General features: G+C 41.3%; 2 protein-coding genes across 3 annotated transcripts; both read right to left on the minus strand.

Annotated features, from left to right (window-relative positions):
* Window positions 1-2335: 2335 nt before the first annotated feature.
* Window positions 2336-24104, minus strand: CD74 (CD74 molecule). The gene is made up of 9 exons (XM_054976172.1): window positions 23875-24104; window positions 21114-21289; window positions 19029-19111; window positions 17849-17911; window positions 16232-16327; window positions 15059-15140; window positions 7227-7415; window positions 4973-5040; window positions 2336-3327 (listed from the first exon to the last, which is right to left on the minus strand). Exons 1-8 carry the CDS (start codon window positions 23961-23963, stop codon window positions 4973-4975), a joined length of 846 nt encoding a protein of 281 aa, XP_054832147.1. The 5' UTR covers window positions 23964-24104; the 3' UTR covers window positions 2336-3327.
* A 6319-nt stretch (window positions 24105-30423) lies between these two features.
* RPS14 (ribosomal protein S14) lies at window positions 30424-40994 on the minus strand. Of its 2 annotated transcripts, none has more exons than XM_054978677.1 (5): window positions 40882-40994; window positions 37383-37533; window positions 36277-36438; window positions 30978-31054; window positions 30424-30533 (listed from the first exon to the last, which is right to left on the minus strand). In XM_054978677.1, the coding sequence occupies exons 2-5, from the start codon at window positions 37529-37531 to the stop codon at window positions 30466-30468; spliced, it is 456 nt and encodes a 151-aa protein (XP_054834652.1). In that variant the 5' UTR covers window positions 37532-37533; window positions 40882-40994; the 3' UTR covers window positions 30424-30465. The 2 variants fall into 2 exon arrangements, with proteins under 2 accessions (XP_054834652.1, XP_054834653.1); XM_054978678.1 differs by lacking the exon at window positions 40882-40994 and adding an exon at window positions 40673-40691.
* Between the last annotated feature and the right edge of the window lie 31095 nt (window positions 40995-72089).

Consider the following 72089-nt stretch of genomic DNA (forward strand, 5'->3'; position numbering starts at 1 on the left):
CTTTTTCTCCCTGTCCCATACTACTAGAACAAAGTTAATGGGAAGTAGGTTCAAGACAAAAAAAAAATTCTTTACTACATGAGCAATTGAAGCACTATACTTGCAGACATAGTGTTTGCCAGAAGCATAGATGGCCTTAAGAAGGAATTTGATTTGTAGAGGGGAGGTCCATCAATCACTACTAGCCATGATGAGGTAAAAGGACCTCCATACATGGAGAGGCTGCACACCTCTGAATACTAGTGCGACGAAGCAGCATCAGGGAAAGGCCTACCCTGTTTGGTTGACCATCCAAGGTCAACCAAAGTTTTGGCAACTGCTTTGTGAAGTGGGATGCTGGTCTAGATGGACCACTGGTCTGATCAAGCAGGGCTCTTATGAGGTTCTGTTCTAAAGTGTACCTCAGATATATTAGATTGGAAGATTGAATTTACTTCCGATTTATTCTGTAGCGCATTTAACATGATACATCGCCCAGCTTTGAGGAATGCTTGTAAGGGCAAAGAGCCTTAACAGTTTCTAGCTGGCCACCAGAATTGTCTCAGCTTGCCTGTGAAAGGAGAGCTCATCTTAAAGATTTGTATGCATTTGCCCTAAGGGTAATGTGTTGTTTGTTGCAAAGTTCTTTTCGCAGAAGGGAACCAAACTTGGATCCTGCTAACGTTTTTTTAATTTTCTGAGAGCTGTACTATAGAAGTTTGTCCACTCACATGCATACTCTGCGTCCTTTCTGTCCCTGCTTCACACAGCACAAAGAACTTCATGAAGCATGCAGACTACTGAACTCAGTTCATAATAGCTTACGAGCTTTTTATGTAACTTTTTATACAAAGTCCTCTACAAGCTTGCTTGTCTTCATGATATAGGTCACCATGTTTTTTTCACAAAAGAATGACATTGTGCAAATTATCTACTCCTATACCTCCCTTAATGGTGGTTGTAAAGCAAGAATCTGAAAGCAGTTTACTTACTGTCTGACTTTCAGTATCCCCTGTACCACCTTCATGATGATGGAGGTTGGGTGCCACAAGCCTTGGCTATCTTGGGTTGATACAAAGGGATCTCCAGTGAAATTGGCTCATGTTCAGCAGTTTATCCAGGCAAGTCAGCCTAAGGCAACATCATTTAGGTCTGTTTTGTGTAATACAGTGTAATTTTGAGATTAATAATGCATTCATACTGCACCTTGGACTAACTTACTTGTTTTGAGAAGTTCTCTTCTGCTCTTAAGAAGCATGTTTGTGTTAACAGCCATTTTTAAACATGTTAAAAATGTCTCATTTGCTTCCTAATGAAGGGCCAGATGCTTTACCTATCTCCTGTAGCACCTGCAAGCTTTTCAACAACTCTGCTGTCCTTTAAGAAGCTTGCATGAAAGCCAGAATGATTGAGTATGTAGCATAAAACATTTAACCATTTGTTGGGGAGGTAAATAGATTCTTGGTTCACTGTGGATTCTGGTAAAACAGAAAGTATTGTATTTATGTAGTTCTTTTTGCAATTTGGTTGGTTTAGCAGGGGGGTTATGTTCAATCACAAAAGTAAGTGACAAAGTTGGACTAAGGAGTTCCATAGTTGCGTGGGGGAGAGCAGTGCTACCTGTCTGAATTGTCACCCTTCAGCTCCAATGCCCTGTGTATGCCCAGCTCCTCATGTCTTACAAAGAATTTTGTTTTTTGCATTGGCTCAGTTAACAGCCTACCTTCCCCTAGTGCTGGGAATTTGTCAATTACTGCCTCTTAAAAGTGACACAACCTCACTGCAGTTTACTTAGGGTACTCAAGCATGTAACTGGATCCTCATTTGCAACAGATCACTTTATGCAAGGGTAAGGGCCCAATTCAACTAAGGCCCAAATCCTGTCATTTCCTTAGCATACTATGCACAATCCAGTTGAGTAAACCTGCCCAGGATTCTCAGACAGCCCATTTCCCCACACCCTGTTGTGGCTGAAAAGGAGGGCATAATTTCATCATTGTGGTGCCTAACTTGGTCTGCTCAAATCTGCTTTCAGAGCTATTCAGGATCAAATTGAAACCATGAAACTGCAACAAGCAAGTGGAACATAAACATACCCTAAACAAATTCACTGAGTGGCATGAACAAATTAGTGATAACATTTCTTGTAAAGGTAAAGGTAGTCCCTAGTGCAAACACCGTGTCATTACTGACCCATGGGGGGAAGTTGCATCACGACATTTTCTTGGCAGACTTTTTACGGGGTGGTTTCCCATTGCCTTCCCCAATCATCAGCAACTGGTAATTTTGCAAAGGACTCTGTCATATTGCTGGTTGGTGTAATAAAGGGTCAATCGACTACCTGAATTTAACAAGATACCTTTTCATTAGTGGTTATTTTTATTTTTCTAAGGCCTATAATTAAAATCATCACAATTGTTAAAAATATTCACAAAGGACTGATCACACATTCAAACTACATATTTACCATGCCATATAATAAGATTTGAATAGTTAAGTCTTATCTGTTGTTTATAGATAAAAACACTACTTTGCTTGCTTACATGATTATACCTGCTCTGGATGAGAGAGAAGAAGCCTGCTCTGTAGCATAAGTGTTAGCTGTGTCCTTATCTATAATTCCACCGCTCATATCCTAGATGCTTCTTTAAGGCAGCTCATGGGCTAAACTGGCACTGTTTAAGGGTGTCCAACCCAGTTTGCTAGGCAAATATACTGGGCATTACCTGCAAGATTCACAAAATTTTCCCTTTAATATTATATTTAACCCTTACATGCAGCAATACAACCTTCCCTCTAGAGGGCATCTCAACTCCATTCATGCAGTGAATTCAGAGTTCAATAGTTTGGAAATGAACGTTGCTCCTTGTTTGTTATGGGTCAAGGACATAGAGTTTGTATTTCAGAATCTGTTGTACCTATGCTAATCCCATCATTTCCCAGATACTTGCAGGGACTACTACCCTGCTTGTGTAGGCTGATTAGCTACAAAAATCATTAAGGGCTTTATTTAACACAACAACAAAAAAGATCCTCCCTCATTTTCTGTGTGAATGTTAAAAGGAACATATTTCTTCACTGCAAAGCCTTTTGTTTTTCAGTCCTTACTGCACATGGTTAATTTCTGCAAGAAGATAATTCAGGGATGAACTCGACAACCAATGATACTTAATCAAACTACACCCACTGCCCATTAAGGAAAATGCCAAAGTGTAGGAATTTGGTAAGTAGTTGCTTATACAAAAAATCAATAGAGAAGCATGGCGAAACAAAAGAGCAAGCTGGAGAAAAGCCAAACTTTGTGAACTGATGTGGTTGACATTGCCTTCATGCTCTACTTGGCACTTTCTAAGGAAAGAAAAAAGAAAGAAAGGAGGTAAATTATGAGCAAACACAAAACATTGTTTTAGCAGTGCAATTTAAATGATGTTCCAGGTAAGGATGGGGATGTCTTGCTGTCACAAATAGTGATTCACATGATTGCACAATACATGATGGATGTAGTTGAGTCACATTTAACCATATACTGGAACATTTTTGCCTGCCACTTAATACTCCTGTCTAACAAAAATTCCAAGTAATGCAAAAGCTAGAAGATTTCTGTCAGAATAAAGAATGCGGTTTAAGGAAGTTTTAACAAAACACGCCCATTTCCTTCTGATCTGGTGGGAGGTAGGATATTCCCTCACACCTCACCCACTCATAGGTTCCTTGGACCAATCTCATTCCCCAAACATTCAATTTCGTTGTTCCAGGAACTTCTACATGACAGCACAGAACAAAGATTGGGATGTGCTAGGACTGCCAGGTTCCTCGCTACAGCAGGAGACCTTCCTGCCCCTGCCAGCCCTTCCCACTGACACTCAGCTAGATGGCAAGAAAAAAATGGGGGGAGAGGACTCAGCATCCTGACATGATGAGCTTTGGCTTAATACTAGAGCATTGCTAGTGATGCAGTGATGTCATTACATCACCAGTGAATCCCCCTCCATTAGTCTCCCCCAGTTGCCAGCCTCGTGCTGGCAACCTGATGTGCGTCAGGGGCACATTCAGCTGCTACAGTCCACATCATCTATAACTTCACCAGTGGCTACCCATCTCTACATTGTGAGGGCAACTGCATAATCAGTATGGTCTAAGCAATCTGGGCAGATGAATCACATTTTTAAGGCTAGTTTCAAGAGGGTATCCATTTTAGTCTGTAGTAGAACAAGATTTGGGTCCAACTAGATTTCCAAAGTATGAGTTTTCAAGAGTCAAAGCACCCTTCCTTTTTTTCTTTTTGTTCTCTCTTTTTTGAGGCTAGAAAGTAGAGATGGGCACGATCCAAAAAAAATTAACAATCAAACAAAAGCGGAGGGGCGCCCCGCTGTTCCCAGCGATACAGGAACGGTGGGTGATGCCAGCGGCATCTGTGTTTGTGTTTGGCCGTCTGTGTTTGGCCATCAGAGCTGCCTACCAGGGTTTGCAGGGATGAGATTGGAGTGCCCATAGCTACAGAACACCCCCTTCCCCCTCCCTCCCCTGGGTGTCTTCTCCCAACTGGTGACTGCTTTGCAGCTCCGTGGTTGGAAGGAAGCCGTGCTGATCAAGGAAAACTGGGCTTCCATTCGGGTTTCCAGAGCGACAGAAGGAGGGCAAACAGAGCTCAGGCATTCCCCTGGCTCCGTTGCCAGGGGAATAGATTGCTGGCGCCTGAGTGTCTGGATCCCCGATCTGAGCCCGATCACCCCGATCCAGGCCCCTCCCGATCGCTGGATCGTTGGCTGTGGACTATAACGATCCGCCAGGTCACGATTGTGCAATTGCCATTATCGTGGTTTTTTTTCAATTGTAATGCGGATCGTGCCCATCTCTACTAGAAAGCCACCTGCACTTTGTTCTTTTTTCAACCAACTTTTACAAATTTTGTTAGCATGATCACAGAATTAAACACAGAAAGTTGACTCCAAAACCCAAAGTTGAACTATCCCAAGTCAATCCAATTTCTTACTTAGTTCAGTTGTAGAAGATCCTGCCCTGAGTATGTCACATTCTCAGGATCCAAAATTTGCGACATTCCTGCAAAAAAAGAAAAGAAAAAGACAATGCTACCATTCTTTCCAGTGTTCTGAGAGCTTCTTATTACCACTTCTAAGAGCTTCTTATTACTACGTCTAAGAACATTATTACCACTTCTAAGAACATTTCTGCAGTAACTTTTTGTTTTTCATTGTGATTGTTTTCTATAATCTATGCAACTACTCTCTTTAATGGTATACAATAATAATATTTGATCTATATACCACCTTCAGGACAACTTAACACCTACTCAGAGTGGTTTACAAAGTGTGTCATTATTATCTCCACAACAATATTATCCCCACAACAATCACCCTGTGAGGTGGGTGGGGCTGAGAGAGCTCCAGAGAGCTGTGACTGACTCACGGTCACCCAGCTGGCTTCAAGTGGAGGACTGGGGAATCAAACCCAGTTTTCCAGATTAGAATCCCGTCACTCTTAACCATTACACCAAACTGGCTCTCAAACAAACCAGCTCTCAAACAAACATTAATATTGTAGTATATTTTACTTTGTGGATAGCTGGAAAAGTAATTTGCAATCTGCCAGACAGCCAGTAAGTTGACTCTTTGGTTCATTCTCCAGAAAACTGCGTATTTGGGAGCAGGCAGAAATATTAATAGAATGCCTACAGCTTCCTTTTTTGTGTAGGCGGTGGATAAACTGCACTATATATTTTTATACTATAATCACAATAACAGCTGCTTTGTAAAAATTTTAAGGTCTATGAACTTATGGAAGAATGTTTAAATGATTTACTAGTTTCAACAATAAAATTCTGGCTGAATAATGAACAAGTGCAGTATTTTTTTAAGCTGCTACATTTTCCTTTATCTTACTATTGGACCAACAGTTTGACTGGGCAAGTTTCTTCAGTGAAAGCTCACAAAATCAAATACTAAGACAGGGCAGTTTGTTTACAGACGTTTACCCTTCTCAAAGGGAAAGAGAACGGCCAGTGCTCAGTCACAAAGTAAATAAATCTAGCTTGGATCACTGTTTTACAGCATAATGACTCGAACAGCATTAATTAATCTATTGCAGCACATGGGAACATACTGCATGTTTAGGGTTGCCAGCACTTCCTCAATAAATGCCAGGAGATTTCGAGGTTTGTGCCTGGGTTGGGTGGAGTTTGGGAAGGATGAGACATCTCTTCCAGGTGATACTCTAGGATTTTCACTTAATCTGTATGATAAAGACCATGGAGGCATGGGGAAATTCCTAGAACATACCTATTGACATTTTCTAGCCATTTTATCTCCCATTCAATTTTTAGAGAATGGGAAATGCTAGCAGGGAAATGGCAAGCCGGGTCATGTTACCATGGCCAATCAGACGGATGGCCTGGAGGGCATGGGCCTCAAGATCAAAGGGGGCTTCAAATGTAAACATTTCTTCTTTTTGACATTTGGTAAGTATCACCATTTGTTCACATGTGCATCTCTGTTAGACCAAAATGCGATAGATTTGCAGATTTACACAAATAACTTGGTAAAAGATTTTCTTGTTAACTGATATTTTGCCACTTTTGGGGGGCTTCATTTTATTTTCATGCTTTGGCATTTCTCCTTATGGGTAGGGGTCTCAGAAGCTCAAAGTAGCCTGACCCTCTCTGGACCTGTGCATCACACATATGAGAAAAATGAAGTATATTTGACAGCCAATGAGGAAGAATGTGTGAATTCTATACCCTGTGAATTCCATGACAAATGACAAAGAAGTCCAAATTCAGTTGCTGGGACATTTTATGCAAATTCAAGAAAAAGGTAGACTTGTTTCATTTGCATTAAGATTGTCTGTAGAACAAATTATAGAAATTGGGATGTTTGGGGCAAGGGGAAGACCAAGAGGTATGTTGCAATGTATACATGTTCTGCTGCTGCTGGCTCCCACCTCTCACTTCCCAGCCTGCCTTACATCACTTCTAGCCTATCCCTCCTGAATAAGTCTAGGCAGCTACATCTGTGCTGTATAAAAATAAGATGCTTCAGTAGCATCAAGTCTAGTATCATAGCAACATGGCTTGGGTTTATGCCCCAACAATGTTCCATGGCTCCCTGGAACAGAATCCTAAGACACGGCTTCCTTGCTGTTGATAAACCAGTATGCATAGGAACATAGACATCTGCTTTCTTGTTAGCTCCCCACCCCGCCTTGATAGGGTGCAAATACAAGCTCTTTACCAGTGCAGTCCAGTGGCTCACGTTTTTCAGTACCCTCAATCTTGGTACCATTTTTGTAGGCACACCAGCAATACCCAGTGCTGTGATTGCACTGCTTAGGCAGGTAATCACCACTTTCATCACATCGGGGACGGAACTTTCCTGGATGGACACCCTTAACACTTGCTTCTGCCTGACACTTGGTTTGCACTTGAGAGGGGGAAAAGAGGAAATTTAGTATGTCAAATGGTTGCTAACTAGTACCTGTGGTCTTAATGCATGCAATTGTAAGTATCAATCAGTAAACAACAGCCTTGCCCAAGCCTCTCAAAGGATGTGAGTGTGTAGTATGTGCAGTGAACTGTTTACATACTAGAGGACCCAGTGGTAAAACTTGCTCCACTGTAGCAAGCACTTCAGGCAGCAAAATGGGAGTTACATTAAATGTTCCCTCTCTAAAATACTCTCTTCACAAAATGGAGCATCTTAGGAAGAAGCTATCTCCCAAACATGTTTTTTTTCCTATGTACAGAATGTATTTTAAATAAGGGAGCATTCAAACACACAACTCTCACACAACTACCTTCAACCAGCAACCTGAAATACTACAGTCCAAGAAAATGCTTTGCCTTTTGCTTTGGGTAAAGCATCTATAAAGCTGCCCTTAAAAATGGGTTGTTTCATTGTGGCTATGCTATGGGGGAAAGAACACTTCTTATAACAACATTCCAGTTTAATTAGGACAGCTACTTTAGTGGGATGACTCCCAGGGAACCCATTTAACCTAATGAGAGCAAATGCTAATGAGTCTTGCTTAATGGAGGCTGTATTAATATAAATTCCACTAATGGGTATGCATCCGACCACTGCTGAGTGGCTAATTGGTATGAAAATCTCAGTTCCTGGCTTTTATTTTAGAAGCTACTGAAATTTAAAAAGAAATACCTTTTTTAACATTGTGTTGAAACTCATTCTAGAAAAGTTACAATACATACTGGTATCAGATTTCAAGATAGTACATTATAAATAAGTCACTTGGGGGAGAAAACTGTTCTCAAATATTTAAGATAGTTCAGTGGGGAATTTATTATTTATTTGAAGTGGGACTTAATTGAAATAGCAAGTCGCCCTTCCTCAGGGGTGCATCATTTGTCTTAGATAATTGCAATTTTAAATGATTGCTCTTTGCCAATGCTTCTGTGCCTATCACTTTTGTGACTTCCCATAGGCAGGCCATGTTTTTCTTCCATTGTGTTGTGATCAGTGAAGAGTGATATATAATCCAATGGTTCTAGAGCATGGAGAATTACAATTCAAAGCTCGATGGCAGGTTGCCAAAATGCCTATTTGCAACCTCATCTTTGAAGAGAGATCAAGTTGCTTTGGGCTCAAGTGGCTCTCCATATCAAGCACATTTCTGTTGCTAAATGGTCAACATTACAGTACATAAGAAGGCTGTTCTTATTTCTATCAGAAAAACAAAAAGACGGGACAAAAATTTTGGGAATAATATACAAATGGACCAGTGGGAAAATATGTAGGTAAAGGGGCTCAGATTTACTTGGAGTTCCACACTGGAAGAAAATTTTTATAAAATGATGTATCAGTGGTATATGTCTCCTGATAAATTAGCAAAAATGAGTAAAGGTGTGTCAAACAAATGTTGGAAATGTGAGCAACATGAAGGAGCATTTGTCACCTTTGGTGGACTTGTCCTAACACAAAAAAAATTTGGTCACAAATTCATATGATAATACAGAAAATTTTGAATATCAATACACAATTTATACCAGAAACCTTTTTGTTGGGACTAAGGGACAACCAGTTGGAAAATAAACATGGTGTTCTATTTTTATATAGGACAATGGTGGCTAGGCTTTTTTATGTGGAAAATTGGTAAAGAGCAGTATTATTTTCAATGGATGACTGGATTATGAAAATGATGGAGTTAGCAGAGATGGCTGAACTTACAGCTCTGATCAGAGATGAAACATTGTCTATGGTTAATTGGAAACCCCTTATTGACTTTCTGCATGAGACAAGAAAAAATTAACTGATGATTTGTGGATTTGATTTCTAAGATAAATTTGGGAAAAATAAATAGAAGGGGGCAGTATTGAAAAGGTAAATTCTGGAGGTATCAAACGACAAGTATAATGTTTATAAAGATATGATAGGTGTTGTAGAGAAAAATGGAAAATGAAATATGTATTTTTTTTGGTTTTTTTCTTTAATTTTTGTTCTTTTTCTCTCTCGTCTTTTTTTTCTTTTTTCTCTTCCCTTTTTATTGGGCTTTTAATCTTATCAATAAAATAAAAAGTATGTTTAAAAAGTAACTTCCTAACAGAAGGCTCAGCAGCAATTAGTGGCACATGCTGGGGATAAGGAAACCCCTTGTGCATATAAGTAGATACTCCTATATAATAATAACAACAACAACAATATTCGATTTATATATCACTCTTCAGGACAACTTAATGCCCACTCCGCGCGGTTTACAAAGTATGTTATTATTATCCCCACAACAAACACCTTGTGAGATGGGTGGGGCTGAGAGAGCTCCTAGAAGCCATGACTGACCCAAGGTCACCCAGCTGGCTATATAATCTGTGAGTTTCTCTTTTTTAATTTTTTTTAAAAAATATTGTAGAAAAGTTAAAAAAAATAGAGCAAAGAAGGAAAGTTAACAAAAACACAACTACAAAGAGCCAACAGTGGCCTACATACAAAGTATCAAAAAGAGGGGAAAGCCAGTAGAAAGCATAATAAGCACATTATTAGTCCATTACAGTTTTTTGCCTACAACACTTCTTACTTCAGTATCAGTCAGCTTGTGGTTTAATTAGTATCTTTTTTCTACATCTCATCATCTTGATATCCCAGGTCCTTATTCTTAAAAATCAAAACCACAAATCATTAATTCATTTTTCTTCGTCCCTCACAGATAGTCCATAGGGGTTTCCAATTTGCCAGGAATATAGAGTGTTTTGTCTCTGATTAACACTGTAAGTTTGGCCATCTCAGCTAAGTCCATCATCATTCCAATAATCTGAGTTTCTCCAATGCTTGTGCATATCAGAAATAAAGTATGAACTGATGCACAATCAACTTCAGGTTGGAAAACACATCTAGGATTGCTACACTTCTGCAAATGTCAATGTCTACAGCTTAGGGTCTATGACAATTAAAAAACCCACAAATTTATTTTTAAAAAAGACATTTTTAACTATTCATTTAGTCCAGGCACACAAAGCAATGTGCAATTGCTTTCTTAAAAAGCAATTAAAATAATACAGTGAACTAATAGCAATATAAATATATTTGCCATTTGGATAATAAATGAGACTGCCTGAACTGCAGAGCTACCATTGGGGACATCCTACTCTTGAGTCTTACAAGTTTTTAATTGGGGTACAGAAAGACCTCGAGGCTAACACGGGAGGAGACTACTTGCAAATGCACTGGGCCCAGGCCATGCAGGGCTTTAACCAGCACCTTAAATCTAAACTTGAAATATACACATGGCAAATGAAGGTGAGCCAAGATTGACAGCATTCTCCCATATTAGAAAACCAATACTGTGGGCACAACTGATCACAAGTGAAGCACTTCACAAACCTGTTGGTCACGATGGATGAAGCTTAAGCATGCTCAACTCTTCCATTTAAATCAATGGGGCTTAAAAACGTTTGTGTTTGAGGCCAAATGTGGTATAGTAGCAAGTTGACATATACTGTAAAAGTATGCCAGCAGGAAAGCATCATGGGCCAATGTGGGAAAAGCAAATAGTGAAACAAGACATACAAGGTCAGCCCTCTGGACAGCATATTTTCAAAAAACTGCCTGCATGTTTATATCCATAATAAATGTCTGTTCCTATATGAACCTTTTCACAGTCACGGAAGAGTACAGTAGTAGCTTTGCTGTCTGATTACATCAGATAGTTCTGCTACTATAGTTTTGCCTAAAGGGACATCTGATAGGAGTCAGGAACTTGACCCCAAATGGTTGTCTTTTATGGCTGTCTTGCTTCCTCAATAAGTCTGTTGAACTGGAGCCCAACAGAGCTTAGAGAAGCTGTAAACCCTCCAGCTGAGGGAATGAGCAGGTGTATGACAAGCGGAGAGATCTGTAAGTTGGCTGATAGTATAACTCCTTGGGATGAAGTGTGGCTCTGCTAACTACTTGCAAGATGTCTTTGGGACAAGAATATAAGCTCTTGGGTTGTGAGCATTCTTAAGCACACAAGAATGCTCAGAACAAGTTTAAACAAGGCAGACTTTTAGGGCTCGGTCAGACTAGTTGTTAAATTGCTCATCTTAGTCTGTACCAATGTTCCCTCTAAGCGGTGCAGTGTTGTGAGCCAGAAATCCAATTTGTGAGCAGCAACTTGCAAGTTGTGTGCGCGCCTTTTCGAAAACCAGAATCCATTTGATTAAAAGACTTTTGATTTAGGTTGTCTGAGGCGTTGGTATTGGGTGCCATCAATAGGTTGATGACACCCACTTAGGCATGTGATTCTCAAAAGCTTATGCCTCAATAAAGTTGTTTAGTCTTAAAGATGCTACTGGACTCTTTACTACTTTGCAACTACAGACTAACACGGCTAACTCCTCTGGATCTACGGAGAAGAAGAATTGTGCATCATCCAGCCCTGCAATGCACTCACTCTCTGGCTATTCCCTTCCATGTTTTATATAGAAAGGTGTTGTGAAGCATGCCTGCAAATGGCTCAGACACCATTTCTTTCCATGTGCATCAGTGTATTGCCAGTTTTCTTTGCATATTGGGCAACATCAGGCAGATGAGCTTCAGTAAGGGTTCCTCTTTGCCCACAAGCAAATCCTAAACAGAATGTGATGGGCAGTCATCCCTTCCTCTACCTCTGCTCTGTCGATTGGCATTTCCTGTCTCTTCTGTAGCCAGGTCTGCAGAAAGAAGAAGGAAGCTGGCTGAAGTTGCAGGGGGAGCACCTATTTAGCTTCCAGCTGAGAGCTGCTCATTGGAACAGCCTAGCACTGGCCTTTAGTCACCCTAGAGGCTTCATGGCTTTAAAACTCTTTCCTTTTCTCTTTCTGAGTTATGGTCATGGAATCTTTGAAATGAAATCAAGTCATAAAGCGTAAAGTCAGCACTGAAGTCCTGCCTTCTCCTTGCTTGCCATTCTGTTTTATTACACTGTATTGCAATGATCTATTCTCCCCTGAAGATATAAGCAGAATGCCATTGATGTACAAAAATACTGGTAAAACTGAGGCCGCAGCTCCCCACTCCCCATGGAGTAATTTAACTAGAGGACAGCCTGTCTTACCAGCCCAGGTAAAATTTCCAGCTTCAGACCCTAGCTCTGTCATGAATTTTCCTTTCCATGCAAGTCTTTGTGACTGAGAAGTCAATTTTTTGGTTGCGTGTAAAATAGATTACCTTAGTCATGAATTTACACACACAAAAAAAGAGTATTTCCCTACCTGGAGCTGGCAACCCTAGAAGTGTGAAACACCACCGCCATCTCCTCCTGCTCCTCCTCCTCCTCCTCCAGCACCCACACTGGGCAAGAGAGGCTGCTCGGTGGGCTGGTGAGAAATAGCATGGGTGCCTGTCGCTGCTGCCTTTCCCTCCAGCACTGGGCCAGAGAGGATGCTTGGCGGGCTGGCGAAAGGTCTTGGGGATGCCCACCGTGGCTCCTCTTCCATACCCAGCAACGGGCCTGGGGAAGGCCGCATGGATGCCTACCACAGCTCTTTCCTCTGAGGGGCTGGGGAAAGGCCGTGTCGGCGGCGGCTGCAGCGCCTCCTCCAGAGCCCGGCAAAGGGCCTGGGAAAGGCCGCATGGGCGCCTGCCATGGCTCTTCCTCCAGAGCCCAACGAGAGGCCGGGGAAAGGCCATGTGGGTGCCCACCATGGCTCTTCTTCCAGAGCCTGGCAACGGGCCTGGGAAAGGCTGTGCGGGCACCTGCCTTGGCTCTTCCCCTACAGCCCGGCAAAGGGCCAGGGAAAGGCCTTGCGGGCGCCTGCCATGGCTCTTTCCCCTGAGCCTGGCAAGGGGCCTGAGGAAAGGCCACGCAGGCGCCTGCTGCGGTGCCTCCTCCAGACCCTGGCGACGGGCTGGGGAGAGGCTGCCTGGGTGCCTGCCATGGCTCTTTCCCCCCAAGCCTGGCGAGGGGCCGGAGAAAGGCCGTGCAGGAGGCTGCTGTGGTGCCTCCTCCAGAGCCTTCCGAGGGGCTGGGGAAAGGGCACACAGGCGTCTTCCAAAGCTCTTTCCCCCAAGCCTGGCGGGGGGCTGGGGAAAGGACGGGTGGGCGCCTGCTGCAGTGCCTCCTCCAGAGCCTTGCGAGGGGCTGGGGAAAGGACGCGTGGGCACCTTCCGCGGCTCTCCCCCAAGCCTGGCGGGGGGCTGGGGAAAGGACGCGTGGGTGCCTGCTGTGGCTCCTCCTCCAGCGCCCAGCGCCTTCCGTGAGCTGAGGCTTCTCAGCTCTGCGCTGAGTTGTGACAATTCCTGCGCCGTAGCGCAGGAGCTCACATTCGCGGGAACCCTGGTCTGTACAGAAAACAAGTATAATTAGGGTTGCCAGGCCCCCTCAACCTCCTGGGGTGGGATTGGGGCCTGGCACTTACCTGTGGGTGGGGTGTGCGTGCACAAAGTGCACGCACTCCCACAAGCGTGATGACGTCACTTCCATGAAGTGACGTCATCACGCGGCCCCTGGGAGCACACCCACACTCTGCAGGGGCCCGGATTGGGGACGCTGCAGAGTGCGGAAGCGCGCCTGCCTTCTACAGCAGCCCAAAACGCGCCCGTTTTGGCCCAGATCAGGCTAGTTTTGGGCCCGTTTTGGCATGGATCAGGACTGTTTTGGGCCACTGTGGAGGATAGGAGCACTCCTGTGCTCCGCAGCAGCCCCAATCCGGGCCCAATCCAGGTGGCTGCAGCACACGGGAGCACACAGCGCAGCAGGGGAGCGTGCATGGAAGGTGTGCTCCCCACCCCCGCTGGCCAGGTAAGCAGGGGCAGGGTAGAGGGGCGGGGGTCTAGCATCCCTACGTATCATAGATAGTAAGGATTGAAAATGGGTTCTGTTCTCCAATAACACCCCACCCCTTTAGGCAGCACTCTTAAACTGCTGCTTTCTGAAGAAATAAGCAGGACCAATGCCATTTCCAAGCCTAGCTTCAAACAGTTTTTACAAGCAAGCCCAATAAGGTCAAGGAATAATGTGTGACCCAAATCAGGAAAACATGATATTTGGGTAGTCTTAGGGCTGGGGATGAACAGTCCCTGCCTCACTTCTCTACATAAAAGCTGGGTTGGTGAATTTGGCAACAATGTTTAGACCATAGTTGTATTCATAACAGATATCTAAGGAGGAAAAGTAAGGAGGAGAATATTGCCTTTGGCTTGCTTGAGTGCAGAATGACACATTGTATGGGACATGGGGCTGTTACCCACACAAGTAACACTGCTGAGTTCTTCCCCAGTAACATCACTTACCCCACGTTATGATGCATTTCCCCACCCTCACCTTGCATCATTGGTTACTGCTGGCAGGGGCATGAAATACATGATGATGTCAAATCACACATTTTCAGATGCAGCCCAGTTTTGATGCAAGTCACCTGTGTATACTTTAGCAATTAGTTCCACCACAAAGATTTATGTCAAGCACAGTTTGTAATGTTTTATGATTCCGTATGACTTGATTTCCTGCTGCTCTTTAAGAATGGCATAGTAACTGCAAAAAATATGGAATGTGTATTGAGATCTGGCTTGAATGCAACAAAGCCATTGCTAGAAAGCCCTAGAATTTGCCCTTGCATACCCATAGTATTCATCTCTGTCCTACAGATCCGGCATACCTTTTACTGCTTGCATTTTTTCTGGGGGATTAGTTTGGGCCATTTGAAAGAGAAGCCACTTGTGCATCCAGATTTCAAAGGACTGGAAGAGACCAAATAATGTTAATAAATAAAAATTGATTATTTTGAAGTTGGAAGAAAAAACTACAGCATTTTCTTAAATACAGACAAAATCACATTGGCACAACCACTAAACTATTAGCTTCAGATAAGCTCCATATGTTACATTGGCAATGGACACCATCTGCATAGTAAGTCACTCTGTGAAACAATTCCACACAGTTGGCCAATTTTAACCTTAAACTACATCTAAAGTTTTACAGTCCTAGTTAAAAATCTGATGTCCAGAATCTACACAAGAGAACTCTTATGTTCCCCAAATCTTCCCAAACCCTTCTTAGATTTCCAGGTAGTTAGCAAGTGAACCTCAGACTTATACAAAGCCTCATAGACAGACTCAACACCCTGAATAGGCACTGCATATTGCATAGGATATGTTCTCTCTACAGTCTCTTGACAGTCACTTGTATAGGGTAATACTCTGAAATGTATTGTTATTAAATATTTCCTATATTACTTAGTTAAAATATGAAACAAAAAATCTAACTTTATCAGGTTGTTTATACATTGTTATTAAATATTTACTATATTACTTAGTTAAAATATGAAAAAAAAATCTAACTTTATCAGGTTGTTTATAAATTGGATAAACACTCTCAAGTTCTTACCAATTATGGAATTTTGCTGTTGTTTTCTAATTACTGCTATTTTCTTTTTAAAATAACTTTACTTTTTTTCCTCCTGGCTAATGGAGATCATAGACTCATCTTGCTTAGAATAACATTTTGCATCACACACCTTTATTTCCTCCTAATCCTAAAGCCCCTTTCTTGGGAGCAATCCCCTTTTAATAACCTGAGGCCTACTTCTGAGTCTATCTGTGTAGGATTGTTTCCAGAACACAAGATGAATTAGGGCTGACGTTCATTACAAAGACCTGGCCTTCCACAGCATTACCAAAAAGGAGGAGTCGCTTCAGGGTTTGCAGTTGCCCTGCGAGACAGCCTGCTCCCACTACAAAGGACCTCCCCATCGCTTCATAAACCCATTGTGGCGGATCTGTTAATCCAGAGGGGTTTCGAAATAATCCCCTGGAGTCTCGAAATGACTTACGTTCCAGTCATTGTAGTTCATGGTTTTCTTGAGCTGAATCATATTGTCCATGAATGACTTCTCCAGTTTAGGAAATTTCCTGGTGGGGTCCCCCATCTGTAGAGAGGGGCACATTTAAGGAAAAGTCGTGACAAGAGACGATAAAAACAATGAGCAGGCGCAGACGTTTTTCCAGTCAGAGTAAGCAGACTCTCAGGTGACAAGAGACTACACAGCTTATGCTACAGTACAGTTGGTTAGTCTTAAAGGTGCGACTGGACTCTTTTCTGTTTCCCTTCATTTATGTGAACTTCTGATTTTCCAATTGTTTGGCACGCCTCCCTCTGAGGTAATTTGGAAGAATAAATGTGTACAATGTTGCCGTTCTTGCAGGGAAGGGGGAGATTTCCTAAATTGCATTTACATGCTTGTGCACTTCTTGTAGTTAATGTTATGGGCACTTAAGTTAGAGTCTGTGGGCCAATCTAAAGAAGTTTTATGCACATATAGTAAAGAAGTACCCATATAGACAGAGCTTGCTTTATTACTTTTGATAGTAAAGTTTCCACTGTCTAAAACAAGCGACCAGCCATGTTGTTGGTCAATACCCCTATGTCAAATTGCAGCATCAAAGGTAACAAAGCAAAACCTTGGCTCGTAGTTTGTTTCCAGAATCAATGCAAGCTGCTGTTTTTGACATTTAAAGCCTTGTACAGTCTATGGCACACATTCTTACTGGATTCCCTCTCTCATCATGAGCCAGCAATAGCACTCCACTCCTCAAAGCAAGGTTAATTTAACATCCCCTTGTTGAGGGAGGTTAGATCTGTAGGAGCTCGTTCAAATGTTTTTTTCTGTGGCAACACCATTCTTTTGTGCTACTGTTTGCTATCTCTAGCTTTGTATATGATTCTACCAGGTAGTCTAGGTTGTTTTATGTTGTTTAATGTATCATTCTTGGAATTGCTTATGCTCTGTTTCAACCTTTCTCCAACTCTCTATTAGATTTCTGCTGGTTTTAAATCCTTGCAAATTTGCATTTATAGACTCTAATACATTGTTTATTGAAATGTCCTTGAAACTGGCTACTAACTCACACTGTATAAACTGTCTTGAGTCTCAGTGAGAATGTTGGACTATAAATAATGTAAATAAAATAAAATAAATTTATGAAATGGGCAGCCCAATGAACTGAGAGTCATGCCAGTCTTGACATTTTTCAGTCAATGGTATATGTAAGGCTTTTGGTTAAATGTTTTATTTTACTTGAGTTTTAGCTTGGGACTTTGATTTGAAGTGATTGTTCCATATGATTTGAACTACATAGAAAAGTGATCTATACCCAGTGTTATAGTTCATTAACAAGACACAAACTGTGTGTATTCATCTCTTCCTGGATCTCTGCATATATATGGTGAAAAGCAGGTGGTACTCCAACATTCTTACCAATTAAACTTCATTGGAAAACAGAGGCAAATCAGCAATTCTTAGGAAAATAAAAGTTGCTTTGCTGAATTAGGCCAATGATCTAACTAATCGATGCTTTGTCTCCAGAAGTTTGAACTTCAAATGGAGTTCCACCAGTTTTGAGGTAGTTTACAATACATTGCTATTTGAGCAACAGGGCAGGACTCTTACCAGAAGCAAGCGTTTAACCATGTCTTCAGTACTATTGCTCAGCTGGTTTGACTCCTCCAAAGACTGCAGAAAAGATAAACATGAGGAAGTACAAAACTGAAGGTGCTAGAAGAAGCTCCAGTTCCTCTGGAGTTGTTATAGTAGTGAAAGGAAGAAATATGGCCAATGTTTGTAATGTTACAGTAGGAACATACCTATACCAGATTTGAACTAGATTTAAACTTTAAACCTGATTTAAACTTAAACATATCTACACAGATTTAAACTCATTCTCCTTTCTCAGGAGGAGTCCTGTGGCACCTTAAAGACTAACAAAATTTATTCCAACATATAGCTGTTTGTGAGTCAGAGCTCATGACGCAAGATCATCACTGATAAAGTGAGCTCTGACTGACAAAATCATATGCTGGAATAAAATGTTAAATTTTAAGGTGCCACAGGACTCTTGTTTTACCTTGTTGCTAACATGGCCATCCATCTGGAATTATTTCTTTCCCGAGATTGTTCCAGAAATTGATGAGGACTCAGGGATCTCTTAGCTAAGAATTCTTAGCACCTTTACCATATTTCAGTTCCTTTGGAGAAAGCCAGGGCAATTAACTGGCATGAAACACACACAACTTTGCAATGTAGATAAAGCCTAACAGTCCACTCAGATTTACAGATTTACAGTTACAGAGCTGGAACAAGTTAACATTAGAACAAACAGCACTCAGATTTACAGTTCAAGTGACAGTCCCATAAAAACCCGTCCACTTTATTCAGTAGTTGGGATGGTTTGTTTCAGCTTCAGAGCTGATGGAACATGGCTTCAATCCACACTAGTTCTTGTGCCTCCAGAACATGGTTTTCCAGTCTCCTTCCTTCCTGCACTAGTCTCAAATGCCCCAAAAGCCTGTTCCTGGAGGCAAAGGGACCCCTGAAAACAGATTCTTTTTGGGGGAGAGGGGTCAGGCTGCACCAGGAAGGGGAGGCAGGAAAATTGCAAAGCTTTGCACCCATAAAAATGCTAGTGTGAATCCAAACCAATGTCCTCCAGTCATCCAGAGCTGTCTCTTACAGTTTTGGGGATCTAGCGAATGGCTTCATGGGCCAGATATGAGGATTCAAGGCAATATTCAACCATGACACCTCCCTTTGTACAGGTTAAGCAATGGCCATCTTTTCCTGCCATGTTTACCTCTGGTGCACTGGATAGGTCCCTCATGGCCAGTGGCATCATATTGACCATTGGCATTTTCATCTGGCCAACTGGCTTGGATTCTTAGGAAGAAAGAGAAAAAACATTTAAGGAAGTTCCAAAGTGTATGTCCCATAAGGATATCCTTGTTTTGTTTCTTAATCAGTCAGATAAGTCAGTCCGTGTACTATTACTGGCCTCTAGAGAGCTATCTGAAGCATACCCAGAGGCTTGTATGCTTCTCCTGTAAAATCTGACCAGTATTCTTTGAACAGAATGCTGCATTTACACCCTTTCCCATATCATATGAAAAACTTAAAAAAAAAAATAGTTCCCAAATTACGCCCCCTCCCCAAATACACACAATACACATCTCCTTCCAATGAACTACTAGGGGATAGCTAAATAGGACCTGCATTTTCTGAAGCAGTATCTCATGGAATACCAGATGCCGGGGAAACAGAATGCTGGACCAGATGGATCTGGATCTGATCCAGCTAGGAAATGATTATATTCTCCTGTTTCTAAACTTCCAAAAGGTCTCTGAAACAATGCTTTGTCAGAGAAGTTTCGCTGTGCTCCCAAGATGGTTTCAGAAGCATTGTGAGCAATTGAGACCTCACCAAAGACTCTTTAGAGTGGCTAAGTACTCTGTGCTCATTTATGCCCATATTGCCAAACTGTCATTTTGCAATCCTTCTTCCAAAACTCAAACATCTCTTTTTTTTGTTCAGACATCTCATACAAAGTACAGGGCAGGAAAAAAGCCAATATTACCATCATTGCCATCCTCTTTCTCTCACAGCACATAAACCATTTCACCTCATGAAAATGACTTTTAAAAACATGGCTGCCATGTTCTCTGGCAATTTCTCAATCATATTTCAGGCAAGGCATATCACAGCTCTCTCTTTAAACAAGTTTAAAGGGAAACTCTTTTTCTACACACACCCTTTAATAATTTTGTTTACTATACACAGTAAACTATTCTTGGTTGGGTAACAACAACAGTAGGTCAGAGAAAACATGCTTCATCATCAGCCATCCAAAACATTTTCTGCCTCTTCCTCTTGCTTCACTAGCCATATTAAGGAATAGCTAGCTATGGTGCCCCAAAGTTAATGCTGAGCAATTCTGAATTCTGGTATAGTTGCATACAAGATTGCAAAAGGTCTTGTGCAGAGTCCCTCGATTCTTGTACTTATACAAGGATTTTTATACCTATGAACTAATCACACATGGTATAGCCCTATGCTTCTGTATCCATAATAATGCACAAAATAATGCACAGATATTTAAACAAGCAACAATAAATACTAAAAATTACTAAACGCTAACATGATGGGCTGAATGCTCCGCACATTAAAAAAAACCCCTCTGTGCTTGTAGAAAATTAGTATGTCAGTGTGAAGTTGGTTTGCCAACCTTCAGGTGGAGATCTTCTGGGATTATAACTGCTCTCAGACTACAGAGATCAGTTCACCTGGAAAAAATGGCTGCTTTGAAGGACAGGCTTTGTGGCATTATACCCCAGGAGGGTTCCTCACCTCACCAAACCCCACTCTTCCAGGGCTCCACCCCCAAATCTCCAAAACTTCCACACTCCACATTGGCATTCTTAGTGTGAAGCCTTGTACACAACATTTCTTCCTGATATGTAGCTTTCCAATTGCACAGAATTTCTTTTTAATACAAGGGGGTATTTAAACATGCAAATGCTCATCCTGCAGTATACTCTAAACAACAATTTCTGTACATGATTATTATAAATATGTAGTTCACTTCTTAGATGAAGCAATTAGATTCTGATCCATTTCTAAGGCTAAAGAGGATTACAGGCAAGAGGAGACAGTAATCGGGGTTAAAATATATCAACAGCTAAGGGCTGTACAATAAAATCCTAAAGCCACTGAAACTGGCAATATCAGCCCTTGCCTCGGTTTCCTTCTTTCTAATGTGCTCAGCTTCTAGTGAGGCATGTAAACATTTAAGAGCTTACATCTTTCCAGAAAGGCAGGACATATCAAACAAATGAATCACTGTAATGACTTAAAGGAGTTTAGAGGATGGAGGGGAGCTACTAACTGTGAGGAAGATTTTTGCTCATTGATTCCAGTTGCAGGTTCCGGGTGTCTGTAGTTAGCTTGGAAATCTTGTTTGTGTGCTGATACACGAAATAGGCAGTAAACGCCTGGCCTGCAAACAGCAAGACTGCCAGTATGGTAAAGACGGTGTAGGCAGCTTTACGGTTGGAAGAACTCCTGTAAGATACAAGAGAGGATGTCAACCCCTGGCCATCCAAATATTATCCTCATATCACTGATATCATTGAAAGGAAATGCATTATGCTAGAACAGGTCTGAATGACAAATGCATACATGTGGCTTGGGTCAAAGAGCTCAGGTAAATACTTTCTGCTTGTACTGCTGCAAGAGGTGAAAGTAAGATGGACAGAACTCTGGGCAGAAAGGTAGGTAGGATGCAAATGTTTAAACAAATAAACATAATTACTGACAATGTCATTGAGGAACGTCTGATAAGGATGTGCAAGCACAAGTACCTGTGGCTCACTATGCCCCCTCCCCCAGTTTTGACTTGGGGGGACCGGGTAACCCTGGCAGGATGGAACCTGCAGAAGGCCCTGCACAGATAAGCGAAGCTGTCATGGAGGATTACTGTGAAAAAGACTGTCCTGCATCTATTAGGGACCAAGGCAATGCCACAATCCAGAAAGACAGAATCTGAGAATCCCTCATCCAATTAAAAGCTTAAGTCATTTTCATAGCATTTTCAAAATTATTCCTGGGGAACTCAACAGAGAAAGCCAGGAAGTCATCTTCAAGCAAATTGTACTTGCCAGGTATTTTTCCCTTTCCAGAATCTCTATCCCTTTCAAGCACTTTATATTTCACAATAAAATCCCCGTTTGTACTCAGCAGTACTCTTTACTCTCCAAGAGAAAATATATTGGGAAATTCCCAAGTTGTAGCCAATTATGATCTACTTTACTTCTGATATCACTTGTTGCTAGGCAGATAGAACTTAAGAGTAGAACAAAAATGCTTGGTTGATTAGTTTTAAGCATGTGAAAATGGTGGACTGCTGACCTATTTGTCTTACAACAGAACCAGCACTTAAATATGTATGATTTCAGTAATGATTTCTGAACAGCTTTTTTTTACTGTGCATGTATACAGATAGCATCAGCTTGTGCAGCCTACTATATATATCACCGAGTACCATATTACCTTGATTAACAGTCAATAGACGTTCCTTCTTCCCCATACCAGAGGCTACTGGGTTCACATGCAATGTCCCTGTTCCCTGCCACTTGAGTAAAACCTGTACCTTAACAGTCTATGGTTCTATTACCAATAATATATTCAATATTATTTAATTTTCTTTCTTTGCTGGTCTCCCACATTCCTCAATTAAACACTCTCAACTGCATAAATAGATCACATATCTATATTTTTCTTCTCATGTTAATTCAAGAGTAGATTTCACAAACTCAGATAATTCTTTACAAAAAAAATTATCCGGAGCTGACCCATAATCAGAACATATTCTTCCCTTTTAAACTCCATCTGTACTACAGTATAGCTGCAGGTAAATATCATGATTAGATTCAATCTGGCCTGGAAGTCTACCAAAAATTCAAGTGCGGATGTGAGCTTTTTGAAAACTCTTCTCCCTAGCAACAGCTGATGTCATCCAGAATCTAGCATTTAATTGGCTTTATCTGTTTGGCATGTATTGCCAGGAATGCTATTTTTAATGGAAGAGATTTTGGACTATGTTATAAGACGTTGTACAGATATTACCACTATCAGAATGTTTCTGATTTGGAAAGAAATATGTTTGGGGAGACAAAGACCCTAAAAGTAGCATCAAACTGAGTATCCAAAATAATAGGGCCAGGACTGAGAAGATAAGAGCACAATATGAAATATCAGACATCTGAAGAAGAGAGCTTTGATTCTGGAAAGCTTACACCCTGAAAATCTTGTTGGTCCCTAATGCGCCACTGGACTCAAATCCTGCTATTCTACTGCGAACCAACATGGCTACCTACCTGAAACTATGTAAAATATTAATCACCCTTTATAGGGAAGGGAGGACACTCATCACAGCCCTTCAGTGACGAAAAAGCAATCCAAATATTCAACACAGTCCTATGCAGAGTTACTCCAATCTAGATCCAGTGATTTCAGTGAATTTAGACTGGAGTAATTTTGCCCAGAATTACACGGAAAGTATAGCTATGGGGCAAGCAAGTCTGAACCTCACTTTGAGGAGATACAGAAAGCAACTTCTATCACAGCCTTCCTGGCTAGAAAAACCCTAAAACACTTGGAGGGATCATACATCTGGAACCAATGTATGTAACTGTACTATCAGAACAGGAGAAGTTTATCCTTCTTAAATTCTTTTCCGTCTTTGCTGCTGCTGTTGTTCTCTAGCTTAAGTTTTGCAAGTTTTTACTATTTGTTCTTCACACATCTTATTTTAAAGGCATCCTATAATCTTTTTTTGTATTTGAAAATAAAAGCTAAGCACCACATTCCACAATACTTTCTTCCCACTCTACAAGGATCTATTAAATTCCTGCCTTTTGTCTCCATATGCTGGCACAGTCTGCCTGCCTCACCAATGAATGTCCAACCAGGTTGCAAGCAGTGCAGCAAGGCCAAGCAGCTACAATAATGGCCCAGCTTCTCCCACCCTCTTGTGCTTTTCTAGGACTCTCAGTTCATACTGGGCAAACCTAGTAAAAGATCTACCTTGTGCAAAACATTGAATATACAAAGTGATTAAGGAGAACAACAAAAAGAGAGAGAAATACCGCTGCTGCTGTTCTACAGTGCCGGCATATACAGCTGTCTCAGTGGGTTGCTGTTGATTGGCAAGAAGGTTGTTTCTATCATCCTCCATAGTGCTGATGGTTTCCTCTGGAGCTGACCTGCTGCTGTGCTTGCTGACTGCAAGTAAAATATTCTTCCCTGTCTCAGCACTGGCTCTAAGAAGGTTTTTTAAAGGTTCTGTTCTTCAGAATGTTGGAGGAAGTGAAAGCTGCAGAATCTTACCCACTGGAAATACCCCCCAAGCCCACCCCCCTCCTCCTCCCACACCAATACTATATACAGGTTTTAGAGAGGGCTCTTATTTCAGACATAATTTTTAAGCATCCTATTGGTTACTTATATGGCATCATTAGTTGCCAGGCAGACTTTTCTATGAATTCCCTTCACTTCATAGTTTGTGTTGAAACACTAACTGACCTGCAGCTTTCAGGCACGATGCTGTGCTCAGACAAAAAAAGAATGCCCATCTCCAAACTCCACTACTTGTAATGGAAGTTCACATCAGATCAGAAGGAACTGCAGTCCAGAGCTGCTATGTTTTTGTGTTCTTAACTCCTGTTAAGACGTATTAAACCATTAATAACAGAATTCAACATTCAGTTACAAGGAATTTGAACTTAGAAACACTATAAATTAGAAAAACATATAGTTTTGCTGTATTAATGCTGTCCCTTGTAGTTCAGCCATCATTTCTCTACCATTGTCTCCCTCTATACACTTTGCCTGTGGATGGACCATTTAAAAATATATTGTATACTGGGATTGGTCTTTCATGTGCATCATCTCCAGCTGGTTATTACAAATGAGAAGTAGAGCTGAATATACGCAAATCTCTGGTTATCAGTTTTAAAATATATTTTCATCCTGGAAAGCTTTTACAATATGGCTCCCCTGTGACCAGAGGAGGGTATGAAACAATCATTTAAAACAGTGACACCCTCCCATTCCTGGAAATATAGCAGGTTTTGGTAGTTATGAAAAAATAGTTATGAAAAAATACAAAAGCTAGAATAGTTTAATCACGTAAAAGATTTATTTTAAAAAGTATGATCTGTCTGAGATACCTGAAAACAATGTATTTGGGAATATGTTAATTTTGATTAATCCATTTGCTGCTAAAAATTACCAGGTGACTACAAAAAATCCTGAAATGCCCAGGTCTGACATACAGTGATGCTGTCTGTGATACTACCCTGAGGAAACATGCCAGAGTAAATGTTAACTCATGGATACTTTGGTGATGAGCCCAAGAGAACAACTGATGTACTCACAAGCCCTCATACAGACTGTGTTAGCTTATTTAAATTTCTGAATCTTTGTCAGCAGCATGTTAAAGAATGTCACTGTCTTAGAAGTTGTACAGACAGCTGTATGCTGAGACTTCAAGCAAACACATAATTCACTCAGGAAATGGTGGTAACAACATAAATTGAGTGTGTCCGCAATGCTGGGTAAACTGTCAAAAGCTGTACAGTCTAAGACATATTTGCAAGGTTCAAAGATAAGACTTCTCCGGGCCTGCATAACAGGCAAAAGGCCAATCAATCTGTATAATTCATATTGCTTAGACAATTTAGCTTTTCTTGAAACAAAGTGTCTTTTTACAAAGCACCCACAGACTTGCATATAAACCTTATGGGACAAACAACATTGTAAAAGGAGGAATCATATATATTTAACCAGCTAAAATTAAATCATAGCAGATGTTAACAGAATACCTCCTGAAAAGAACAGCCAACACAATAGTGCTGTATCTGCAATACATTCAGCTATGCTTTCAAAATGAAGAATTATTGCTTTGGGCTGTTTAGACGAGTTTTTTGCTTAGTGACTGCCAGCATCAGGAAATGGCTAACTTCTCATTGGCTGGAACATGGTCACTGTTTTGTCACAGCTTATATTTCGACTTTGTTTCTAGCAAAGAAATGTGGGAAATCCCTAAACTAGTTCTGATTCCCTGCCCCGCTCCCAAAAAAAACTGCATAGGAGAGAGAGCTTAACAAAGCAATTAGCAAATGTAACAAAAGAAAGCCACTATTCTTCTTGACCATGTGTATGGAGCCAAACAGAGTTAAATCATAATTACTAAAACTTTTTAGAACAGTTATAGAAAAAGTACAGTACTGGGCAATACAGGCTACTTTCTCCAGTAAATCAACAAGGCATCTCTTATTTAGAGTATGCAAAACTTAGTACATTTAGGGGGGGAAATAAATTATTACATCATTAAAGTAAACCAGGATATATAGCTTTATTTATTTAAATCTGCCTTTCTTCCAGATGATCATATAATGATTGATTATAAGAACCTGAAAGGATGTCAGAAGTTGACTGAATTTATTTCGGTAGTAAATGAGCTGGAGTTAGAGCCCCGATAACTGAGGTCCTTATCTTGGGGTGGACTTTCCTTTTATAATTCCTGATATTCCTGTAAAATATGCCAAGGGTTTATCCAGGTAAAAATGAATTGAGAGGTTTAGAATAGCTTATTTGAACTGTTATTGATACCACTGCAGTTGTGTAAAATATGAAGTAAACACAAAACTAAGTTTATTTTACTAATCTCTCCCTTTCAAATGATATTAAGAGATTTAACATGAATGGCAGTGTTAGAACCTTTTTCTAATTAGGGGAAAATGTACTATCACTAAATTTAATGGTAGTCTTGTAAATGACAACTTTCTCATAACAATACAATCGCTAAAGTAGACTCCATTGTGGTTTCAATATTTTCAGTTGAGACCTTATGTGTCATGGAGGTCACAACCTTGTGCATACTTGCTAGTAAGACTCTGTGCTGAACCACCAAAGAAAAATAGGTGCATTTTCCTGTGCATACTGCTGAACTACAAGGATTTAGGTTTCAATTTTTCTTAGAGGACTTGGCCAAAGATATTTGCTATAACCAAGGGTTCTGCTGCTAGTTACTCTAAAATAAACTCAGTATTTGTATTGATTTATGAGCTTTTATCCAAATTTCCCTCTATGAAGGTTAGGGTAATGTACATAATTTTCTCCTCTTTTTTAATCACAAGCCTTTGGACAAGAAATGCCTGGCCAAAGGTCACCTAGCAAGTTTCATCGTGAGCAGGAATTTGAATCTGGGTTTCCAGTTTGCATCTGATCAGGAAGACGCGAGTCTCTATCAATAAGGGCTCCTACTTACTTGAGTTAAAATTCCCACTGAGAAAGACAAGCATAAGAGAAATCCATCTTCTAATCCCTCTCACTCCTTAAGTTTTAATTACCAGAGTAAGGAGAAGGACACATATAACACTTCTAAGGGGTTTTTAAAACAAAGAGGCAACACTCTGAAGCAGACTGAGTTATGAATACAGAGGTGGGAAATTAGTAGTCAGATTGTTTATTGAAGGGAAACAGAATATATGGACATAATCAATGTAATATTTAAGTGAGCTAGCTGTTTCAATCGTGTATTTTAGCCATGAAGAAGCCTGCTCCTGCCCTGCTAACCTCCTTTATCCTGCAAATATTCTGTAGTCAACTCCTAGGCGAGAGCTGGCCAGAACCTTGACCTTGGCAGAACCAGTGGGCTGGTCACAAGTCAAGGGCTAGTGACCTATGCCAACAAAATGGAGGCTGAAAGTTCATGGCAACAACCTATAGTCCAGCACCCTAACCACTATTCTATACTGACTCATTAGTATTTAAACACCAGCAAGATTCAAAAGATTTCAGGGAGGGATCCCTTGCAGAATGCACAATTTACATACATGAGGTTCCAGGTTTAATTCCTAGCCTCCCTAATGAAACAATTTTTGGAAGCAGCTTTGGACAAACCTTTCTCTGTCTGAAGAGCCATTGCAAAGTAGGGAAGATTATACTGAATTAGACTAATGACTGAGTCGTGCTGCATTGAACAATATTTCCATAATAAAATTTAATTACTGAGTCTTTGTACCCTGTGCACATTTTTCTACCTTTAGTGCAGTTGCCCCCACATTCAAGCTTGGTCTCAAGCTGTGTTACTAATTTTTAATGTTCCTTGTATTGTTAGACCTGCTGTTGATTAAATGAAATTGAAGTAAATTTTCTTACAAAAAACAAAGAAGGGTCTGAAAAGGATTGCTAAATGGTGGAACACAGCTGTTATGCCTTATCTGCAATATAACCTGCTATGCCTGTAAAATGCTGCAGAACTACAGCATTCGTCTTTTTCAAGTAAATTTCTACCTAGTAACAGCCAGCAACAGGAAGTAGATTGTTTCTCATTGACTAGCACATGGCTACTCAGCAGGGAATTTTTTGTCCATATAAAAACACAACAGAAAATGAGAAAAACTTTTATTTCAAAATGCCTTTTCTACAAAAATAATTGATGAAAATACAAGATGGCGAATATGTATGGGATGTCAAGCTTGAGAGAGTAATTTGGCGGCGGGGGGTGGGTGGGGATTCAACCACCAGAGATTCAAAACATTATCTGATTTCTTTTGCCTTTTGCATAACTTAATCAAACCTGGATAAAAAAGCAGACTTGAGCTACAGTCCCTCTCATAAAATTAAATATAGAATTTCTTCAAAGACCATGGAGATTCCAAAGATAATTATGCAGCCACAGGTTAGCCTATCACTAAAAGTGCATTGTAAAACCAGATTGTTTTGAAGGATAATTTCTAGAATTCAGAATGGCAAAGTCTGTACTATTAAATCAGAACTACTCCAAACTGAAGTATAATCCAAAATACCCATTTGCCTCTTTAACAGGCCAGTTGGCTTTAGCAAAAATTCAACTGCTCTGATAAACAAATACTTTGGTCTTGGTAAATAGCAAGAAGGGATGTATTATTCAAGTCTAGGTTTAGATAGCAAGACTGCTGAAACAAAACTCAGTGTTAAGTATGACACCTTATACCTGGAATTGCATGAGTATATGCTTGTACAGCAGTATTACATCTAGATAATTCCCCCCCAAAAGTTCTAACCAAGATAATGCAATGCTGTTATCTTTGAATGGCAATGCCATTCTTCAGAATTCATCAATTTTAAAGATATTGACCATCCACAAGTGATAGATTTTATCTATTTCCTTTCTAAATTCGTACACGACAGTTCAATGTCAATTTCCATAGCCAATTATAATCAATATACCAGAAATTGATCAAGATAAATGAATTTCAGGGAGCAGAGGAGAGGGGGAAATTAACAGTTTTGCTTCTCTTTGGGATCTCTGAAACGCATGAAGAGCAGCATGAACCCAGTATTCTGCTGGACAATCTCTTAAGGGCACAATGCTAGAGCCGGACACTAACCTATCTAATTCTAAGGTACAGCAGCTTTTTGCAAGATGCCATAAGAAATTTAGCTACCATCTATGATGGGAGTCAGCTTCAGATGCTGAGATTTCCAGTCAGTGAGCTATGATTGACATGTGTCCCCCCCCCCCAAATGTGGCTAGCCTGAAATGGCAGTTGGGGATGGAATGTTGGGGAGGCTGTCAGTTGGAGTTGGAGAGTAAACAAGAGAGTGAAAGGGGGTTGGAGTCTGGCTTTTGACCAGAGAGGGTCAGCCAGAGAATCCTCTGTGAGAGGCAATGTTTGTGAAGCACTGTTAGTCCTCGGACTAAAGAGGAAAAAACCAGCACTAACTCCTGCTTAGACTCGAGAGATCTGGGAATTATAGTGAGCCAACGAAGTGGGCAGAAAGGAGTCTCCCCTTCAGTGCCAGGAACAGGGTTACAGCTCATAACTGCCCAGTATCTAGGAAGGGTTTGTCTCAGTGGAGAACCCTAAGGTCTGGAGAGGAGGGAAAGTCGTGCTGTGTTTAGAGTACATAAAGTGTAACATCTGTGAAGCAGTGTCAACCTCTGAAAGAAGCCAGCAACCTAGTGTTGTACCAAGTGTTTTGTGCCTCACACCAGTGAAGTTGCTGTATAAAACTTTCTGTTACTTAAGTTCAAACACCTGCCTACCTGCCTTTTGACATTAACCTTCAGTAAATAAACCTTCTGTTACCTTTTGAACCTCCCCAAGTTTCTGCTAAAGGGAAGCGCAAACCCCTGATCTGTTCCCTACTAAGACTTGGCTGGGTAACCATTTTTTAATATTTCCTAAGGGTGGGACAAGAAGGAAAGTTGAAGCTTAACATCAACCACGCTACCAGAGGCTTCCCAGCCCAGTATACATCTTCATAGGCTTAAAGAGAAGTTTTACCTCAGGGTAGGGGAAGGTCAGCCTAAGCCTGAGTTGGACGTGGGTTTGTGGCACCATCTACTATGTCTAGTTCCCACCCTTATCCTCCCTCATCAAAACTGCACTATAAAGGGTATTATCCTCAGTAACAAGACATTTTTGTGCTGGTAGTATGGAATAGCTTCACAGAAAAATAACTTGGAAAGTGACATAAGAGAAATGCCTGTGGGAGCTATTAACATAGAGGAGAAACTCTTCACTGAGAATGGTTTTCATATTAAGTAATTATTGGGAAGAGATCCAACAGCAGCTCAAGGAAATACTTCATAGAACACCAGAAGCAACTAAACTTATGTGAAAGAACACAGGAGAACCAAAGTTTATCAGAAAGCTTTAATGATGAAAGGTAACAGCTACTGTTTACAGACGACGACCACGGCGTCCGCCTTTTCTGCGGGTACTGTCCGAGGGGATGGGAGTCACATCCTCTGAGAAGGAAGAAAGATATTTCATATTCAGAAACAAATTCAGGTTTAGCATGCACAAGGTCAACAAGTCACGAAGCTTCAGCAATCAATGGGATTTTAGGAACTATCTGAAATATACTTTTAATATGAAGTCTAGCATTTATGATCTTATTGTTAAAAAGCTTATGTGGTTTGTGCTACTTCCCCATTTTTAGCTTTGACATGAGGATGTGAAAAAAACTCCAGCAGCCACTTTAGGGAGCTCATTCCACTTCATCACAGCTATCAGGAAAAGTTTAACTATGGGTAAATCAGTGAGATTCTCAAAGGTATATTACTAAGCATTATGAAAATATAGTTTAACACAGGACACCTCTTTGTACCCTAAAACCACAAAGGGCACAACATTTATTTATTTTAGTGAAGTTACTTAATCTTAAAATATATTTACAATGGATCACTCACCAATACGCCCAATCTTCATTCCAGACCGAGCCAAAGCCCTGAGGGCTGACTGTGCTCCAGGTCCAGGAGTCTTTGTTCTACAAGATACAAGAATACATTGATTAGGTAAGTATTTACCAATCTCCTACAAATTCCAGCCTTTCCTCACTGCTTCTACAGGAGTAACATTTGTTCATGCAGAGAGAAGATTCTAGATTTATTTCGAACATTTCCATTCAAATAAGGTCCCCAAGGCCACAAACAACATACATGAGAACATTAAAAGTGTTTAAACTGTGCTATAAACTATAAGTATCTAACAATAAAATAAAAACATAGACACAACCAGGGAGGATAACTATAAGAATTTACTGGGGGTAAACAAAATGAAAAAGTCTTCATGTGCTGGTGGAAGACAACAATAGGAGAGCAAGTTCCAAAGTTTTGGTGCCATGACTGAGAAGACCCTTTCTTGGATTGCCACCAGTCTCGCCTCAGATGGCAGGGGCACTCAGAACAGGGCCTCTGAAGATGACCAGCGTGGATGGGTAAGTTCATATGGGAGGTGATCCTTCAGGGGATCAACAAAGTGACAAAAACCACCACTGGGGAGCTACAATTTTTTCTTTTTCTTCTTCTTTTGGGTAGGTATGTGTGTTTATTCAAACTCATACAAGCAATATTCTGGAACTGTTTTATAATTAATTGGCTGCAAATCATGGAACCGTTATTTTTCTTTAGGTATATGGGGTAGTAGAAGACATAGTAGGAAATATTTTTTGGAGGGTTGCTTGCTAAACTTGGGAGTTTTGTTTTATAAAAATTATTAAGATTTCTTTTTCTTCAATACTGTCTACCCTAGAAACGTAAAAATGTTTTTCATTGGCTAGAAAAACAAAATTGTAACATAATTTGTCTTCAGGAAACTCATATTAAAGTTCAAGATGTTAAATATTTGAAAAATCGGAAATTGGGGCAAGAGTTTTACGTGGCAGCCAAACAAAAGAAAAGAGGAGTGGTGATATACATTAAAGAGCAACTTCAACCTAAATTGGTGGACAAAGATGTGAATGGGAGATATGTAATGGTGGAATTTATGTTTAATGCCAAAAAGACACTGATACTGGGAATTTATGCTCCAAATGGGGTGAAAGAAGAGTTTTTTTAAAGAAATTATCGCAAGACTGGATCAACATGTATATGACCAGATGTTACTGACTGGGGAATTTAATGCAGTAGTGGACTTGAAATTGGACAGGAAAACAGATCAGACCAAAACTAAGTCAGGGAAATTGCCGAAATCTTTTTTTGAACTGATTAAACAAGAAAGCCTTGAGGATATTTGGAGGAGCCGAAATGAGAAGGTAAGAGACTATACGTATTTTTCATCAAGACATCAATCTTTCTCTAGGATTGATATGATTTGGGCAACTAAAGATATATTAATTTGGACTAAAGACATTGACATTTTGCCAAGAACAAGATCAGATCATAGTCCTTTAATATGGATAGTGGCAACGGGGAGGAAAAAATGGAAATGGAGACTAAATGAGGATCTTTTACAAATACAAGAAAACGTAGAGTTTTTGCAAAAAGAAACCTATCACTATATTCAGAACAATTTAAACCAACAAGTTCGAACTAGTGAAGTTTGGGATGCATATAAAGTGGTGATGAGAGGTTTACTTATGGACTTAAATGCGAGAGACAAGAAGAAATAAGAAAAAAAATTAAAAGAGATATATGAGAATTTAAAGGAAAAGGAAAAAACTTTGAAAAAGAAGCCAGGGAAAAAGAAACTGCAACAAGAAATTAAAATATTACAAGAACAAGTGAGAGCTATGGAAAATAAAGAGTTGGAATGGAAGTTGAAAACATTAAAACAGAAAACATTCGAAGGAGCTAACAAACCAGGGAAATACTTGGCGTGGCAACTGAAGAAGAGAAGGGAGAAGAAGACTATAAGTAAGATAGTAGATGATGGGAAGGAACTGACTCAACAACAACAAATAGAGAGAGCTTTCTATAAATATTATGCTAAATTATATCAAGAAAAGAAGGTCGACGGGAAGGAAGTGGATTGATATTTGCAGTTGGTGAATTTACCGAAGGTGCCCATAGACATAAAGGAGATATTAAACGCAGAGATAACAGAAGAGGAAATTGTAAATGCGATTGAAACAATGAAACTAGGTAAAGCACCAGGCCCTGACGGTATAACGGCCAAGTTTTACAAAACACTGAAATTGGACCTAGTGAAGATGTTACAGAAAGTGATGAATGGAATTTTGAAGGGAAAGGAGAAACCAAATACATGGAAAGAAGCTTCTATATCATTGATACCCAAAGAACAACAAGATGTGGAGAATGTAAAGAACTATAGGCCAATCTCCTTGTTAAATAATGACTATAAAATATTTGCAAAAATTCTAGCAGAAAGGCTTAAAATATGGTTAATACAATATGTAGATGAGGAACAAGCGGGTTTTCTGCCAAATAGACAAATAAAGGACAATTTAAGGATGGTATTAGATGCAATAGAATATTACGATAAACATCCAGAAAAAGAAGTGGCTTTGTTTTTTGCAGAAGCGGGAAAGGCCTTTGACAATTTGAACTGGCAGTTTATGTTAGCAATGATGGAGAAGATGGACATGGGACAACATTTTGTACAAGCGGTAACAGCGATTTATAATGATCAGAGAGCAACAGTACTGATAAACGATGGAATAACAGAAAAAATCGTGGTAAGGAAAGGTGCGAGACAAGGCTGTCCGCTCTCACCACTGCTATTTGTTATGACATTGGAGGTATTACTGAGACAAATAAGGGAAGATAAAGAAATCAGAGGCTTATGAACAAAGGGCTTTTCATATAAGTTAAGGGCATTTGCAGATGATGTTATGTTTAACGTGGAAGAGCCGTTGCAAACTATGCCTAAATTGTTAGAAAAAATAAAGGAGTTTGGAGAATTAGCGGGTTTCTATTTAAACAAGAGTAAATCCAAATTAATATGCAAAAACATGACAAAAAAGAACCAACAACAGTTGATGGAAGAAACAGGTTGTGAGTCAGTTCTAAAAACAAAGTACCTGGGTATTGAGATAACATCAAAAAACATAGACTTGTTTAAAAACAATTATGAAAAGCTATGGCAACAAATAGAAAAGGACATGTTGAAATGGAATAAATTGAGTCTGTCATGGATGGGACGGATAGCAGTAATTAAAATGAATGTATTGCCGAGAATGATGTTTTTACTACAGACTATTCCAATAGTAAAAGATAAAAAGCAATTTGACAAGTGGCAAAGGAAGATATCAGAATTTGTCTGGGCCGGAAAGAAACTCAGAGTTAAAATGAAAGTGCTTCAAGATTCAAAGGAAAGAGGTGGAATGCAGTTACCAAATTTACAACTATATCATGATGCAGTGTGTCTTACGTGGCTTAGAGACTGGGCAGTTTTGAAGAATCATAAAACTTTAGCTTTAGAAGGGCATAATAAAGTCTACGGATGGCACGCTTACCTATGGTATAATAAGGCTAAAATAGACTCAATGTTTCAGCACCACTATGTGAGACGGAGCCTCCTTAATGTCTGGATTAAATATAAGAAATATATAAGTGAAAAAACACCACTGTGGATTGTACCAGCAGAAGTTGTGAATCCAAAAACAGAACTGAAAGGATGAGATTGGTTAACGTATAAAGAAATCCTGAAGGCAAACCATGTGATTAAATTGAATGAAGAGTTGTCCTTGAGATATGGGTGGTTTCAGTACATGCAAATTTAAGGCTTATATGAATCGGACCGTAAAAGGACAGGATTTAGAGTCAAAAATTCAGAACTGGAAGAGTTGTTGATAGAAGGAGACAGAAAATTGATCACTAAATTATATAAGCTGTTGTTAAAATGGTATACAGAAGACAAATTAGTTAAAATTCAAATGGTTAAATGGGCAACAAATTGTAACAGGGAAATTAGGATGGAGGCGTGGGAATATCTCTGGAAGACTACAGTGAAAATATCAGCGTGTACGGCAGTGAGAGAAAATATATATAAAATGATGTATAGATGGTACTTAACTCCGAAAAAGTTAGCGTTTAGTAATAATCAGATGTCAGATAAGTGTTGGAAATGTAAACAGAAGGAGGGTTCATTTTATCATATGTGGTGGACTTGTGATAAAGCTAAGGCTTATTGGGCAAAAATTGTAGAGATAATGTCAGAGATTTTACAGAAAAGGTTTAATCAAAATCCAGAAATGTTATTGCTACGTTTGAATTTAGAGAAGTATGATTGTAAAGAAAGAATAATGATATTTTATATGGTAACAGCAGCCAGGATAATTTATGCACAGCATTGGAAGAAAGAAAAGACACCAAAAATGGAAGATTGGATTCAGAAAGTTTTAGCGATGGCGGAAATGGACAAGTTGACGAGAGGCTTGAAGGAAGAACAACTAAATGAGTATCTGGGGGTCTGGGAGAAGTTTAAAAACTATTTAGAGAAAAATTGGGATTTAAGGGGGAAGTTGTGGTCTTTTGAAAATATTTGAGTTGTTAAAAGTAGTAAATGTCTTTACTTGTAGATGGACAATTGGGTAAGAATTATTAAGTAGAGTTAATAGAATGTATAATGAGTTATATGTTTAGAAGGGAGAGAGCTACTAGGACTAGGGGGAGGTCAAAAGCTGCTGGAAGTCAACCAGGAAAAAGGAATTAGGGAGGGGGTGGGTAAATGTAGGTTAGGTTATGGATGTCAACTAGGATATTTAATAATGTAGAAATTAAGATCAATTGTTATAAGTTTATATGTATCCATCCAATAAAAATTAAATTTGCAAAAAAAAAAAAACCCTCTCTACCCTATACAGAAGTCAGAATGCCTCTGATAAAATGATCTCTCTTCCCTATCACTATGAATATATATCAACTTCCCTTCAGGTTTACACTGGTAACTGTTTATTCAAAAAGCCTGAAGTTATCATCTTTTTCAACACACTCTACTGAGACAAGCCCTCCCTCTTCATCGTTTGTAAAAGTCCTCTCTGTGGGGACCATGTTTTATCCTAAAAGACAGTAAAGCTAATTTTATTTCACTGATTCCGTGCCAAGACTATATTTGCCTTTGTAGCCCTGTAAACATCTTCAGGCTTCATGCTAAAGAATAAGGCCACTGTATGCCCACATGCTGAAGTTAATTTAAAAGACAACAACTGACTGCCTTTATTTTTACAAAAATAGGAAGTGTAGGCAAATGCTTTGGGCTGTGGTTCAGTTTTATGGCGAGTTGTATGTATATAAAACAGATGCATACCTATTTCCACCTGTAGCCCGCAGCTTGATGTGAAGAGCAGTGATGCCCAACTCTTTACACCTCTGAGCCACATCCTGTGCGGCCAACATAGCAGCATAAGGAGAAGACTCATCCCTGTCAGCCTTCACTTTCATGCCACCAGTCACTCGACAGATTGTTTCCCTAAGAAGGCAGAAGTAATCAATACATTAGTAGAGAAATCCATGTTCACTCTTGGTTTGTACAGGAAATAGAAAGTGCACAATTGCTGGATGTACTGTGAACTATACTTTGTCTTCCTTGCCTAACTGGTGACCAAAGGAGCAATTTCAAAAAATTATTGTGATGCGCTCCCTTTGAATAGTGGTAACAGTTCAGCTACAGATACCACACCACTTTTAACAGAAAGAACAAAACCATCTGAATCTCCCAGGAAAGCCCACTATATTATCCCTTACCATGTATGAAGCCAGCATAACTTTGAATTATCTTACAATCTTCCCTCCATCTAGTGGGTGCTTAAAGAGGAGGCTGCAGCATCCATCAGTGCAAGTCTCCGGCTCCTGTACTACATGCAGAGTCTTTCCATGATACTAATGCTGTATCATGTACTGTGGCAAGAAGCACACTGCATGTCTAACTAGATAAATTTAGGAGGTCTGAGATGGCAAAGCTTGTCAAATGCTGTTAAAGCAAGCCTGTACAACTTGTGACCCACCAAGCCCAGTGCAGATCACCAGCCATGTACTGCAGACTGCTCAGTGCTTGACAATCTCCACAGTGGGAGATTTCCAGAAAGCAACCGGAACAAGAGATTTATAGGGCTGGTGACTGCACTGGGTTTAGTAGGCCAAATCTGTACAAACTGATATAGGAAGCATGTCAGAAAGCTCTATTCCATCCACAGTCTCTTATGTTCCATTATTATCTATTCCAGTTATAAACTTATTTGAATTGGCCTGGAAAGTCTGACTTAAGAACAATGACATATTAGGTGATCAAAGAAATATATGCAGATATGATTACTGATATCCTGCATCCTGAGTATACAAATACTTTCCACTTGTACCATTTACTGTTTTAAAAACCACATATGGACTATGAAGTCACCAGCACCTGCTACTCACTTGCCAGACAGGTCAGTTACGTGGACAAAGGTGTCATTGAAGGAAGCAAAAATGTGACAGACTCCAAACACATTCTCCCCTTCAGCAACCTGTGGTCCCAAGCTGATAACCTGTTCTTCCTTCTTTTCCTTACCCTTACGAGGTGCCATTGCTGTGGAAACAAAGAGATGGATCAAACATTATGTTACATTAGGAAAGCAAATTAAAAAGTTATGTGAAATGAAGATGATTTCAGAAAAAGAATGCCATGCTGACAGAATTAAGTAATTCAGATTAACAAGCAGCTGCACAGCAACCACTCTGAAAACAGTTACACAGGACATATTTACAGCTGCTTAATAATATTATTAGATTTATATACCGCCCTTCAGGACAACTTAATGCCCACTCAGAGCAGTTTACAAAGTATATCATTATTATCCCCACAACAAAACATGCTGTGAGGTGGGTGGGGCTGAGAGCGCTCCAGAGAACTGTGACTAGCCCAAGGTCACCCAGCTGGCTTCAAGTGGAGGAGTGGGGAATCAAACCCGTTTCTCCAGAGTCCCGCACTTTTAACCACTACACCAAACTGGCTCTAATGAAGCACACCGAACTTTCTTTACATATCTGACCAGCACTTGGCGCTGAGAAATCCCTTCTAACCTGCCTCACCCATACTTCCAGCAACCTGTACTTTTCCCAAGCAACCACTCACAATTAAACCTTCTCAGCTTTTCCTTGCCAAACAGAATGAGAAAAAAATGATTCAGGTAGTTTTATTTCCTTCCAATAATTGCTATTGCCCACACAGAGAAAGGGAAAAGTAGGGAAAACCAAGTGCTCTCAATAGCAAAATGAATACCATCTGCACATGGACTTCCTGTTTTTGACAATAAATCCATAATACTGGGGATCCTTTAAGCATGAACCGGTGATGAAAGCTGTTGGTGTGGCAAGAGCATAGGATACATTGGACTCATAGGTGTTCACTTAAGCCACCTGTACTGACTGTTAGATCCATTAGAAAGGTATATATATATATATGCGTAAGGGCTACAGATAGGAACACCATCACAAGATCTGTTCACAATCAGAACTTGGGATTCTTGAACAGGACTGTGCCAATTTGTATTAATATTTTTCATACAGTATTTGATATGGAGACCAAGAGACTCCAACGCTATAATTAAAATGGGACACTACCATATTCATACTGACTGGCAAGTTTGAAAAATTAAATATTCCTTTGCTAATCAAACAGAACACCTCCGCCCGCCCCTCCCCCCCCCCACACACAATGAAGTGGGCTGGAGCACAGGTTGGATCTACAGCTTCTTTGCTGCATGGGATGTTTTAGATGCATTTATGCACAGCACTGCTACTAAGTACTGTGTCTCTGTACCTCTACTAGCACTCACAAGAACATGATGTATTTACAGAATGGATAAGATGAATGTCCTTTTCTGTGGCATCCCCACAGGAAATTTAACATGTCATTCAACCCACATATATAGGATGATTTTTAACAACTGCTCACATGATACATGTGTGAATACATGGGGATGAGAAACAATGCTTAGGAACTGTTGAGGGTTGGATTAACAGGGAAGACTAGTATCACAGAATTGCTTAAAGAGCAACAAAGAGAATGAACAAGAGATACATAATGCAAGTCTATCAATGAAGATAAACAGGACAGGAGACTGTGATGGACAAGAGGCTGTTCTGCTCTGAAGGTAAAACAATCAGCTGTTTCACACCTAAGCGGATGGGAGTCTCTAGCATCCATTTCAGAGAGGGGATGAACTGTTGGAGGGCAACATAGCAAGTCTGCTGATGTCTGCCTCAGCAAAAGAGCAAACAGTATCAAGGGTAACTCTGCTCAGTAGCATGGCAAAGTGGTTTAGCTCTAACTCAGGGAGAGGACAGAGTACCCAGTCATGAGGCCTGTTTCTGATGATGAGCAGACCTTATACCCTTTAGTCTGACTCTTGGGAAAGGGTAGGGTGATGTGATAGTATCTGTGTGTAAGAGAGGATCCAACCTGGGGATTAGGCTGTGAAAGCCTGTTTGCAACCACAAGCATTAAAAGAAATTTAACTCACAACCCGAAGCCATAACTAGCATAAGTTTAAGCGCCTTAGGCAGTCTTTTCCTATGACTATCTGGGGACTTGTGATGCTGAACTATTCTTTAAAAATAACTTGCACATACATAAATCTTCACTTTTTTAAAACTACTACTCCTGCCTTGGTCATCTCCATGTTCTTCTTGCTCACTGCAAAACTTGTATCATGACTGTCTTTATACCTGCTACCCCAACTATATCTTATAACCAAGGGAAATATCTGAGGGGAAGGTTTCACTAAAAAATCTTAAGATCTGTGAGTCCCCTCAGTTAATTTATAGAAGCCAGTCAGAAATCCAAATTAGCAACTTTATGTATGCCACTACGAGATGTTTATGCATCCATTTATGAAGCAATGTAACAGATTTCACAGTGCATTTGTTCCTTATTTACATAAGGGACAACACTACCCACCTCACTGAATTTTCAATTCAAAATTGCAAAAATAAGCCAGTGTATAGACAGGATGGTAAAGAGCTCAGAATATAGCATCTGATATGGAATGCAGCAGTCTATTATATTTTTTTGTTTTAAAATCAAGTTTAAATCAACACATATTCGTAGAAGAGAAAGTGAAAACATCAACAGTTTTCTATTGAACATATAGGCCTGTGTGAGAACGAATATTGAAAAAATTATCACAAAATCAAAACTCATGCAAAAAACTTCAGGGTTTTTTTTATCAAGTGCACAACTCTATGAGTTCAGAACATAATCTGTTCAGAGATGAGGGTTGTAAGATTGCACACACGCTAAACTCCACTATCTTTGATGGGATTCAAACCACCCAACTCTGCAGCCTTACACGTGATGGACTGTGTGACATGTGGACAACTTTTTAAAAGGATATGGCCCTGAAATAAAAATATTCTACCAGGCTAATACACGTCTAAGGTCAAAGTGTATTACTATTCATGCCTTGTGAGCCAGATCAAAAATATGTCCTTAATCTAATCATCTCAGCAAAATTCGTCCTTGCTACAAGAAAGGAGCGATTGCACGTAGTGGATAGCAAGCTCAGACACAAGCTCATGAAGCGGCCTTGGATGAAGCCACCATCTTTCAGCCTTAGTTTCCCCCATAAGGCTTCTCAGTTAAGATGCAGGGCCGGAAAACTATAAAATAGAAATCAAAGACTTAAGCCTGAAAGCAGCATTTTTTAAACAGCTACGAGGCCTACCCAAGCACCTCTCGTCGTCGCCCCGCGAAAGCTAATCTAGCCCTACACGGCGGACGCTCTCTTCCCCACCAACCCTTAGGCGGGGATTGGGCCACCCGCCGCAGCCGCCTCTCCACACTGCTGGAAGGACACCGAGGCAGCGCAGGCGGGCTGGGAGAGGCCGGATGGCGAGGATGGGGACGGATGGGCAATCCCTCCCAGCCACTTACTGGAGCGTCCCTGCAGGCAGCAACCAGCACCGGAAAGGAAGAGGCCGCCGTCACGGGACCAAAAGCCCTCTAGTATCACCCGGAAACGATTCTTCCGAGGAAAACCCGTCACTTCCTCCACGGGAGGGGCAGGTTTAGTTGCGTCATCAGCCTATTTCAAAAAGCTTGAAATCGGGGCCGACCTCGATGAACAAAAATGGCGACGAGGAAAAGCCATGACCTATTTAAAGATGACGCTAGGAGTCATGGTAGCCCTCGCTAAAAATGACGGACACACACAGAACAACCCCCCCCCCCGTATATTTGTATCTCTTGCCTGTCGACAGAGTATTGGACTTCTAATCTAACATCAATAACTCGTACCAGAACCACCCCGTCCCGCCCAGCGTGCAGTGTCCAAGTTTCGAGTGCCAGAACTAAACGTGGAGACAGAAGACAGTGCTGTTGCCCTGCACAAAGATGGCTACTTTGCACGCCTTTGACTCGCCGGCAAAGCCGTTAGGGGCGAGCGTGTCTGAGACTGAATAGCGGAGCTCTTTTCCCACCTGAAAGCTCAGTAGCCGAATACTGCTCTAGTGTGCAATGTAAAATTTCTAACCTGAATGTATTTGAAAACAACACGTTTTCAGATGGTTGGGGAGAATAGTAGCAAGGCAATTCTACCCACGCTTGACAGTAAGCAACGCTGATGAACACCTTAGGATTTATTTCTGCATAATACTGCAATTCATATCGTTGTGCAGACGCTTGATGGGTCTGTTTGGGCACAGCTCAATGATTGCAAAGAGTCCAGTAGCACCTTTAAGACTAACCAACTTTATTGTAACATAAGTTTTCAAGAGCCACAGCTCTCTTTGTCAGATGCAATGATTGTGTAACTCGGTCTTTAGAAGACTGCAGCTGCATACCTTACTTAAAGTAAATATGCCTATCTTTTGACATTTGAGCCAGAAACACTATTTTCTGAGTCCATAAAATCTGTTGTCTAAGCAAAAACTTCCTTTGCCCATAGACAAAATACATTATGATGGTAAAGGCGTTTATATGCATAGTTACGTGAAATTAAAAATCTGTTGACTCAACTGCACAGTACTAAGTAAAAGGATTTAACGCTTAAATTAATGAAGATGCATTCCTGCATAACCAGATTCTTTAGGCTCCAAAGTAGGATCCAGACTCTCTTAAGAGCCAAAGTGGATCTGATACCCAGAGATCCATGAATGGTTCTTCCACTTTTCAAAAAGTATAAGTAGGGAGATTGAGCGGATTTAAATCTCGTAGCTAAGGGGGGAGGTGTTTTTTTTAAAAATCCCTTTAAAGTATTGTTTCCCAACATCAATGCCATTCTGGAGCTGCTATTTTCCCACTGGGAAACACACATGATAACCTGGTAGAAAATCTTGAATATCATTGAGTTCTGACTAAACAAAGCAGCACCTATGAGCAATGCAAAATATACCTTGTAGTCAGGGCTCATTTTGAGGCGGAATGTGCAGGAACGCAGTTTGGGCAGTTTCCCCAAGAGGTCACATGACAGGTGGCCCTGCCCACCTGACTCTCAGCCATTTTGGGCCCGTTTTGGCCTGGATTGGGGCCGAAATGGCCTGGATTGGGCCTCTGATGGGTGGTGGATCACTCTCCTGCTCAGCAGTGGCCCGATCCTGACCATTTTGTGCCCCTTTTCAGCCATTTTCAGCCCCCTTTCAGCCATTTTGGGCCCAATTTCGGCTCAGAATAGCCAGGATTGGGTCCAATACAGCCAGGATATGTGATGTCAGGGGGTGTGGCATATGCAAATCAGTTATGCCAATGACACACTTCCGGTGACGGCAAGGGGCATGGCATATGCTAATGAGTTCCTCCATCTCGTTTTCTATGAAATGACCCCTGCTTGAAGTAGAAAGTCATGTGTCCTCTAAAGTTAATGAAAGAGTTATTAAGCACTTCAGTGGTACCATGACATCCACCCGGGTTATCACTACTAACTTCCAATAATATGCTTCATAGATCAGATATTTTTGAAGTTTAAAGGTGTTTTCAATTACATCAAATGCAGGAAACAGAGCAACCAGGAATCTGGGCCAAGAAATAAAATGTATGGCAGGATAAATGTGTAGTTAGTTCCAATCTCTTTATTACCCTGTTCCATTTACTCAGACAACGTATTACATCTCATTTATCTTTCAAGAAGCTTTGCCAGGTGATTTTACAATAGGAAGGAATGATTGTACAGACACCTCTCATTTATCTGGAACAAATCTTGTTCATTAGTTTCCTCTAGTTTTCAGAGAGGGAGATTTGCCAAACATTTCAAAGGGACCTTTAAAATATCACTGCAACATGTGATGTCTCATTCATTCAGGATGTCGCAGCTTGACAGTGGATCTACATATGGGAGTGGGAAACTGTTGATATAAAGGAAATACTGATTGGCGAGCAAAAATGGGCACTCATCTTTCCCCATTTTTCTGATAATGAAGTAGCTCTACATCTCTATTATTTAATGTTGGCTGGGGGCTGGGAAAAACAGAGAGCAAACAACAATAACTACAACAAAACTTTGCAGGGCTAGTTCTTTATAAACTGCTCTGAGTGAGCATTAAGTTGTCCTGAAGAGCAGTATATAAATCGAATGTTGTTATTATTGTCCTTTTAAGTAAGATCAATGGGATTAATTTGTTCCTGATGAAAACAAAACTATTTTTTTTATTTATTTAGATATTTAAACAGTTTTTTCCTGTAATGGTGACCCAATACAGCTTATGACATGGTGTAATGTCATGTATGACATGGAGCCAGTTTGGTGTAGTGGTTAAGAGCACGGGACTCTAACCTGGAGAGCCGGGTTTGATTCCCCACTCCTCCACAAAGCCAGCTGGGTGACCTTGGGCGAGTCACAGTTCTCTTGAGCTCTCTTAGCCCCACCCACCTCACAGGGTGATTGTTGTGGGGTAATAATAACACTTTGTAAACCGCTCTGAGTGGGCATTAAGTTGTCCTGAAGGGCGGTATATAAATCGAATGTTATTATTATTATTATTAATGGTTCAAATCGCCACCTTACTGTGGAAGCTCACCTTGGGCCAGTCACATTCTCTCAACCTAACCTACCTCACAAGGTTGTTGTGAGCATAAAGAGAAGGAGATAACAATATATATATAAGGAGGTAAGTTAGGCTGAAATAGAATGACTGGCCTAAAATCACCTTGCAAACTTGGGTTGAGAATCTCAAGCCTGGGTTTCTCAAAGTTTGGTCTGACATTAATCACCAACCATGCTGGCTGTATTTTCTCTTTTCATAGGCTGTGTTCCAAATCCTGCTTAGACATCATAAAAGATTTCAACAAACCTGTCCCATTTGCTATTTTGGTGTTACTGGATTATTTTGATATATGAGAAAAGGGAAGATTAGGTAACCTAATGTTCAACATGCAGCCAATCCTATACATGTTTTTTTTAAAAAGTAAGTCCCACTGTGATATGAGGATTGATTTCTGTTAAGGTGTGTATAGAATTGTACCTTTAGTTGTTTTCTTAAATATCCAAATGCTGATCTTCATGGTGAAACTGACATACTGAACACGGTGAGTTCAGGACATGGTATAGAGGGCATATGATTGCCTTGATATTGACAGCTTTTCGTGGAGCAGCAGACATGGCCTGACCTGTGAGCACAGTGTGCACGGCTGAAATTGCAGTTAAAATGATAGCCAAACACACATTGGCCTTCTCACACTTAAAAAGTCTTCTAAGCAGCAATCATTGCTGCTAACCTTTCCCAAAGGTGTAAGTCGCTTACTGTTAAAGAGATTTCTATTAAAACAAAATATGAATATAATACAATTAATATCAAATTACGTCCCAGCGAGACAACTCATAATGTGGATATAGCCTTTTATGAAAATGTATCTATGTTGGAGGTATTCAAAAATTATGAAACAGTATGTAGGGATTTTAATGCATGTAATAATTCTATGGAACATTTTCTCTTAAGGATCTAATTGGTGAAGATTTTAATCCACACACCTCTCTGTGGGGACATAAGGCTATTGCTCTGAATGGCACTGCTTTTGTGAAGAGAATGACAGATCTGGGACTGTCATTTATTTCTTCCTTAAGCAGTTACTACAGGGAGACTTCTTTGCTTCTAATGGAATAGAGCTTCCATTTATCAAGTTTTAAACTAACAGTGCAGTCTTCAGCCGAGCTACACCTTTGTATACCCATTGATCTGAATGGACTTGGAATGGTGTAATTCTGCTCAGGATTACCCAATAATAAGCCAGGTGGCCCAAAATAAAAGATAAAAATCCAATTCTTTTAAAAATGGCCTAGCTACTTCCTTACTCCTGTATTGAGATGTGATAGTTGGTCTGCAAGCAGCAAGTATTCATTTAGCAGTGGCATACATGATTAAATTTCTAGAGTTCAAGGAAAAAGGACTCATGGGAATTTGATCTTTATCATTTGAGATTCTAATTTCACTTTAATGGCCTATTGTGATTCAGATTACAGAAATTCAGCCTATTTCCACTAGAGGGTGCATATGATGGGGAAAAAATTCTTTAATAGTAGCGAAACTTACATTTACAATGAACATTAGAGTCTGTGTCAATGAGAAGCTAAATAAATGGAATTTGTTGATGGACATGATCCTGTATTTTAGGGCTTGAATTAGGATTGTGGCTAGTTCTTCAACTACAAGCAGGGCTTTTTTTCAGCAGGAATGCAGTGGAACGGAGTTCCAGCACCTCTCGTGTCCAGTGGCCCCACCCCCTGATCTCCAAACAGAGATCATTTCCCCTGGAGGAAATGGCCATTTTGTAAGGGGGCCTGTGTGTTTCTCCCTCATTTCCCTCTTGAGAGTTCCACCACCTCTTTTTCCAGAAAAAAAGCCCTGACTACAAGTAATTATTTTCTGTTTGATATTATAATGGTAGCTTAGTTGGCAGCTTGGTATAGCACGTAGAGTGTCAGACACCTAGGACTGAATCCACATTCTGCCACAGAAGCTTGCTGGGTGACCTTGAGCCAGTCATACATTCTCAGCTTAATACATATCACTGGGTTGTACGGATAAAATGAAGAACTATGTAAGTTGCTTTGGGTCTCCACTAAGGAGGAAAGCATGGTATAAATAAAATCAATACATTTACAGCAGTCACATTTCCTAATCCAAATCGTACAATTCATTCTTTTTCTTCCATTTATCTTATAGATGGATGCTAATGAGAAAAGAGGTACAGCTGAGGATAACCTAAGACAGCAAATCAGAGGACATTGTACGATATGGGTTAGGAAATTATTGTAGTGGCTGACAGAATGTTTGAACAGCCAGAGGAAGGATATGCGGGAAGGTTCAGTTGGAAAAAAAAGAAGAGGGGAGGTTTGCTACTTTGGTTGCTGCAGCTTTCCCTAGTCTCAGAGATGAAGGGGTTTCTTGGCTACCTGAGCTTCTTCATTAGAAATATGTGTGTTATGTGCCGTCAAGTCACCTCTGACCTATGGCAACCTTATGAATGAAAGACGTCAAAAATGTCCTATCATTAACAGACTTGCTCAGATCCTGCAAATTAGAGGACGTGGCTTCTTTTATTGAGTCAAGCCATCTTGTTTTATGTCTTCCTCTTTTCCTAGTGCCTTCCACTTTTCTTAGCATTATTGATTTTTTGAGAGAATCTTGTCTTCTCTATGTGTTCTACCCAAATCATTTCACTAAAGAGATTAGTTTTGCCTGTTTACAGTCACTGGAATGAAATGAAAATACATGGTTTGCCTCTTTTGTTTATTTGAATTTATTTATTGCCCTCATTGCCCAAGACATACTAAAGTCAAGGAGGGAGGGATGATATAGCAGAGTGGCTCCTGTTGTAAGAGCCATAACCAAATAAGCTAGCATGGCTCTAAGGAGACTACCTTTCCTAGTGGCTAAACTTAAGTATTGGTTCCTAGGCTTTATTTCATTCTTTAAAATTTATATTATTTATGGTCTGCCTTTCTCACTGTGCCTCAAGGAGGGTTACACAGTGTAAGTCATGCAGTCAACAGGATGGGACAGCCAATCAGTAATGTAATAGGATTAAGATTGCAGAAATCTGAAACAAAGCTAAAATGAAGTATAAGTTAATATGGCATGTTAAAATATGCAAAGATTACATTTATGTAGGTTCAAACCCAGATCAAATTTATGATCTCATGGGTCATCCCTGGAAAAGTTGTTACCTTTCAACCTTTTTACCTAATTGACTATCAGTGCTGTCCTAAGAACTCTTCCCTGTGACTAAGCTCCACTGCATAGACTCAAGTAGGATTCTGGGTAGATCTGGTTAGGATGCCTAGGATAGTTTTGAAGATGAAGGGAATCAGGATCATAAAGTACTTTGTTCACTGGATGATTGTGTAGCAATGACACATTTTTTAAAAATCAAAGCCGACAATTTCAGGGATGACACAATATTTTAGTTATCTTTTCTCCATGCAGTCAGGAATTTGTTATGGCTGTAGCTTGATTAATGTGAAAGCTTCTCCCTGGGGAAAAATGGTGTTTTTACATATGATAATTCATTCACGTTATGGAGATTTAAAAGGGTCCATTGCCTAACATCAAAAGCATGAAATGAAAAAGAGTCAAGCGGCCAAAAATAAAGGATACAAATCTGATTCCTTTAAAAATGACCTAGCTACTTTCTTACTCCTGTATTTAGATGTGATAGTCAGCCCACAAGCAGCAGGCATTCATTTAGCTGTGGCATATGTGATTAAATTTCTAGAGATCAAGGGAAAATGGACTCATGGGAACGTGTTCTTTACCATTTGAGATTCTAGGTTCATTTATAGACTTCAGATTCCAGAAATTCAACCTGGTAGGTTACCTGTCCTTTAACACTGCATTTTTCTAAGGACCTGTTATCATACCTTTAGTCAGCGATGAGTAGGGCTGTGCTAAATATTCACTAACAAACATTTTCTGGACAAAAGGGATGTGTATGTGTGTATGGAATATTCCTTAACAACCTTGCTGTTCAATTCATAGCAATTTGCTTCCTCTGCTGATGTTTTGGAGTTATTCTTCCTCTACCTCCCCAATCACCTCCAAGTGATTAAGTTATATTTTTATATTAGACAATCAATCTGGTTTGGTTATGTGACAATATCATTTATCAAAAATAAAGCCAGTGGCTTGCCCTCATTTTAAAGTAGTATGTGGAAGAAACACATCTCTGCTGCTAGGGCAACTAGATTAATTATTCCTGGCCTTGCAGGATGGAATCATTTTCATTGAACATCACTCCAACATTTTAGAATGAAGATCACCCCAACCAATATTCTCACGTGCTTTTTAGCTGGGCTGCTGAGAAGGTGGAGACAAGAGGTGGAGGCAAGACACAATTCCAGGGGAAGCAGGTTACCATGGAGGCTTGCCCAGGAAGTTGGACAAGATGTGATTGGGGAAACAGAAGTCCAATCAAGCATCTTGTATGTGCTCTTCTGATCATGAGGGAAATCCAAAAGAATCATTGTCTAGGGTTAATGATAGCAAGCTGCAGCCTTGCTCAAAAAACGTCAAAGGGGTGGTATATTTGGCATTAGGTGGAAGAACTTTTTGAAAAGCTCCTACCCATTTTGGTTCAGTCTGATAAGCAAGCAGACCTTTTGTAAGGTTGACCAATCTCAGAGCTGAATGCAATTTCTTTTCTTGCCACCACCTATGAATAAAAATAACTCAAATTCTATGCACTGGTTGTTTTTGAAAGATCCATTATTTTCAAGTCTGCTACCATTTCTCCATTTGTATATTTTCAGAATTGTTTTTAATATGATCTTGTGTTTATGTAAAGAGCGTGAGCACTGGGGGTAGGGAGGGAGAAGGTGCTGTAGAAAATGAATGGTAGGCAGCATATTATTCACAGTTCAGCCTTCTTTACTATGAACATTTGTACTGAAGGCCATGTTCCAAAGCACACAATCTAGCTATCTATTGGAGTATTTGGCGGTATGTGCAGAGGACTACAATTTGAGAAGAAACCACTTTATAGCTCAGAAAGAAAGAAAGAAAGAAAGAAAGAAAGAAAGAAAGAGAAAGAAAGAAAGAAAGAAAGAAAGAAAGAAAGAAAGAAAGAAAGAAAGAAAGAAAGAAAGAAAGAAAGAAAGAAAGAAAGAAAGAAAGAAAGAAAGAAAGAAAGAAAGAAAGAAAGCTTATGAGTATGGTCAAGGTCAGAAAGTAACAGAGGCAGGGGTTGAGGTCAGGAGAGAGATCTAAATGACTAGAACTGGTAGAAACACAGATAGAAGGGTGAGTCAGGGATCAAGTGAGTGACTTGATTAGAATGTTTGGCACATGACAGGCAGAAATGGAGAATATGTGTTTTGTGGAATTCAGAGGAAGCGGCAGAGAGTCGGCCATGACTAGGAAAAAGTGGAGAGGGGGTGGGGTGATAAGGACAACTAGAGGAGCATTTCATGAAAGACAGAGCCAAACAGAGTTCACCCACCTACACACATGCACACACACACACACACGCACTGACAGAGTTGGAGATTCTTTACCTTCTTTGATTCCTAAATGCTTTTGTTGGACTTGCTGCCATCCCACTAAGTGTGACCCATTAATACCAATGTAAGTGATCCATAAATCACCCTCTTTGCTTTTTTACTTCCCATATGATTGCATGCACCAGCTCATTCAGAATCTTCCAGCTATAAGCAGAGTTTCCACTGGCAATTTGCAGTGCACAAGAGGTTAGTGGAGTTCAGATGTTGCTCCATCCATGTGATTTCCTGTGGTTAGGGCTGGATCTCAATGTGTGTGGCCCATTTCAACCAGACAACACCGAAAAGGTGAGTGAAGTGGAATATGAATTCATTCCAGAAATGCTACATGAGAAAGGAAACATATGTGCATAGAAGACAGGGTTGGGTAGATTACAAATAGAATTAGCATCCAAGAGGATATAGCCATTCTTAATAAATATTTGGAAACAGATGTTGTGGGAAGTGGTAAATTTTTACTTCACAGTGTCAGCCTAAAATAGTTTGGGCAGCCAGATGAGCCCCTCCCAGAGTATACAAACAAATGCTGGCTCCATAATTTTGGGGATTCTTTAATCAAGAAGCCTCCAGAGGGCTCCCTCCTCTTAGCCTGGTGGTGGTAGCTGTTTACTCCATCTCACTGCCAGAGGGAAAGGGTGAGTGGGTGGGATAGCTAAGAAGAAGGGAAAGTGGGAGGAACAGCAGCTCCTGCCTGACCCTTCTCCCATAGAAGAATTCATGAGCGGAAAGCAACAGAGTGGGTGGGTGGGTGGCAGGCTAAAGACTGTTGTTGTTTCGCCTCCCCTAGTCTTCCTTCTCTCCCCAGTGCTACTTTCCCATGTATTGATCTGCCATTTATTTGCCTGATGTCTTCATTGCTCTGTTTGCTGTCTTTAAATACCCTATCCTGTATGCCTTACTGAGCAGGGGACAGGAGAGGAGTACAGAGGAGCAGCATAGGTTTCTTCCTTCTTTACTAGCCCACATGCCATCCTTTCCCTTCTTGTGGAGAAGAGGAGAAGAATACCATTGCTGGAGCTATGCAGTAGCTCAGCAAGGGCTACCTGCTGGCTTCAAATAGCAGCAGAACCACTGTAGCAAAGCAAGACAACCATGCGTCTACTCAAAAATGTCAGAGCAACCACCAGGACATGCTGTTATTGTGTTATTTATGCTAGGAAAAGTAGAAGGCAGTCAGAAAAGAGGAAGAATCAAATGAGATAGCTTGACTCAATAAAGGAAGCCACAGCCTTCATTTTGCGCAATCTGAGCAAGGCTGTTAATGATAGGCCATTTTGAAGGGTTGTTAATTCATAGGGTGGCCATGAGCTGGAAGCAACTTGACAGCACATCACACACAGAGAGAGGATAAGCTACAGGCTTGATTACAGAAAGCGCTGCTTCTTTTTCTTGCTATGAACTCTGTACCAGTTCTGAGGACTCTGCCAGTGGAGTCCAGCCATGCAGACTGCTAATGCTTGGCTTACTGATAATAGTGTGGAATTCTTCATACAGCAGGAAGGCTTAAGTATTGCTTTTATGTGCTGTGCCTAAAAACTGTTTTCACATGCAACAGGAAAACTAATTTTTCTACTCCCTCTCTCCAGGATCAGAAAGAGTGTGTGTGTGCGTGTGCGTGTGCGTGTGCACACGCGCCAGTTGTATAAACAACCAAAGGTGCCCCATGTCAATAGGAAAAGGAATGCAGGTTTGCCCAGAGGTCTGGTCAATGCAATCAATGGCAGAACCTTTCATGACTAGCATAAAAAGCTGTGTTACAAGTTAACTCTCAGCATTTCGTTCAAAGGAGTGCCTATGAATTCACATCTACCTTTCCTTTTGGAAAAACAACAGCAAACCTTGTTCAGGTTCATCTCTTTGATGTGCAATTCAAACCTCATCTGTTCTTTACCAGTGCCCCCCTAGATTCATGTTCCCATAATTAATGGCTCTTACATGCTGCAGAAGGGATTTTCAGGTTCATCCTCTAGTAGTACTGAAGTTATCTATGCCTGTTATTAGATTAGTAGATATTAGTATTAGCTATCTGTTAGTAAGAACACTTTCCTGGGATCCTGAGTTAATCTGTTTATGATTGATCTCAAAGGTCTTTTTGTATATGGCACAAATCCTGAACTTAGTTTACACTAGAGAAGCACCTCCATGGGATAATTCGTGGATAATTCATGATAAATCATGGAATAATTTCAGACTATCGGGTCAAAGTATTGCAGCCACCCTGAACCTTTCTTTGCTGTATAATGGTCATAAACGTACTTTAATTTGTTAGCTGATCTTTTAAAATGAATTCAGTCAAGAAATTCTTTGGTTACACGGCTTGGGTGATCCATTCTTCTTGTGTGGTCTGCCAGTGATGATCATGAAGTTGCTGCTTAATTTATTTTGAGATCTGATCTGTTTATCTCTTCTCCTATTCCAATAGGCCTGGTCCAGCATGCCATTTTCTTTGACCGATAGAAAGACACCAATTGACAAATGTCCTACTGAAATCCTTTAAGGATTACACAGTTATTGTGTGGGCTGATGGGTGTTTATAAGTACCAAGCTGAATACTTAGCAAATTCCTTCCCCCAGAAGAAGAATTAATCAGTGAGAATGTTTTTTTTCCACTGGACTTTATGAACTTTAGCTCCAAGGCTAGTTATTACTCATATTACTTGTGGGAGATAGATTTGTTTGGCATGATGATTTCTGTGTGAATTCCCCTTCTAAAACTCTCACAAGAGTTCAAGTGTATTAAAATACATGAAGTTTTTCTTGGAACAATTCTAGCTGAGCTTGTGAACCATTTTAATTCTCAACAAAATCATTCCTTTTACTTAATTGATCACCATTTAGAAAAACACCCTGCTTTCTTCTTGATAATGAAAGTATTTGAGGTTATAAAGGAAGGAGGAAAGCAAAGATCTTTAGAAAGTATGAAGACAACAACATCAAAGGGAACCCAACCGTTTTTAGAATAAGTACAGTCTGGCTTCCTTTACAGCACATTAGAAAATTTGTGGCTATGTATCCAGAGGAGTTACCCGTGTAAGTCTGTAATAGTAAAGAGTCCAGTAGCACCTTTAAGATTAACCAACTTTATTGTAGCATAAGCTTTTGAGAACCACAGCTCTTTTCATCAGATGCATGGAGGGTATGAAGAACCTGGCCAGAGACATATAGGTGGTATGGGGAAGGGGGGGAGGGTGCAGAGAGTGACCCTTACATGGCCTTCATTCCCTGCACCCTCTCCGCCCTCCCCTCACCATCAGGGCCAGCCAGGGGCGGCGCAAGGGTTTACCACACTCACGGCCGGCCGGCCGGGTGCCCCTGCGTGCATGCGCACGCGCACGCGCGCACGCGCACGCGCACACCAGCCTGCGTGATGATGTCACACATGACGTCATCACGGGAGCGCATGCGCCGCCGCCGGCCGGATTGCTGCAGCGGGCGGCCTCCGAGCTCTCCCGCTCGGTTGCCTGCGCCACCGCAGATGCCTGCCCGCGGTGGCTGCGCCTGGCCGGGGGCTTGTGCTGGCGGCGGCAGCGGCGCGGGGTGGGAGGGATAGGAGGCTGGTGCTTTGTGGCGCGCGCTCCCGCACGCCGCACCTCCTCCGGCGCTTCCTCCGGCACCCCGCGCCTGCGGCCACCGCCTACCTGGCCTCAATACGCCCGCCGCCCCTGGGGCCAGCGCCAGCATTTCTGGCGCCTGAGGCGAGATACCTGTTCTGTGCGCACACACAAAGCGCACACATGCTCTGGCCCTGCACAATGACATCACTTGTGACATCATCACGCAGGAGCATTCCCCCTTGCCTGAAGTGGGCGGCAGTGGTGAAGGGGTGGAGAGGCAAGCAGGGACGTGGCCCGCTTCCTCTCTCGCCTCCCCGCTCGCTGCCGTGCCACCAGGGCGCCTGGCTCGTCGGGACCTGAGCAGCAGCAATGAAAGGGCAGAAAGGCAAGCGTGGTGGCCCGCTTCCCCACTTGCCTCCCCACTCAATGCTGCACTGCTGGAGCACCTGGCTCGCCGGGACCCAAGGTGAGCAGCAGCAGTGAAGGGGTGGAGAGGCGAGTGGGGACAGCAACTCCTTATAAGTTCAGCACTTGAGGCGGCTGCCCCCACCACCTCAATGGAGGCACCGGCCCTGCTCACCATCTATATATCTCTGGCCAGTTTCTTCATACCCTCTATGCATCTGATGAAGAGAACTGTGGTTCTCGAAAGCTTATGCTACAATAAAGTTGGTTAGTCTTAAAGGTGCTGTTGGACTCTTTACTTTTGTAGCTATGTTTTTCTCCTGTCCTCTGTTATCTTGCTTTTCATAGGGGGAGGGCAGCTGATTGTTTTTATTTAAATTTTTTCTTTGCCTATCTATAAATGGGAAATTATTCTAGAGAATTATGCCGGAGGCCAAATTCCAGAGATCAGACAGACTACTTCATCCCTATCTGATGTGGTATACAAAGTATCTCAGTATCTCTTTTCTTACAATATTGGATTGTCCAAGTTTAGTATCTATGAGAACAACAAATGAAAAACAGATCTGGGAAATGGAAATGGAGGCACAGGAACTGTGTCAATGTTGGAAAATTAGAATGAGTCCAGTAGCATGTTTGGATATATGAAAGCCATTGCTTTTTAAATAGTATGTTTTATGTTAAAGTGTTTTTGATTGTGGATGACTGAAAGAATCTATTTTCCTGAAAGAGTTTGTTTGCTTGGAATATGTACATGTCAGAGTCTTAAGAATGAGCCCTTTCCCCCTGCTTTGCTGCTGGGCACTGTTTTCTCTGTTTGATACACTTGCACAATTTCAAAGCAATTCATTTGGAGAAAACAAAACCAGAACAAGAGAAAGTCCACCTCAGATATGACAAGGGTAGAAGGAGAAAAGGAAAAAGTGGATCTGAGGAAAAGAACAGCCGTAGCTTGGATACTGGAGGCGTTGTGTGATATTAGCTCATGGATGGGACAGGAAAGTGACCTTTGGAAGCTGGGGGGGGGGTATGGGTCAGGGATCGAAGGAGGAAATCAGGCAAACATCAATATGACTTGAACTTGATAGCCCTGCAACAAAATAGAACTTTGTATTGTCGAAGGCTTTCACGGCCGGAGAACGATGGTTGTTGGGGGTTTTCCGGGCTGTATTGCCGTGGTCTTGGCATTGTAGTTCCTGACGTTTCGCCAGCAGCTGTGGCTGGCATCTTCAGAGGTGTAGCACCAAAAGACAGAGATCTCTCAGTGTCACAGTGTGGAAAAGATGTAGATCATTTGTATCTACTCAGGAGGGGTGGGGTTGAGCTGAGTCATTCTGTAAGAGTTTCCCAGGGTGTGGAATGCTAATGGCGGGAGGCAAGACGGATATGTGAGCCGTGCTTTCTCAATGAGGAAATTAATCATCTAAACCACGCACTTCAGGCAAATGGCTACTCCAGAAATGAAAACCGAAGAGCAATCAAACCCAGGATGAATCAAACAACCAAGGAAAAACAGTCACCTACAGGAAAAGTGTTTTTGCCATATATCAAAGGAATTACTGATCAGATGGGAAAGCTTATGGAAAAGCATAACCTTCAAGCAGTATTCAGACCCACCCGAAAAAATACAACAGATGCTACGATCAGCAAAAGACAGCAGAGACCCCCTCACCTCTGCAGGAGTATACCGTATACCCTGCAGCTGTGGACAAGTTTACATCGGGACCACAAAGCGTAGCATCCAGACAAGAATAAAAGAACATGAAAGACACTGCAGACTTGGACAGCCTGAAAAATCAGCAGTGGCTGAACATAGCCTAACTCAAACAGGGCACAGTATCTTATTCCAGGACACCAAAATACTGGACAACACTTCCAACTACTTTGTCAGACTGCACAGGGAAGCCATTGAAATTCACAAGCATAAGCAAAACTTCAACAGGAAAGAAGAAACCTTAAGAATGAACAGAGCATGGGCTCCAGTTCTGAAAAACACCAGGCCAACAAAACACTCCACACCCGACAATAGCCCTGCAGAGAAGATTAGCACATCAAGCACCAATCCATATGCAAAAGAACCTCCTCAGGATACAGTGAAGCCTCCCGCCATTAGCATTCCACACCCTGGGAAACTCTTACAGAATGACTCAGCTCAACCCCACCCCTCCTGAGTAGATACAAATGATCTACATCTTTTCCACACTGTGACACTGAGAGATCTCTGTCTTTTGGTGCTACACCTCTGAAGATGCCAGCCACAGCTGCTGGCGAAACGTCAGGAACTACAATGCCAAGACCACGGCAATACAGCCCGGAAAACCCCCAACAACCAAAATAGAACTTTCACTATACGAAAGGAAGGTAGAAGATGCGAACATATGAAGCTCCTTTATACCAAATCAGAGCATTGATCCATCTAGCTCAGTGCTGTCTTCTCTAATTGGTAGTGGCTGTTCGGGTGTCAGGAAGAGACACCCTAACTTCTTTTCATTGGAAATTTCAGGTATTGGACCTATTGCTTCTTGCATCCCAAGCTACTGAGCCATAGCCTCCTTCCCCATGTATGAATTTTAATATCAGAAGCAGAGACAGCTTTGCTGTCAAGATCACAGATGATAGCGATGTATATTTTCACCATGTTCCTGTCTGTCTCCATTAGTTCTTGCCAATATTGGGAAAGCTCCCAGGGTCATGGGACCCATGTGGATTAATGGGTCAGAGCGCTGCAGTGAATAGAGGGAAGGGGTGAAACTGCCCATTCTCCTTCTTCTAACATCAGAACTGTGTTTGCACAACAGAGAAGGAGAGGGGCAATTTCACTCTTTCTCCCCTCACTGCAGCCCCATCCCCCGTCCAGCCCACATAGCTATTAATTCAACTGGGTCCCACAATCCCAGGAGTCAACTTTCCTGTAGTCAGAAGGGAAAGGAACGCAGCAAACAGCCACATTCCTTCCCCTTATGACTCTAATGGATCCATCAAGAAGACCACACATATTTTACTAACCCATGTGAAGTCATTTATGGTGAAGTAGAGATGGTAGAAGTCCCTCACAATTTTCAAAGGCTTTCTTAACCAGCAGCCTAGAGGAAATTCAGAGGCTACCCAGCGAGTGGCTATTTACAGATCTGAGCATATGCTCAGTGCAATCTAATCAGATGAGAAGGGAAATTTATTTTTATTCAGGTAAGCTGAATAGAATAAGTTAAATTAATTTTTTTAACAATAAAGAAGACCTGATAATTCATCTGTAGTCATTGTTTGTATTTGTGATGTAACCTGGCCTGACATTTAAGATTTATGACTGCTGCTGACAATGACTTCAGGTACAATTACCATTTTTCTAACTTTGTCTGTACATGACTTTACAATCCATGGGAGCCCCTAGGCAGGAAGGAAGGGGTAGAGAAAAAATGGTGAACTAGGACAAATCTGTGCCTCACTCCTCACTCCTCCCTCCCAGCCAAGGAATGAAGGGAATTCTTTGCAGGCTAGAGCAGAGTTTGTAGCTAGGCAAAGTCCAACATGCAGCTGGCCGTTGAAGCTGATCTGTACCTCATCTCTCAACTGGAGCGTGAAAAGTGGAAATTATTTGATGAGCCAGCAGCTTCTTCTCAATCCCTGGTTAGGTGGTGGGGAAACCTCAGAGTTAATTGGCTTCAAAGAATCTGACATGCATGAAGACACACAAGCACACCAATTGTAAAATAAAAGGATCTTTCCTAGAAGAAGCCATCAGCCAGACATACCAATTACTCCAAAAGCATGCCGCCTCATCCGGCCCTTCCGGGCATCCCACCATGTTTGCCTCTGGAATATTTGCAGGAGACAGGACTTTGTCAAAGTATATATCAATGAACAGAGCATCAAACACATTCCTTTCCTTGCTAATCATAGTACTGGGGGAATCCTTTCACTGAAAGATTATCACAATAACTCAGGATAATCCATCCAAAACCACTGCCCCTCAACTGATGTTTAAAAAGCGTTCCCATGCATGTTCTGAGGTACTGAGAAGAACACAGAAGAATTTTCTCCTGCAAGGGTCAGGATGTCTTTCCAAATAGATTCTTCTCCTCTAACCCCAAATAACTAATGTACTGGACATGTACTGCAACTGTGCATAACTCTGAACACAAATAGAACTATGGGAAGGAAGAATGAAGCAAACACATTCTGCCAGACTGGCATGAATGTTGCTAGACAAAATATTTTCCTCTTAGCTACTTGTGAGAACTGGAGGTTGAATAGCCAGAAAAAATTCCATCTTGGCCATTTTCATTATCAATGTGCTTGAGTGCATTGTTACTTTATTATTCATTTATTTTAACATTTATTTTTTTATAGTCTACTTTTGTCAGTGAGACTCAAGGCAAATTACACAGTGTCAGTAAAATCAATTTCAAGGACATTTCAATAAACAATGTAATAGGGTATATAGATGCAAATTTGCAAAGATTTAAAACCAGTTGAAATCCAGTACAGAGTTGAAGAAATGCTGAAGAGTATATGCAATTATAAGACTGATATATTAAAAACATAGAACTACCTGGTAGAATCATACTTCAAGCAACAGATGATATATAATAGCACATAGTAGTAAAATCTATGGTTCCTTTCTCTTTACTGATCTATGGCTGATATGCACACACTAAGGCATCACATGATGTGATAACTAGATTTGTAGTATAACAATATACATGCATGAACCATGAAAGTTTTGTGCTATAAATCAAATGCAAATGCATTCACAGAATGTGGCTCCATAGAGCTATGTTTCTCAATGAGAGAAAATGAGCGGCTGCCATTCTTCTATAGGGTATATTTGGCAAGCCACCTTGGACAGTTTATAGACAAGATGGAATATACATATTTTAAAAATACATACCTAAATTTAATGAACAAATAAAACTGCATGCACTTGTGTGTATTGGTTGCCTGGGTGTGGGCAAACAAACCAGCAAGCCAAACTCTTCCACTTTCTCACCAGACTGAGAGTGAGACATAGGATATCATATTCAACCGTATGTAGTCAGGTAAGGAGACAGTCCTTTAGAGGAAACACACTCTGTACAAACCCAAGAACACTTTTCCCTAGGCTTAGGGGAGAAAGAAATTCTGCCCATGCTCAAATGATTTCAGCTTTATTTAAAACAAAAGATGGCACAAATGACATGCCCAGAAATCCAGATTATTATTGGTTACATTGTTTATGTTTCAGCATAGTGGGAAGGGTTCTGGTCCCCTAAAAGGCAGTAGTTTCTGCAATTAGCATCATTCTCTCTTGTTGATGCTTTTAAAAATTACATTTTACTAACAACTGGTGTGATAGTGCACTATGAAAACAATACATATCTTCCACAGAAGTGGCAGAAATATCCCCATAACAAATATTTGTTCCACTATAAACCGATTGCTTGGCAAGGTCCTGTTATATGGTGACCCTTAAACAATGTTCTCATACTTTGCAAACAATTTACATACTCCTCCTGCTCTCAGTCATTAGGCAAATAAAAGTTACCACCTTGACTGTTTTGATGTGCCTGTCAGAGGTCAGTAGGAAGAAAGGCCTGATTTACTAAACATACAAGAAGCTTGTCACCAAAGATGTAGTGATGACTTTCCTACATGTTACTTTGCAATGCTTTCCCCTTGTGGTTGTAAATGGTAAGTACTAGAGATGGGCACAAAATTAGAAAAAAAACGAACCCTGAGTTTCGTGGTTCGTTGCATTCGACGAACCATGAACTTTCACAAAATTGTCTGGTTTCACGAAATGATTCGTTAAGTTCATGATTCGTCAGATCCCAGGGCCCTACAATGGTCCCATTCATACCCAGAGATGCCAAACTTGCAGGGAAACTTCAAAGGCACCCTCACTCAAAGACCTTCCCAGCAATGACAAGAGCAGAAAATAAGAAAGAAGCTTTTCAGTCTCTTTTGAAGCAGCAGCAAATCTAGCCAAAAGCTCCCAAGTCCACTCTCACTCACTCCAAATCCAAGCAACAGCTCCTCCCTCTCCCTTTGTCTACTAGAACTAAAATCAGGAGGCACAGAGCTGTGTCTTATATAAGAAACTCTCACATGGAGCAGAACAGGAGCTCTCTGGTTGGCAGACAGACCTGCCTAACAGGGTTTGGAGGGATGAGATTGGTGTTCCCATGGCTACAGAAGGCCCATCTCCCCCCTGCTCATTGCTCTTATAGAACAGAATGGGAGATCTCAAGTTGGCAGGGAGAGCTTCCTAACAATGTTACGTGGGCTAAGATTGGGGTTTTCACAGCAACAAAAGGTCTGCAGACATTCCAGGCCTATGTGGCCTAGGGAATCAATGGATCAGTGCCAGCCTGTCTGGTATCATGAAGCATTCACAAATTGAATGAATTGGCCCCAAAAGTCGTGGATTTCATGAAAAACGTGGCGCCACAAGACCCGTTTTCACAATATACAAATCGACCCGATTCATCACGAAATTTGATTCGTATTTCGATTTGTGCCCATATCTAGTAAGTACTGATTTCCAGACTACAGAAATTAGTTCCTCAGGAAATGGCAGCTTTGAAGGATGTATTGGAAATGCAGAAGATTGTTTAGAGGAGTTAGGTAGTGTACCACAGTTGTCCTATGTGCCCAATTCACCTTTCCAACCAAATGCTATGAGCAGCTGTTTGTTTCCCCTTCTTTTACATTCTGGACTTCATACCTTTAATAGGCATAGGACAGGGCCGACAACAACAGGTGCCAGGGCCCGTGCTACTTACTCCCTACTCACACATCTCCTCTGATGCCTGTACTTATAACCTTTCACTGCCTGCTTGTGAGTGTTTTGTCATCTCTGCTGCCTAGTGCTGCTGAAGAAGGATGTGGGTGGTGGGATGCACAAAGAATCAGTGTTCCTGATGCCCATGGCAGTGGCACTCCTTGTTGTATCCACCACCCAGCACCACTGGGGAAAGGGTGTGCAGGCAATTTGAGCAGCTGTAACAGCAGGTGGTAGGAAAGCTTGTAAGTGGGCAAAGGAAGGATACTTGGGCATGTGGGTCGAAGAGCAAGAAGTAGGGCCTAGTAGTGGGTATAGGGGACCCTGAGCACTCTCTTCCCAGGCCTTTCCCCAAACCTGGAAGCAGCCCTGGGAACAGAGGCAACCACAAAAGCTAATCAGCCAACATTAAGAGGCTTGTGATGTGTTATTCTTTCCAAGGTTAGCAATGGCTGATTAAGAACACAGGTATAAGGTCTCCTGTTGCATATAAGTCTGAAAGAGCCTCAGCACAAGGGACCAGAACAAAGAATCAGGGAGAGAAATAGCCTGTTTGCTATTCCCCACTATGGGTATTCTATGTGCTCCCGACAGGTTTCAAGCATTGTTTTCCTCTTGTTTATACTGATCAGCTGGTGTGTTAATAAACCCTTTAGACCCCTACAAGCCGTTTTGTGTACTTATTGCTTCCAAATCCTAAAAGAACCATTGCCATTTTGCAAAACCCTTGGCAAAACAAAGGGTGTATCCTATGGCATCACCTCCTACTGATGCCAAAGGGGAATCCCACTGTAATGGTATATACAGAAATGTCCTGATCTCCAACTGAAAATAAAGCTAAAATCCTATGGATACTCACCTATGAGTAAGCCCCATTGAACAAACTCTGGCTTACTGGATTGGTTTGCATGCAGAAGTATATGAAACTGAGTCTGCTGCTCACATTCATTCCCCCCTGGTTATCCTTGCTTCTCCTTTTCCTTTCTTAATGTAGAAATGTAGACTGAAAATTGTTGTGCAGTGCTATCTTTTTGTTGTTGTTATTTATAATACTTTGTAAAGCACCACATTTTGTGCAACAATAATCTCACAATGACTTGGCTCAAGTCGCTTGCATGAATAGAGGCAGGTACATGCGTTCCAAAGTTGCTGACTACATTCATTGCTTAGAAATAATCAAGTGCCCTAATGAAGGTGGAAGCCATGGTATCTAGTTGGTAACAAAGGAGCTCTCTAAACAACAAATGATGTTTTTCAACTGGTATTTGACATTGCCACTTGAGGTCTAGTTTACATGTGAATTTGTATATGGGGAAACTGACTTTGCTGGCAGATAGTGGATGACTTATTATATCCTGGAAACTTTTGAAATGTAGATTAGTTCAGGAGGTGGTGAATCACAACCTCAACCATATTTTAAAAAAACATATTGTGAGGAACAGCTGCACAGAATTTCTTTTTGACTACCCTCTGACTTGATCTTTCACTTTCCACCAAGGTCCACAACTGAGCATCCTTCACTGGCTGGATTTAGAACTGACAGTCCTCACTAGAAAAAGCTACAACAGAGATGCTCCCACCTATGCCCTTGTACATTTTTTAGTTTTATACCCCACTCTGCTCCATGGGGTCAGAGCATCTTACAGTAGTTTTTTCCAAATGCCTTTCTGAACAAGAGTGATGAGAGTCTAAATAATTTATAATAATTGAATAGATCTAGGGACCAGAAATCAATCCCAGATGTGATGGGGATCTCTTGACCTCTGCCTGAGAGGTAAATGACTATTCTCTCCCAGGTCATTGGATGTCCTCCTGATCTTCCGCCTTCTATTGCCTTCAGCACCCACTTCTAGTGGAAGGCTGTAGCCTACTTTTATCCTGAAATGACATTAATGTCCTAGTTCTAAATAAATTTACTGAGTGGCAAAGTAAATACTCCACTTACTAGGAAATTCCACTGTACACATACACTGTATGTGGTCTGAAGGCACATAATGCAATTTTATTGATGAAGAAATTACTTCAGCATCTGACAAAGTAAGATCTAGCACATGAAAGCTTGTGTGTCAATAATTTTTTATTTTTACTTTATTTGGAAAACTGTAACTGCAAAGAGGCTCCGAAGTGGCTCTTAGTCTTTAGGTATCAAAAGACTCTTTTTTTCTTTTTGATGAAGCTACTCCTGGACTGGAGACCATATGGAAACTATGGAAGCCACCTTGACTTCCTGAGAACAAGAACATGTATAAATCATACATACATACATTCTGAATGTGTGTCTTGGATCTGATGGTAAATACACCCAACTGTAGGTTCATCTGATTTAAATGATTTACTTCAAAATAAAATGTGTTTAAGAGTTACAGGAGTGGTATGTACAGTTGCATTCATCAGCCCTTCCATTGTGGTCTTCATAGGCTACAATCCATCATAGTGTGAGGAACAGAAACCTATGAGTTCAATGACTTTGAGGTAGGGTTGCTAGTTGTTGTTGGTGAGTCTGGTCAGCAAAGATAATAGCAGGGCTTTTTTTCAGGTGGAACGCAGTGGAACGGAGTTTTGGAACCTCTTGAAAATGGTCACATGGCTGATGGCCCTGCCCCCTGATCTCCAGACAGAGGGAAGTTTAGATTGCCCTCCATGCTGCTGGGCGGTGTGGAGGAAAATCTGAACTCCCCTATGTCTGGAGATCAGGGGGCGGGGCCACAGCCATGTGACCATTTTCGCAGAGGGTGATTTAAACTTTTAAAAACTCCTCCCTTGTTCCAGCTGTCCCAGTGACATCATTGGTCCTGGGAGCGTGTGCGCACTTTGCGCATGCACATGTGGTACCAGGGGCACCACCTTCCGCCAAGAGTTAGGGTTAGGGTTCCAGAAGGAAGTGGGTGCTGGCAACCCACTGAGTTCCACCACCTCTTTTCCCAGAAAGCCCTGGATAACGATTGTTTTACCTCCAGACCACCAGTTGCCAGACTAGAGAAGGAAAAACTGGTTTTCCTGCCCTACCAGGTTTGCCCAACCCCCTTAATTTAATCAGCTTCTGCTTGCTTGCCCTCGGCAAATGAGTGGTACAGTCATTCCGCCAAAGTGCATTTGCAGGAAGAGCCAAGTCATGCTTGTCCCTGGAATTTGTGTGTGAGGCCCTGGGTTTTGCCCTATGTGACAAAAGCCTGAGCAAGAGGGAATGTTTCCTATCCAAGAAGAGCTTGTGTTTCTTCCACTGACCATATAGTGCACAACACCAGAGAGAGAGGGGCTTAACTCACTTTTTTTTAAAAAAAGCTATCGGTTCTGCATGTGGTTTGAATTATCTCCCATGGATTTACCAAACTGGCCTCAGCCTTCCTCACATTTAAAATTGGCATTTCCCACCCAAAACAAGTTTACAAAGCCGTTTGCCTCATTCATTTTTTTATACCTATGAAAGTCGTATTGTTGCCCACAAATATAATGTGTGTAGCAACTTATTGAGGGCATCTAGAAAATGGTGGAATTCGACTGGCCAGATACGAGTAAACCTTCTTTGATAATTTTAGTCTATGTTTTTCCTCTCTTCTCCCTGCTCCCGCTTTACGGGATAGTATGAGCCAGCCTGTTGGGGAAGATGCCGTTGGGACAAGTACTCCCCATTCTTTGCCTCCTTGTCAGCAGGAATTGTCCCGCGTTAATGGGTTTTGGCGTCTTTTTAGGCTCCAGTGCACATGCCAATTCCTCCCGAGTAGTCGCATGCAAATTCCTTTGAGCTGTTCCCAAGTACGTTATCAGTACACTGCAACCATTTACGTACGAATACTTGAATTTCCACGGATTTCAATGTAGCAAAACCAATTCACATATATTGCGGCCGCGGGTGGTGGTAGTGGGGTGTTACAGCTGCAAACCTCAACGGGTTTACGCAGGGCACTGAAATCAGTGGGGTGTGCAAACCGATCCTACGCCTGTTCAGTCGCAAGTACATCCTCCTGGATTTCTTCCGAGGAAAATCGTTCAGAGGATTACAGTCGTACTTTCAAGCAAATTCCGGCGGGTGGATTCTGACCATTTTCTCGTGAGTAGAGCCATAGAGAGCTTACAACAGAAGAAGCGATTTCCACATCTCAGCCTTGATTTTTAAAAAGAAAGGGAAAAGAAAAAACAACCTTGGCCTGGGTGGGTGGAGATTCAGAAGAGGGAGGAGAGGGGCGGATCAAATCTGATGGGAGCAGGGAGGAAAAGCAGGCGGTCGGTTTGCTGGCTAAAGTGGCTCCGGTCCGGGAAGGGTTAACCGCAGCGGCGGCAGCTCCTCTTCGGTGCTCCCTGCAGAGCGTGTTGTGGCCTTTGAGGAGACGCCGCTAATGCAACCAGCAGCAGCGGCAGCCCCCCCTCTCTTGCTCGCTATCGCTGCTGCCTGCGCGACAGGCACGGAGTAGAGCAGGGGAGCCTTCCCCGCTTCTCTCAGGGCTGCTGGTGAAGCAGCAGCTAGCGGGCGCAGACAGACGGGGCTAGCCTGCCTCAGCTGCTGCCCGCTTTGCCTCCCGCCCTCTCCAGCTCCTCAGGTGCTGCGCTTGGGCTCGGCCGGGAGCTTGCAGACAACAGGTACGGAGGGCTGCGGCGGCGAGGAAGGGGCGGGTAGCTGCTCTCTCCCCGGCTAATGAATGAGGCTGCGGGGGCGCGAGGAGGCGCGTGCAGGCCCCGCTGGAGCTCGGGCGCGAGCCCCGGATTCCGCTTGGGCGATGAGGGGGGCTGGGCGGGAATCGGGGTGCGCGCCCAGGCGCGGGAGGCAAACCTGCCTGGCACGGGGTGGAGGGCCGGGGACAAAGGAGGGGAGGCGAACTGTTGGCTCAGTGCAAGGGGGGGGGGATGAAGGAAAGGCCTACAGAAGCAAAAGCCTCTCTCCGGAGTCCGGAGCCCCCTCCGCCTCTCTCCGTGGGTTCAGATGCCTCCCTGTTTCCTCTCAGCTGTAGTCCTAAACTTGAATTGGGGAAAAGAAGAAAAAAAAAAGGGGGGGGGGTTGGTTATACTCGTGAGGGAGCCGGAGTGTCCCTTTGGAAGCTACTATTACTGGATAGAATTTCTTTTTCTCTCTCTTCCCCCACCTCCAATTCCTGAGAACAGGCAAAACTTTTGTCTTCCACAGTGTATTGTTGGGACCCATGTGGTGATGGGGAGGGGGGTAGAGGAGAGGTCCTGGAAAAATTTGTAGCCAGTGGTAGCCCTTAATGGGTGGAGAATTTGTCTTCTTCGTTTCCCACCCTCACCCCCACTTCAAATATTTATAATTTACTGTTTGAGATCTTCCCCCCTCTAACTGTTTAAAAAGCCACCAAATAGATGATTGTATTCCCAATAAAATAGCCCTTCCCATCCACCAAGAGTTCTGTATACATTTTGTTTGTATCATTTACAAATTCTGTTTCTACCAATTGCTGTGGAGATGGTCTGATAAAGGGAGCCTCTTAGCTTGCCAAGTCACATCTTAAAATACGAAATGCAGCATACATAAATATCAATTTGAAATAATACTTGGCGCTTAGATTGCTTTTCATCTTCAAAGTGCTTTCACACTCATTAACTGATCCTCTCAACATCCCTTGGATGGCAGCTTAACCTGAAATGATTTATGCAGAATATCAAAGGGGGCTCTTCCTAATGCTGTCTTGTGTTCAGGAGTGTTGCTTTGTTCTTCTCTGTTAAGCTCCTGCCTGAAGCTGCAATTTTTTAATGCCAGTGGAGGCTGTACCCCAATACTGAAGATCAGAGAGAGGTGGCGAAGAGGCCATGCAGACAGGTGATGGAATATAGCCAGGAATGTTCTGTTAAATTTCATGCCTTCAGATCACGGATGTTTTTAGATGTGATGTCAAGAGGAAGAAACTCTTATCCATAAGGGATCAGGGAGGTCAAACTACTTCCCTTCTTAAAAATAGATATATAAATTATTGAATTCTTTTTGTACTTATTCCAAAAATGGAACCATTTCATTGTCTGGTATCTTTCTGATATTTACAGAATCTAACAATGCTATACTTCATAATCATAGATCCAGAGGAGTTAGCTGTGTTAGTTTGTAGTAGCAAAATCGGAAAGAGTCTAGTAGCACCTTTAAGACTAACCAACTTTACTGTAGCATAAGCTTTCGAGAAATCACAGTTCTCTTCGTCAGATGCATGGAGGGTAAGAAAAAACTGGTCAGATATCTGACCAGTTTCTTCTTACCCTCCATGCATCTGACGAAGAGAACTGTGATTCTCGAAAGCTTATGCTACAGTAAAGTTGGTTAGTCTTAAAGGTGCTACTGGATACATTTAAGCTAATGTCCAGCTGTAGAGAAAAGGCAGATGTTACTTATGATACTTTCTAGTGTGCTGCTTTATATACAAACTTGTGTTGTACTAACATCTGAATGGCTTCACGGGAGACAGCATCACTATTGCAACGACTGTATATGTGTCTCTGCTTGATAGGATGTTTACAGATTTTCATGATTGAAGTACAAAATGTTACCCCCGGTGAGAACTAAAATGCCTGGTGAATTCATGGTTGGAACAAGCCAATTAATATTTTGTTGCAAACACAGGAATTTGCTAACAATAGTAAGCTATATCTAATATATAAGAAATATATTGCTGATGAAAGTTCCAAGTAAAAATACTGTTGCTCTTACTTATTTTGGAAAATTGTGAAGCCCTAAGATATTATCTGAATGAGTTGATGGTTAGAATTAAAGTACCAAATGGAAAACAATAAAAAGACTTTAAAGCTTAAGCCCGTGTGATGTGGGTGTTAGAATATCAGGCTAAGATCCTCATTCTGCCATGGAAACTTGTTGGGTGACCTTGGGCCAGTCACAAACTCTCAAGCTGACCGTCCTCATAGGGAAGATTGTTGAGAGGACAAAAAAAGAAGTACATAAATGTATATGCCATTTGGGTATAAATAGAGTGAATAAAATGAAAAATAAAACAAGGTACCATTTAGCAATGGAGCTACTGCAAAGAATCTAAGGGTTGGACTTGTGTGTACCATGCATTTTATTCAACTGCTTTCTCTCCTTGATTGTGTAGGCTACATCTGTATGCCTCTTAAGACTGTCATTATGTTACATCATTATAACATTTTGAGTATGGGTTCCTAAGTTATTGTCATATGTTTTCTGATAATTTTAAAATCACTTTTCTAGGTGGTTTGGAAAGGTGGTGATCAGAAATTAGCAACTGTTGTTATGCATTTTAGTCTTCTTTTCAAATAACATATGCAGAACTAAGAGTTTCTTCAAAAGAGGGCATCTGTTACATTCTCTCTGTGCTGGCATTTGAGCCTGGGAGCAAGTGCTGTGCCAAAGAACCTCCTGCTGCTGCTCTTGAATTACTCTGGGTATCCCAGAGATTCTTGGCTGAAGCGGAGGGTTGGATGGCTGCTGTTGGTTCAGTTCTCCTAGAAAGAGACATTATTTTAGTAGAAAGCGGGAAGCAAGGCCAGTGGGCATGACTAGGATTACTGAATTTTGTGCTATCTTGCACTCTGTTCCTGCTGATTGTCTGCAACATACTAGAAGACACACAATTCCCTGAACTGGCTAAAGCCTTGAAGGCCCTCGCCTCCACAGTTTAGAAGGATGAAAAGCTCGCTCCTTCCTGAGAGATTGCTGTTAGCTCTACAAAGCCATAATCCCCTTGTGCTTTTCAGTTCTTCCTCTTTCATAGGTGTTCTAGGATTTATGGAAAATAAAATGCTGATATTAATATAACATATGCAGGCATAAATGTAAAATATATTCAGCATAGCAGATTGCTGCATCAGTAGAGAGCCTGTTTGGTGTAGTGGTTAAGAGCGGCGGGACTCCAATCTGAAGAACCAGGTTTAATTCCCCACTCCTCCGCTTGAAGTGAGCTGGGTGACCTTGGATCTGCCAGAGCTCAGCCAGAGCTCTCTCAGCCCCACCCACCTCACAGGATGATTGTTGTGGGGATAATAATAACATACTTTGTAAACCACTCTGAGTGGATGTTAAATTGTCCTGAAGGGCGGTATACAAATCGAATGTTGTTGTTATTATTATTAGAACTAGTACCTTCCGTCCACCATTGATCAGAGCCTTCGGCTAGCTGCCACAAAGCTAATAAATAGGCTGCCTTTCAAGAAGCCAGGGCATGCTGTTCCAGCAATACACTGTTGGAAAGACCTGTGGATAAGCTCCTCTTCAAATGTCATTGCCTGGAAAAGAGGGGTGGGAGAAGGAAAATGGTGTTAATTAAAAACAAAAGATTGAAGAAAATCAGCAAATTGCAAGAGTGAATTGGCTTAACATTCCATACCACCTACAACTGCAAGTCTTTGTATTGCTCTGGCTTGAACAAAGTACTTCATAATCCCAGCTGGGAGGCCTTTCCTAGTTTTTGAATTACAATGTAGCTTTAGCTTTTAGCCACTGATGGTGTTTTTGTTGTTTGTTGTTAAAAAAAAAAAGATTTCTCTTTCAGAAAACACACTCTTACCCTTTTTCTCTTGGTTACAATTCTTGGTCCAGAATTTAGGCTCATCTTAACGCATAGTCACCAAGTCTGAATATGATAGCCATCAATATTTATCAGGGAAATAAGGCAAGGGTAATTTTATTATATTGGTTATCCTTGCCTTATTCTACAAATACATCATGAAACATGGTGGCTGTGTGTTAAAAGAGAACAAACTAATTTCTGGAACATAAGACCAATATTCATCACTAGAACCAAAGTCCATTGTGGAAAAAAACCCAACGGGCTCTAGAAAGGGGAGGACAGGCATTGCGACCTGCTCGGCTCCTGATCCCAGCTAGGGGAAGGCAGGGGGCAGGCATAGCCACCTGCTCTGCTCCTGATCCTGGCCTGGGCTTCTTGCCGTTGCGCACTCTTGCAGGGATGGGCTGCCTCTTCTGGGCTTCCCTCCAGAGCAGCACCCTTTGGAGGCGCACCAGGGTAGGAAGTGAGTTTTCGGGAACACGGTTTGCCTTTTATATAGTAGGATAAGAAAATAATACACAAGTTTGCATTTCTTTAATACAGTTTCTGATTTCAAATTGAAACAAGTAACATTTGAGATGTAACAAGTAACATTTGAGATTGGCAACAGGAAGGATAGGGAATGTGAGAGAATTGCTGTTGGATATAAGAAGCCTCTATATATTCTCCTTTTGGGGCTTGTGATCCATTGAGAGACTCTGTTTGCATGCTTTCAAGCTTTCCTGCACAGTCTTGAGGCCTAGAAATAGGTTCTGGTGTTTAGAATGAAAGCTAAGTTTTGTAGGGTTCTGGTAGTCTCTTGAGATTCACTTTTAGACAAAGTGACATGTTTTAGTGTTGCTTTATTGGTGGGAAGACCTCTGTGTTCTGTCTTAAGCCAGCAGTTACTTTTTTCCAGCAGTAGTCTTGAAGATTTGGGTTCAAATCCTTATATGCACCATGAATAGTAAAATAGAAAAGTCACTAGGCTGTTTAAAGAGGCTGGGCAATAATAAGTACTATAACAACATAGTAGTCTGAATATGGAGGTTACATAGTCATTTCTCTCCGGAGAAATCTACAGGTAGACATGAAAGATGAAATGCTTACATCACCCAGAAGATAAACTAAATGATTTAAAAATCCACTAAATTTAAAAAGCCCAGCTCATTTCAGCTGTTGTTATGATACATCAAAATGCAGCGATGTTGTAAATAGAATAAACTGTGTTACAGAATTACAAATTCAGTTCCCTAGTTTATAAAACTCCTGGCAATACTGGCACATGTAGTGGGATGGAAATGGCTTGTTATATCAGTTTGGTCATAGTTCTTGTGTCTGAATTTCTGATGGTAAGTTTGTGCCCTGAGGCCCATGACTATTAAATACCAGAGACAGAAGTCACACCTTTTTGCGGGGGTGGGGGAGTGGGGCAGGGATACTAGGTATTTTTTCTATACACCTGTCTGCCATGGGAGGCACCTGCGATAGGAAGAGAAAGATGGGGTGGAAATGGAGTGATAGATGGTAGCAGTGGAGAGACATGTTAGTATACTGTAGCAGTATAATCCAGTTCTTTCCTTGGAACAAGATTTTTTAAATTATTATTATTGTACCTGTACCAGGCCACTGACTGCAGACAAATCCAGCATATTCAAAAGTCATGTTTTCCCATTTCCTCACATTAACTTGGGCAACTGATAGGCTTAAAAATTTCAAAAGTTGTGATGAAGCTAATGTGGAGGCCCCCCCCCTGCTCCGCTGCTCTGTTGATAGCACTGAAACTGCCAAGCCATTTAAGAAACATATGCCTTGTTCAGATGTCACTCTGAAAATCACATAATTATGATTTGGTGATCAGATGTGGCCTGCCTGGCTTGTGGGCTCCTCTCTCTGTGTAATTATAATTATACTGTTTCAGGTGCTACAATAAGCCACAGTTACTGCTAGCTTGAAATGAAAGGGGGAAGCTCATGCTACCCCAAGAAAGGAGAAGGAAGTTGTCCAGTCCAGAGAATGTGCCTTTAGGCTGACAATCTCCAGTCCATGATTTGGTGATTGGCAGCATAATGTCTTAAACAGGACATACTGCCCTCTGTGTTCTGCAGTTCTTGTATAAGATCATAATGGCTAAAAGACTGAGGGAAGGGAGGACATGTGACAACCCAGAGAGGTACATTAATTGTCTGTGGAACACATTGTGATGGCTGTATGGTGATGATGGCATCCTCTCTGTTTCACATGGTGAATTCTAATAATTGCCAGTAATTATTTTTCACTGGCCTCCCAATATTTTACTATCAATTCAGATTTCAATGATAAATCTCCCTGAATTGTAAAAAAAAGTATAATAGTAAATGTCAAAAACAAGTGTAGTAACACAGTTCTTTGAAATATAATTTCTGTTGTTTTGAACATAAGCAAAAAAATGTTCCATGAGCTTTACAGAGGATGTATCACAAACATGAAAATCAACAATGCTATCTTTGTGTATTTCAGCAGCTTGGAAAACCAGCCATTGTTTTTCAGACGATTCATTTTTATTTTTTTTAAGGAAGGAGTATTCAGCAGTTACAATAAGCTTCTTGCTGCTGTGTGAACACTGCAAGGGCTGTACAAGAAGGGAATTAAACCTAAGGAAGTATGTATATGTCATTCGGCAGAAGAAACATATTCAGTGTTCTGAATTACAGTACAATTGCTACAACTTCCCTAGAACCATGGGGATGCAGGCATGCTCTGGCATCTCCACCTGGCACTGTTTGCAGAAGATCTGAGTGTGTTTGTAGCATGGTTACTTGTAAAAGTGAGTGTGTTAATGAAGTCGATCCAGTGAAATGTTTTGCTTTTGGTACTTATTCTGTGATAACTTCATTGCATTTTTAAAAATCTTTAATGGTGTCAATATTTAATAGTGAGCCCCTTTGTTTTTAAAATAATTGCCTTTTCCTTTAGAACAACTGTTAAATGGAAATAAACTTCTAAAGCTGCAGTAATCTGGGATGCTGGTTGTTATACACAACAAATGGAATGCCTTTTATCTGTCATGCCTCGTTGAACAAGTGGTCCATTTAGCTCTGAATAATTTCTCTTTTTTCTTACTGTTGGCCAAGATGATACAATTTTAGTAGAACAAATAGAGGTGCATTGTTGACTCCATTGTTAGAAATCGAAGATAAGAATAGTTAGAGCTCAGCTGAATCCCAGGCTGGTTAAACTGTGTTACTGGATTTAATCCAGCCTACTGATGCTGACTTTTGTTGCAATGTTAGCTTGAATCCTGGGCCGTTTCCATATGTCCTAAAAATAGTGCCCCACTCACTGAATGCTGGCGGCTTTTCTGCGCGATTTCTGACGTTACCATTTCCAAAATGGTTGCAGACAGTTTTGATTCCGTTTTCATGGCACCACGAAATCAAAACTGCCTGCATCCGTTTTGGAAACAGTGACGTCAGAAATTGCACAGAAAAGCCACCAGTGTT

Source organism: Eublepharis macularius, chromosome 4 (genome assembly GCF_028583425.1).
Source record: "Eublepharis macularius isolate TG4126 chromosome 4, MPM_Emac_v1.0, whole genome shotgun sequence".
NCBI lineage: Eukaryota > Metazoa > Chordata > Lepidosauria > Squamata > Eublepharidae > Eublepharis > Eublepharis macularius.

What these genes read in the sequence shown, in the direction of transcription:
- CD74 (XM_054976172.1), bottom strand. Translation starts at nt 23,963, where the DNA reads ATGGAGGATGATAGAAACAACCTTCTTGCCAATCAACAGCAACCCACT. An exon ending in ACCTATCCAGTGCACCAGAG is followed by an intron (nt 17,912 to 19,028) that starts GTAAACATGGCA and finishes TCTTTTCTGCAG; the next exon opens with TCTTTGGAGGAGTCAAACCA. An exon ending in TGAGCCACTGGACTGCACTG is followed by an intron (nt 5,041 to 7,226) that starts GTAAAGAGCTTG and finishes CTTTTTTTGCAG; the next exon opens with GAATGTCGCAAATTTTGGAT.
- RPS14 (XM_054978677.1), bottom strand. Translation starts at nt 37,531, where the DNA reads ATGGCACCTCGTAAGGGTAAGGAAAAGAAGGAAGAACAGGTTATCAGC. An exon ending in GTAACTGACCTGTCTGGCAA is followed by an intron (nt 36,439 to 37,382) that starts GTGAGTAGCAGG and finishes CTGCCTTCTTAG; the next exon opens with GGAAACAATCTGTCGAGTGA. An exon ending in AATGAAGATTGGGCGTATTG is followed by an intron (nt 30,534 to 30,977) that starts GTGAGTGATCCA and finishes CTTCCTTCTCAG; the next exon opens with AGGATGTGACTCCCATCCCC.